General features: G+C 45.9%; 1 protein-coding gene across 4 annotated transcripts; it reads right to left on the bottom strand.

Annotated features, from left to right (window-relative positions):
* Window positions 1–17,670: 17,670 nt before the first annotated feature.
* On the bottom strand, window positions 17,671–65,375 carry PRAG1 (PEAK1 related, kinase-activating pseudokinase 1). 4 transcript variants are annotated; one of them, XM_045535347.1, is made up of 6 exons: window positions 65,307–65,375; window positions 60,262–60,678; window positions 56,515–58,334; window positions 37,129–37,286; window positions 27,017–27,768; window positions 17,671–19,211 (listed from the first exon to the last, which is right to left on the bottom strand). In XM_045535347.1, the coding sequence occupies exons 2-6, from the start codon at window positions 60,589–60,591 to the stop codon at window positions 18,081–18,083; spliced, it is 4,191 nt and encodes a 1,396-aa protein (XP_045391303.1). In that variant the 5' UTR covers window positions 60,592–60,678; window positions 65,307–65,375; the 3' UTR covers window positions 17,671–18,080. The 4 variants fall into 4 exon arrangements, with proteins under 4 accessions (XP_045391303.1, XP_045391300.1, XP_045391301.1 ...); XM_045535344.1 differs by having other exon boundaries at window positions 60,262–60,749; window positions 65,307–65,322; XM_045535345.1 differs by lacking the exon at window positions 65,307–65,375 and adding an exon at window positions 64,885–64,990.
* Window positions 65,376–71,611: the final 6,236 nt, after the last annotated feature.

Below are 71,611 nucleotides of genomic sequence, written 5' to 3'. Positions count from 1 at the left end.
TTTCATTTTGCTTTCAAATAAACAATCAACATTAGAAAAAAAAGATTTATTGTATGGATAAACATGTGTTCTCTGTGCAGGGGATGTCAGATGTGTTCCGACTCTCTTTTGTGTAAAGAGCTCATGTCTAAATCCCTTGAGTGGCTCTGCAGCTGAAGTTTAGAGTCTCTTAATCTTGTATTTGATGCTAAACCAAATAGGCCCTTAGGGAAGAATTAAGAATAAGCCAGACAGTATAAAATTCTTATTTTGTTAAAGTTGAATAGTATTTGTTGCATTAGATATAACCAGGGTAATTGCTATGAGGGTTAGTTGAGTATGCTGTCTACACACATACCCTCTAAAATAAAATAATCTAGGTATACAGATGGACTAAAGAGATTAAATATTTTTATCTTATTTGCCGTTCAGAGTGTTGCCCTTTCAGTAAACCAAAATGTCATTCAGATGAAGAGATAAGGTCGGCCCTCCAAGATCACAATGGGTCAAAGTCAGGGGAAAAAATAGTTGAGTAGCAAATCTTTACTTGTGTTATACTAAGTGCTATAGAATTTTATTTTGTATTTTTGAGTCTTGGATTTTTTCCACCGAAACTAATATTTTCTATTTGCAAACAATAAGACATACAAAATATTCATCAGTCATTAGCAAAACTTTGGGGACATGAAAATGGACATGAACCTTAAGAAAACTGATTTTTAAACACTAACCTCTCCTTTGAGCTGATACTGTGATAACATAAAATATGTTCTTTTGTCTCCGGGAAAGAGTTATTTATGAACACTTTTTCTGTTGAAACACAGATTTTGCCTAAAGTCTACGTTAAAGTGGAAGCAACTCAAATATTGCTCTGTAAGGTTAGTTGATAATTATTTTTAAATTGGAGGCTACCTTTACAGTAATCCCCTGTGGCTATTGCTCTTACCCTGAATTTTGTTTTCAGGGATTCAGTGGAATTTGTTCTTACATTTACTTGTGAATAAGATTACAGTATTTCCCTTTTTTACCTTTTCTTCTGTTTGACATCTCTGTGCTCGGTGCTTAACAGTAATTATGACCAGGCCCAACGATTGTTTCTGGATACCCTGGCAGCTTTTAACTGGCACCTGGGCTCTAGTAGGGACATGCTGACTCTCCTTGATGCCACACTGGGTGCACTGGGTGTCTGCCGCTCCTGGGGTGAGCACCAGCCGGCTGCTGGCACTGCTGCCACCTTCCTGCACCTTGCCGGGTGCCACCAGCCACTTTCACCCCAGATGCCCCACACAGCAGATGCTGAGACACTGGAATCTCAGGGCTGGTGGGGGTGGTGGTGCTGAGCTCCATGGCATTCCTTGGAAAGTCAAAAAAGAATTCTTGCCTCTCTCTGAGTGCTGTGGTCCATTAAACCGGTCTAGAAGCCATACAGCTTTTACCCTAATGTTTTGAGAATCAGGTATTTTCACTTTTACTTCTATCAACACTCTACCTATACTCTATTCAAGATAAGCTTCAGGCATGAGTCCATGGGGCTGGACCAGGAGACAGATCTGAAAGACAAACATAGCCATCCTGTTTTTGGATCACTGAATCTTTGGTTTTGGAAAACATGAGTCTACCTGCCCCTCTCCCCCGGGACCATTTTTATGTGTGTGTGTATTTTTCTTCCCCAGGAGTCACTTGGACTTTCATGGAAATAGTCCTCTGTTTGCCCGGGCCATGCCTGAGTCCCATCGTTGGGTGTACTCAGGGTTAAGCTGGCAAGACACGCCAGCTAATGCCACCCTGGCTGGTGAGGACAGCAGATAAGTTATATGGGAAGAGAATGAGGGGAGAACGTGCCCAAACCCCTTACCTGAATTTATTCATTGTAAACTTGTGTTCTGATGTATGCAGATTAATAATTCTTATCCATTACATAGAGCCACAGGTTCTTTCCTTCTCTGTGCCTCTGTCCCCCCATCTGTAAAGTCGGACTAATAATAATATTCAACTCGTAAGACTTCTGTGAGGCTTAAACGAGTTAATATATGCTTTATCCTTAGAAAAGTGCTTACACAGTGACTGCTGTTTAAGTGTTAGCTATTATTATCTGCTAAGCTTTCTCTTATATATGGGTCATATCCTGAATTTCATTAGATAATGGTTTCCACGGGTGATCTAAATTCATTTTTCTCTCTCTTTTTTATTTTTGTCTCCCTACTTCCTGTGTGAGCATTTTTTTTTTGAAACCTCCTTCCTGCTTTTGTTTAACACTTTTACTAGGATGCCGGACGTGGTTGGTTTCTGTGCTCATGTAGTGGCTAATCTCATTCAGTTTTTTCCTCCCTGCTCTAGGCGGATGGGAAGGAAGATGGTGTTTAAGAGTCAAATCAGGGACGAGCAGGGAGTGAGTCAGGGGCCAGGTGAGAGGATGTGGAAATATTAATAAATGATCCGGGCAGAGGAAAGGCGGGAGCGGGGGAGAGAGCTGAGAAGAGCATTCTTAGTGGTCCTGTGGCCTCCTCCCCATTCAGGGGCCACATGAGCCTTTCAGGGCCCCACAAAGAGTCAGGAAATGTGAGTCACTGTGGCTGCAGGCTTCAGTGAACTCTGGGGAACTGCAGTGGCTGTCGCCCTCCAAATGCACATGCTTCTCCAATCCCAGGCTATTGTGCCTTCATCCCTTCTTCCCGAGTGAGCACCACTTCTCTCTTTGGGAAAACCGGGCTCCACCGTTCAAGACTCAGCTGAAAACATGGGCCTTACTATCCCCTGAGAAGCCCCTCTGCACCCCATCTCCCTGGCAGGTCCCTATTCTTTGGCCCCACTGTGCTTCCCTCTGGCCACCAGCACAGAACTTCCCATAAGCCCCCCTGACAACATGGGGCTGTTTCCCTAATTCAATCAGGAGCCCTGTGCAGGCTGGGACTTTGTACCCCTGTGCCTAGGAAAGGGTTTGGCACATGGTGATGGCTCAATGGTGTCACTTGATAGACTGAATGAAAGAAAGAGGATAAAGAGACGTGTTGACAGGAGGACAGATGGTTGACGTGAAAGGAAAGTGGGACAGGACTCCCTCTGAGTGCAGCATAGTAAGACATCTCCATGTTGGGAGGGGTGAGGGGGAGGAGGCTGTTGGAAGGAAGAATTTGGTGTCATCCCTCCTGTGAATGAGGCGCTTGGCCAAGCCTTACTCTGAGAACCTCCATCTGCCTGGTTGGCCCAACTGGGGCTCCTGCACCTAACCCCATGGCTTGACCATGGCTGAGGTCAAGTTCACCCCTCTCCACTTGCCCCTTTCTGACTGTGCAGTTGGCTTTTCCCAAAAGAATGAGGGATGCAGAGAAGGGGGCAGGATGCCAGCAAGTAAGGCATGTACTGTGATTGTCAAAGGCCAGCAAAACCAGCTGATGTCCCCGCCTTCCAGGGGCTTCTCTCCTCATCTCTAGACACTGTCCTGCATGCTCTGCTCCCAGCAGTGGCTTTAGACCCCAGGGCCCCACGCCAGGGCTCCAAGCAGCCTTCCTGCCCAGCTCCATTTGGGGGCCCCACCAGCCTCCCCCTGGCCTGGGGCCTCAGCTCCACTGTGGCGGTCTCTCAGCAAGACCTGTGCCACCTCTGTGGAAACCACTCTTTTTTGGGCCATAGGCCAAATTCCACTGTTAGGGCCGCTGTAGTCTTAGCTGCCAGTCTTATTTTTGGAGGTACCGAGTCGTCAGTGCCATTTCTGGGTCAGCAAACATTGCTTTGAGTTCCAATCTATTCTCTTAGGAAAACATGACTCTGCAAGGTTTGGAGGGAGAGATGTCTGGAAAGTGGTGCAAAGGCAGAACTCCCATTTTTCATCTCACGGAATCAATATTTGTGGATCGCCTCCCCTGTGCCAGGGGCAAGACACTGCCTCACCTTGTCACCTCTGGACGGACTGCCCCTTCCTCCTGGAGGTTTCTAGTGGAAGGGGCTTCCTCTCACTTGCTCCCAAGGAGCCTGGATCCATAGAGCAACTGGAAGTTTCAATTTGTTTGAAGTAGAGAATGCACTAGACTCCCTTGGAGGATACCTGTGCAGAGAGTCCTGCCCTGTGCCCCGGAGCAGCACAGGGTGACTAATCTGCTCTCTGTTGGGGGTGGAGGGCCAACCCGCCTTGCTCCTTGGTGCGCAGTTTTGCTCACGTCTATGCAGGGCTTCTCCTGCCCTCTGACTCACTGACCTCCACAGGGAGGGAGGGTTACCTGGAGGCATTCCATCAGGATGATGTCAGCAGTCACCACCACCCCAGCCACAGCAGAGACACTCAGGGCACCAGTTCACAGCCACTGCTGGCTTTCTGCCTCCCCCCACACCTGTTTTCTAAGAGCAGACAGTTTTCCTGGGGACCCGGCCAGTCACATCTTCTCAGAGACCTGAGAAGGACAAACCTTACCCAGAGGGTCTGTGTACCAAGAGGGGCAGATCACCAGAACAGGGATGTGTGACTCTCTTCCCCTGTTGGGTTCCTTTGTAGGGCATTTTCTTGGTCATAGGCACCTGGGTGGTGAAATTAGGCTGCCAAAGGACCCTCCCCTTCAGCCAGGAAGACGAAAGGTGGCTGTGGGGAAGGGGCGGGGCTGAGGGCGTCTCTTCTCCACGTTCATGGGTCCATGCTGAAAGTCCCAGTACAGACATGGTAACAGAGCCCTCTCAAGGGCGATGGAAAAGGTTAGATTTGCTCAAAGAACATAATGAGGGCTACTGATTCAGGTGATGCCTTGAATAGAACACTTAAAATGTAGGCCTCTGTGGGGCCTCTGAGTTGTGTAAACCAGGTGATGCATTGACCTTGATGTCTTCCGATTTCTTCCTTATTTCTGATGGAGTTAATGGTAACTCCTGTCATCTCCCAAAAGGGTACAGAGGGAGCACAGTCATTCCAACAGCAGTGGCAGTGCAGTAAAACATCACTAGAGTTCGGTTATGCTTAAGCAAGACGTGGGGTGACCTGATAAATGGCCTGGACGCAGCAGGTGTTGGGGAGAAATTCCTCTCTAGGCTTTAGCTGCGGGTTAGGACTTCAGGTTTGAAGCTGTGCTGAGGAAGGAGGGCAGACTCAGAAAGGACAGGCACGGCTTCCCCTGAGGGCAGGTGGCTCAGCTGGGAAATTCCTCAAGGCAGTATTTTAATAAGTGGAAATGTCTCCTCCGTAATGATCTAGTGGGTTAAGACGAATGGAAGGTGGAAACCAAGTGAAGACCAAAGAGCATGAGAAAGAAAGACAATGTGAGGAGAGAAAAGAAGAAAGGACCACTGTCTATTGTGGAGAGTTCGTTTTCAGTAGAAAACTCACGTTCAAGAAAAATCAAGAAAAATCTCTCCTAGGCTGGGCATGGTGGTTCACGCCTGTAATCCTAGCACTCTGGGAGGCCAAGGCAGGAGGATCACTTGAGGTCCAAACGAGACCAGCCTGAGCAAGAGTGAGACCCTGTCTCTACTAAAAATAGAAAAATTAGCCAGGCGTGGTGTACACATGCCTGTAGTCTCAGCTACTTGGGAGGCTGAGGCAGGAGGATCACTTAAGCCCAGGAGTTTGAGGTTGCTGTGAGCTACGATGATGCCACTGTACTCTCCCCAGAGCGACAGAGCAAGACTTCTCTTAGTGTTATATTTTGACCTGTTCCCATGAATCAAGAATATTCTTAATGGCATCTATAATGGTGAATGCTTTCCAGGTTTCAGTTCTTTGCCCAGATCCATCAGTGGGCTCACTGTCTATGGCAACTACAGCCTTACAAAATGTCTTTCTTAAATAATAAGACTTGAAAGTCAAAATTACTCCGTGATCCTGGGCCTGCGTTATGTTAGCAGACATGAAAACAGCATTAATCTCCTTGTACATTTCCATCAGAGCTCTTGGGTGACTAGGTGCATTGTCGATGAGCAGTAATATTTTGAAAGAAATCTTTTTTTCTGAGCAATAGGTCTTAACAGTGGGCTTAAAATATTCAGTAGACCATGCTGCAAACAGATGTGCCATTATCCAGGATTTTTTGTTCCATTTATAGGACACAGGGAGAGTAGATTTAGCATACTTCTTAAGAGCCCTAGGATTTTCAGAATGGTAAATGAATATTGGCTTCAACTTAAAGTCACCAGCTGCACTAACCCCTAACAAGAGAATCAGCCTGTCTTTGAAGATTTGAAGTCAGGCATTAACTTCTTTTCTCTGGCTATGAAAGTTCTAGATGGCATCATCTACATGGAAAATAGCCACTTTCATCAGTTATCTTAGTTATGATGGATCTCCTGGATAACTTGCTGCAGCTTCTCCCTCAGCACTTGCTGCTTCACCTTGCACTTTGATGTTCTGGAAAGATGGTTTCTGTCCTTAACCTCATGAACCAGTCTCAGTTAGCTTCAGACTTTTCTTTTGCAGCTTCCTCACCTCTCTCGGCCTTCACAGAATTGAAGAGAGTTAGGGGCCTTGCTCTGAATGAGGCTTTGGCTTTAGGAAATGCTATGGCTGGTGTGATCTTCTATCCAGACCACCCAAACTTTCCTCTGTATCAGCAATAAGGCTGTTTCACTTTCTTATCATTTATATGTTCCCTAGAGTAGCACATTTAATTTCCATCAAGAACTTTTCTTCTGCTTTCACAAATTGGCTAACTATTTGGCACAAGAAGCCTAGTTTTGGCCTGCCCTGGCTTGTGACATACCTTCTTCACTAAGCTTCATCATTTCTAGATTTGATTTAAATAGAGAGATGTACAACACTTCCTTTCACTTGAACACTTAGAGGCCACTGTAGATTCATTAGTTGGCCTAATTTCAGTATTGTTGTGTGTCAGGGAGAAGGGAGGCCAGGGCAGAGGGACAGAGATGGGGCTGGTCGGCAGAGCTGTCAGAACACACATGACATTTATTGATAAAGTTTGCTGTCCGATCTGGGTACAGTTTGCGATGCCTCAAAACAACGACAATAGTAACATCAAAGATCACTAATCACAGATCACCACAACAGATGCAAAAGTTGATCATAAGAATTGGGCCATTCTTGTCATACCTAACTAAAACAGAGTGGAGAAGCCAGGGGGGAAAAGGCATTCAGGGTACAAAACATTGCTGCAAGAATGTCATTCTCTGCAAGCCTGACTGCTAAAACTGCTTGTCGCAACCTGAAACCAGTTTTATCTATAGCTTCTGAGATAACAGGCTGCAGCTCTTGGACTAATTTTGCCCACTGCTGTCATTCACAAATCAGAGCTTGCCAGCTCTCCAGACCCTTACTAGGGCCAGTGAACTTTCTCAAAGAGCAGTATCTAACACTTCTCCTTTTTTATAAAACATCTAACCTTCTCTTTGTTCTTCGGACATACTGAAGACCATCCGATCTGTGTGTATGTCCCAAATTGCAATTCTTTCTTCCCAAATAAAGCATTATCTTTAGAGATTTGTCTCAACATTTTCCTTTTCTTTTTTCTTTTTTTAGAGTCAAGGTCTCACTACATTGCCCAGGCTGGTCTTGAACTCCTGAGTTCAAGTGATCCTCCTGCGTCAGCTGCCAGAGTAGCTGGGACTACAGGTGTGTGCCACTGCACCTGCCTGATTTCTAAAAAAAAATTTTGTAGAAATGGGGTCTTGCTGTGTTGCCCAGGCTGAAAAAAACTTATTAACTTTTTTATTTATCAAATTTTATTCACCCTTAAATATATGTAGTTTATTATACATATCAGTTATACCTGGAAACAACTATTAAAGATAAAACATCCTTCCCAATCTTGTCCATCTTGCAGACTTCTCATTATCCTTTAAAATTCACCTCCAGCATCACTTCCTCTGTGACCTTTTCCAGATCCTCTCTTTACTGACCAAAATTTGCTTTTTCCTCCTGTGTGTTCTCCTTGCACCTTAGATCATCATTTCTCCGTTAGAGTTCATGCTGACTTTATAGCTTGTATTTATGTCATATAATTTCTTTGCTGTATTTTCTCTTTAGCTATGCTGGGAACCATTCCCATTGATATTCCAGCCAACATTAAGATGTTTAGAAAAGTTCATGATAAAAATAACATCCTAAAGATTACACAACCAGCATCTTGAGCTCTTAAGCAGAAGGTACTACAGAAACGTAATAAATAAATCATAAAGAAATGCATAAAGCTCTTGTTTCACCAAAGACAAGCAACTCCTCAAGACATAAACGTGTAATGCCCGTGGAAAGCAGAGGGGACCATGCAGTTTAATTAATGTGACAGTAAAGCGAAGGCTGGGAGTAAAGAGACCTTGTCTTGAACTTGGTTTTTGTGCGATTGTCTTTAAAAATGTCTCCCCTGCACAGTGCCTTAGACACTTCAAGCATTGATTAGAAATTGGCAGTTATAAAATACTTCATTTTCAGACTTGAGTCAAGTCTTAAAGCTAGAGAAACTCAGGCCCCCAGGTACTTTCTAGGACTTGGAGAAGGAATATTGTAAATCTAAGATCACTCTCTTTTTCTTCATAAAATCTTCTGGGTGATCTTGGAAAAGTCAATTAACCTACTATTTTCAATGATTTCATCTACCAATCTAATGAACTAAAGGTCAAAAGACAGGACTAGACCACACTCCCCTTCCACAGGTAAGTCAACCTCTTGAACTTGAGTTTCCTTATTTTGTAAATGGGGACAGCAAGATTCACTGTCTGAATCACAACATGAAAATATTTTAAAAACCTAAGACATGACCCAGCAATTCCCCTCCTAGATATACACCTAAGAGAGAAGAAAATGTGTTCACACAAACACTTGTGCTCTAGCACCAACTTTGTGCATGGATGTTGAAAGCACTTTCATTCACAACAAAGAGTAGAAACAACCCAAATGTCCACCAATTGCTGGATAGACAAACAGGCTGCCTGTTCCTTACTAAAGATGCCAGACAGGCGGCACACGACTGAGAGTGAAAGTCTTACCTGAGTGTACAAGTGACTTGGGAAAACTTTCTGAGATTATCATAGCTCTTAATAACTAAACAATGCTATAATTTCTATCAATCCAAAAAGCAATGACTAAGGACATTGTTTACAGCAGGGGACATCAAACAGCAATCACATTGCAGCTTCAGCAATTGCCAAAGAGAAAACATGACTTCTAGCCTGAGGATTCTGGCTTGTTTCGTGTTTCCTTTACTTTTAAATGCAGACAGATTTCCTGAGGAGATCTACAGATGCAAGAACAAGTGAAATAGTAAAATTTATTTCTTAAAAGTCTAATTTCAGCCTACCTCAAGATCCCAGATTTTACCAAGAGCTGGATATGACCAACTTAAAAGCCTAAGAAGAGGTTTAATGACCTCTTTGCCATACTCAGTAGCCTCTGCACACTTTTGGAGATCTTCAGTTCTTGTCCGTGGCCCTTGGAACAACGGTTGTATTGTCTTAACTTCCTGCCACCTTTCCGGATGAGGGGAGCTGGGAAAAGCATGGCGACCACGAATCTGCCCTGCTGCAGCCAGGAGGAGTCCACTGAAGGCAGCCCCCAGCTCTGGACACAGAGCATATTGTTGTTCTCAGCCAAAACAAACACTTCCCCATCTTGGAGGCCCACTGAGCGACAAGTAGCTTTTGATGGAGACATCACTCCCCCAGGGAGCTGTTTGTCTAGAGGCTGGGGGGCAGCGGGAACAAGCTTGTCTGCCAAGATGCTGCGCTATCATATTTTTACTTCCTGCAACGTGAGCTTCATGAGTGTGGGCAGAAGCCATTACCCTGGCACTTTAAAAGGAAAGTTGCTTCTGAAACCAGATTCTTCTTGGCAGAGCTCTGACATGCCTTTATTAGGGCTGATGAAATAATCAGCCGAGGCTTTCGCTCACTTTGACAGACCTTTCTGACCAGAAAAGGGAGAGGAACCCGGCCAAGCTCTGAATTCCGCCAATCGTAGCTATCAGAGACACTGGGAGAGATTCGGTAATTTCTCGGGACTGAGGAATTCTTTTGGAAAACTGAATTCCTGCTGTAAAAAACACACCATTGGGAAGCAACATCAAACGAAGGCACTTGTTAAGCCATTGCCAAGAAACAGAAGTGCGTCTTTTCAAGCTGATCCAAATTTGGAGAAACCCGGAGAGTGTAACCCTCCATAAATGGAATTTTTTACTCAGGGAATTGTGACGGTGCTCCTTTAAAATCACTGACGACGTTTGAATGATTTCTGTCTGTCCAGCATGCCTTTCTACACCAAACCCTGCTATCCTGAGCCCCGTTTCAGAGGCTCAGTTGCCGGGAGCGCAAGGACAGCCTCGACATAAACCCGAGGTGTCTCCCCACGCTGTGTCTTATTAACTCTCAGCCTCAGCCTTAAGGAGAAAAATCTCACAAAACAGTGAAAAATAAGCAGCTTGGGAAACTGGAAGACGTTTGCTCCTTTTCTGCCCAGGCAGCCTCAGTTTGGTGTAGAAAACGGAATTTGGTGTTTTATAGTGGTCTAGCAAAGAAACTGCATTGCGCCCTCTGCCCACTTGTCATGTTAGGGGTGGGCACAGACTGACAAGCGTGAGAGAGGGAGGCACTCAGGAAGGTGACTGTGCAGTCCCAGCAGTTTGCAGGCAGGGCCTTCAGGGGCTGAGCTGGGCAGGCGCCTTGGGCATCTCCCATGTGCCTCTCTGACAGCCCCCCAAGGTCGGCGGTGTGGCAAAGCCCTGGCTTGGGTGGAACAGATAAACTGAGAGAGAGTGTTCTCTCTCTGGGGCACTGTCACTCTGGGAGTGCATTTAGGGTAATTCAATTAAAAATGGTTCTAATAACATTTGCGTGCATCTGTTACAACTCACTTCGTCACTATGCATTGCAGAGAGGTAGCATGACACGGCTAAGAAAATATGAAATGTCCCTTTGATTAATTTCTGATGTTAACAATAGAGTACTATGCAGTCACTCTTGCAGGGGAAGCTGCTCAGTACAGGAAAAATAAATACCAGCTTTAGTGTGAGAGACAGAGGCTGTGTGAATTCATGTGTAATGGCCGTGCAACATTCACCAGAAACTACAGCAAGGCGGTGCTGGGGTAGAGAGGCACTGGATTTGAATACAGAAGCCTGAGTCCCGTCACTCAGCAGCTATAAGGACTCTCTGGCAAGTCACTTTTTCTCTCTGGGCTCACTGTCATCATGCTCTGCAGGTGGGGACATTGTACGCATAGAGGGTGGTTGAGAGAGAAGAGGTATGAAAGTGCTTTGCCAACTGTAAAGATCTGTGTCATTTGTGTGACATCATTTTTCCTAAGCAACTAAAACATTTTAAGATGAAAATGTCTAAAAAAATAGACATTTATGCATCATTGTAAATGTCATCAATGCATTTATTGAGCACCTACTGTGTACAGTACAAGGGGCTAAGGAACAGAGAAACAAAGTGGGTTAGGATATGGCTGCAGTTGTCAAGCGGCTTACAGTTAACTTAGTGAAAAAGAATATACTTATATTAAGAAAAAAACCAGTGCCTACCTTCCAGGTCAAGAATGATCCAGCAGCAAGTGAGGACAGAGGAGAAAGGGCCACTGGCTTTCATGAGCAGGGTAAGACTTCAGCTGAACTTTCAGGGACAGCCAAGTTGCTGATGGGTGTCCAGTCAACATCTGGCCATGCACATGGTGAGTGTACTTCGTAGACGATGGAAGGCACACAGCCTAGACTCTAGTCCTGGATTTACACTCTCACCTATCAACTCACTTTTCCAGACCTTAATTTTCTCTCAAGATGTAGATTACCTGCCTAGATTTCTCCATATAGTAGAGACATGTTGTAAGAAGGTAAAGTAATATTTCAAATACCAGGACTTTAAGTCTTTTGGTGCAGAGAAGTCAGGTAAACAAAGAGATTATTGTATTATTCATAGTTTTCCAATATTTTCATCAGATACCAAACTAAAAACTTCTGTTCACACAACCCAGGGAGTCCATGAACAATAGATCACCAGTGTTCATGAATTCCTTTTTGATGCTCAGACCACAAGGGTATGCGAATGAAAACGAGACAAAGGACCCAGACGCGATGCCAGTTTCTGTTCGCTAAATTGAATGGTGTCCATTTACAGACACACTGAAACCAATCAGAGCCAAGCTCTGGCCACTCTCGGGACTTGCGGCATACTCTTAACATCACTCCAGGAATACTGAGTGTTTCTTTCCTGTATCCTTTCTTCCCCATCATGGTAACTTAGAGTTACCATGAGGGCGACATTCCAGACCACACAGGGCCTGTCCCCTTGATGGCAACAATCCCAGCCCTCCAACAAACTGCTCCCTCCCAGAGAGCAGCTCCCAGAGGCTGGTACCCTAGTGAAAAGCCCTCTTATAGCAGCACTTATGAGCCAGTGTTGTTTAGACATGGTTGTTCTACCAAAAGGACATAAATGGCTGCCATCCCCATTTAACGTTGCCCTTGGATTTCTTCATTCCAGTGCTTTCTTTAATGGGCTGGTGCCTTTTCAGAGTTGAAACAAAGGGGGCTGTTGGGTGACAAGCCAGGGCCCAGCAGCTGGCTCAGGCTAGACCTGCCTGCGGGGTTAAGGCTCCGATCAAATATGTGATTCATAGCTGGGAGGAGGCTGCCAACCCCAGCTGCAGGGTGTAGCCAGCACTGGCCAGGAAGGCGCTCTCTGCTCTGTGCCCCGTGTGCCTTGTGTGCCTTGTGTGCCTTCCCTGCTAGGAGCCCAGCTCCCGCCCCTCCTCCCCCAGCCCTGTCTCCACATGGAACTGTTCCTTTGGCCAACACCCAGAGAGCGCCTTCATTCTACCCATGTTCGTTCAATCAGGTACTTGAAACGGCACATGACTCATGTCAGACTCGGCCAAGACCAACAGCATTAGGGCTTCTATTGTTCGAGAGCTGACTCCAAGTCCCACGAACAGTTTCAATGAGTGGAGCCCTTGTTGCTTACATTGCAGCTCTCTAAAGTCATGGAAAGAAATGACCACACAGAAGCGACAGAGAAGCCAAGACACGAGTAGCACAACCTCGTTCTTCCTTAAACAGCATCTCTGGAAAATCATCTTGAAGAATTTTCCTCTGAGAACTGACCATCGTCACCAAGTTGTGTTTGTTGCAAGGGATAGATCAATCGATGCAGAGTTTAGCTTCAAATGCAAAGACTGGCAATGCCACTCCAGGGACTAGTAAGGACCTCTGGATGAATTTATCATTTAACTCCAGTCTGCTGTCAATGTCAATTGTGGTTTGAGGCTAGCCTCAGGATTTCCATCTGCGGAGAAAAGCAGCCTGTATCTCCCAATGGAAATATTAATAAAATGAGTTGTCCTGAGACCTAAAACCAAGGAGCAGTACCAGTAAGGGACCATTAAAAGTTTGATGGACTAATACTCTGCAAGCAATGCAAATGATGCTTTAATGCCTGGGTAAAGCATGATGAAACCTCATCAATTCTCTGAGTCAAAGGAGAAGTCAGGTTGCTTCCTCTCTTTAAGAACATTCCTGTTGACATACTGCTAAGTAAGAAACGCAGAGTGCTCTTGCATCTGGTAATTTCTGTGCAAGAAAGTAGAACATACTTGTGTCTGCTCATCTGGGCACAAATATAGGAAGGATTGAGCAGAAACTGGTGAGTTCGGTGTCTATGGGGAGTGCGTGGGCACAGAGGGACAGGATGGAGGAATGGAGTTGGGTAGAAGCCATCGGGAAGTGACTGCTCTGAATACACCTTTTTGAATAGTTTGCCTTTGAGTGGCATGTTATGTTTTGCATATTCAAAATAAATTAAACCAACAAAGCTGAAGGATGGGGCACAGAAAATGCCTGTTTTTCCTTTAGGGAAACTGAAACTTGTCTATATCACCATAGTGGTGAAAATAGTCAATAAATAAAGAATCTAAATAAAGGGCTCTTAAAGTCTTTCTGACTTTTTAAGGGCTCTGCCATAAACTCTGAAATTGAACTACACAATTTAGAAAAGGGTATACAGCTTCCTCACCCTTGGAGGTCTTTGAAAAGAGAACGGACACACACAAGGGTCTATGTAATCTCAGTAAAGGGGTGACGGACGTGAATACCCTTTCAGGGTTGTGGGATGTCATCAGGGCTGGATCCAGGCACCACGTGGGGTTTGTCTCTGGATCTTGTGTCCTCATTTCCTGCCTTCTCTTCCCTCCTTAAACCTCTGTGTTCATTCAATTCCCTCAACCTGTATCCATGCCTGATCACCCCAGACAAGGCAGGAGGGCAGGAGTCTGAAGAGCAACCTTGAAGTCCATTACAGCACGTAGCTTGATAGTGCAAGCACCTCTGGTGTCCAGGATGGTTTGTTTTAGAAAAAAGCTGTGATCACCTCTGGTGAAGGAGCTGGAAAGATTTGAATCCAGCATTTAGAATATGTGGTCAATGTTTGTGTCCAAATCGTTATGGAGATGGCCTAATACCAAGCGAGCCTACTGGTGAGAAGAAAAGTCCTTTGCTTCCCCCACGTAAACTTGGGATGGGTGCAGTCAGGTCCTGGGAAGAAAGATCCAGAAGAGGAAAGACTGAGTATCCAAGATCCAGTAAGTATCTAGGTGGTCAGAGACGTTCTCGCCCAACCCCAGTTCCTCCTAAATCAACGATACCAGTTTTGAGTAAATTTGGACTCCTTTCCTGGGGCCCTGGAACCCATCAGGCCCAACGACTTTTCCAGGGTACAAGTCCTCCTCCTAGGACATCCCTGAAACTAAAGCTGCCCCTTTGCCTGTATTAACGAGCCCTGGAAAAGACAGAGAGTGATTCGTCAAGACATTTACTCCATGGCACCTGCCCCAAACATTTTATTCTTGTCTTTTATTTTCAGCAATGACATCAGTTGGCTTAAGTTCTGGTTTCTAATGAATCGATTCCATCCACAGCCCCCTCTCTTTAATATGGCAAGTGGATTTTCATTACAAATGCTCTATTTTAGAGAGATTTGGCAAGCTCCTCCTTAGCTCTCCAAAGATTTTGAGATATTCGGCAAAGTGAGAAAGGGCTGCCTCATTTATTGGTTATGTATTTAAAGAGCAAACTTCAGGGAACTCATTAAAGTAACATGTGTCTTCCCTCTTCAAACTCTTCCTAATTTTTTGTGTACATGTGTACGTCTCAAAAGTTTTCTTCAGCCCTAAGCGCTTGGAATCCAGGAAGTGCTATATAAAGTGGTAACTACAGCTCCCTGGAGCCCAGTCTTTTTAGATCTGAGCCATATGTTACGATAAATAAATAATCCCAGAAGCACCTCTCTGGCTTCTGGCAAGGACGTAATGATTTAGATGTGAGGCTGCATAACGCCTACATTAAAACAAACAAACAAAAAAAAAAAAAATAGGAGAAGCAGAAAGATTCTGCATCTTGGTATGAAAATGGGAAAGGTCCATTAACAACAAAAATTACATATGTGGAAAAGATATGGGGGCGACTTGACTCAGAGCTGGAGAGAAGAAACACTGGAGATTTAAATACCAGTAGTTGGGTTTAAAGCCAAGAATAAAAGGGAGATGAGCTCATGGACAGCAGGAGTATTAAATAGCCAGGTGCTATGCAACCTGATTTTTTTTTAACCTCAGTCCTATAGAACAAACTACTGTTTCTGAACTTAATTTATTTTGTGCTAGAGCTTTCTATAAGATAGAGCTGTGCATCCCAGGTGTATTTTTAGGTAACAACAACAACAACAAAAACCCAGTTATATTGAACCTCGGAATTTAGTGGGACTGAAGTTCTTTGCCGAAGGTAGTACTCGTAGCCACATGGCTAATCATTTATGGCAAAGGCCAAACCATAGAGATGAATGGGTGGCAATTGCCCTGCAGAAGCACTTGATGGACTAAGGCTTGAATGCTACACGCTTGGGTCTCACCCATGGTAGATATAACAAATTGCTCTGTATTTTTAAAAAATACCTTTTTTTTCTTTTTTAAACTGCTATTGGGACATTATTCAATGCCTTCAAACAAGGAATCCTTGACAAATTGCCTTCAGAACCAAGCACTGGGCAAAGGTTTTTTTCCCTCCTGATGAGCTGAACTGTTTCCTAAAACTACACACACACACAAAATGCTGCAACTAGCTGTTTTTCTTTTTCCTGGCTGGTGGGTAGCTGAGAAGTAAGTTTTATGTTTAATTGCTCTCATTCTTCCCAATCAGAATTTATTGCTATAGTTTCTTCTTTTTCCACCTTTACTTCTTGGTTCACTTTGGTTCTGAAAACTGTTTTTACAAGCTCAATTATTTTTTTGCTGAAGTGGGTGGCATACAAAAAAGGTGCAATTAATTCAGGGATTAAAAATGCGCCTCCTGAGATATGTGTTTCCAAATGGCACTGCATTCCCTTGGCAGAAGGTTTGCCCTTCTCTCTCCATTATTTATTTACTTGCAGTGAAAAAGGACAAGAAAGCAAAAGACAGCAAATGGAGGGCAGAAGGTTTGCCTGGAAAATTCCAAGGAACTAATAACTGACAAAATAATACTCTCTGAAACAGATCGGTCCTAGGGAGAATTATTATTTCCATATTCAAAGACTCTTTTTTTTTCTCTTGTACAAACAGAGTTGGGAGCTAGTTTTAGCCAGCTCTTCCCTCAATGCTGAAGCAACAACTGAAATTACAAACGTGCCTCCAGGTCCTGTCTTCCCCACCGATGCATGGAAATGTGGATGTGTTTACATGCAGTCAGAGGCTGGAAGGCAGAACTTGTAAAACAGTGACATTAATATGCAGAAAGGCACCTGGGAGAGTTCCCCGTCCTGCTTGCTAGCGACTTCCCTAGATGTTTAGGACATCCATTAAGATCTCTGCATTTGTTTTAAATTGTCCACAGTTATTAACAAGGTTTTAGAAATTAATTAGTTTGCTAGTGGGAAGATTACCTATTAGGTAGAAATACAAAGGTCTTGGGGCGATTTCTCTTCCAGTAGGTAATGCCTGGCTTTTTGTCGGTGTGTTTAGTTTGGAGGAGGAAAGATGGGGTACCTCCTTATTCTCATTGTGCATTTTTAAAGGAGTGGGAACAAATACTGACTATAGTAGATAGTAGGTGCCAATAAATGTGTTAAAAGAGACCTGAAGGAGCTTAGAACAGCAGAGAGAGTGCTGGTCTGGGAGTTGGAACACCTGAACTCTCTTCTTGCACTGCAATTATCTAGTGCAGTAGGAACAGGGCTGCTTTCCAGCTGGCTCCTCATTCATGCTTAGCTTTCTCCCCGCCCCTAGAGGCTGATCTTTCAGAGTGCACCTCCCAAGCTCCCTGCTGTCCCCATAAACTTGGAGAGGCAGGTGGAAAACAGGCAGAGCCATCTCCAGCGGTAGAGACCTGGATGCAGATACCTTGTGCAGGTGGCCCCTAGGGTTCTGCAGTCCCGGCCCTGAGCCCTTGCTTTGGCTTCATCAGCCTTTGTTCCCTTAACCCTGCCCACACCTCACTAAGTGGTGCCCTTAAGGTCAAAGTGGTCCCCTTAAGGTCTTTTCATGTGAATCACCTGGAGTGGATTCTGTTTTCAGCCAGACCTCTGATTGATACAAATGGGGACCAGTTGTAACAAACTGGAAATGGATTTGGAGCAGTGGGCTTGAATTCCAAACCACCGGAATTCACTGGATTCTTTCCAGAGGCTGCCAGGTGGGAAGAGAAGCAGGGCAGATTGACTGCTTCCCACGTGCCTGGACCTTCTAGACAGCTGCTCTAGCTCATGAGACGTGCAAGACCAAGGACACTTCAAGCGAGCTTGGCCACTGTTGCAGAAGTTTATACTCCATTTTACCCACCAAAGATGTTAATAATGCTCATAGGCACTTGAGGATAAAATTTAAAATTTTTTAAATGGAGTTTTTTCTTTTTTTTTCTTTAGTAACAATTTGACAAAAGGGTGAAGAGATTCCGTAACAGGGGAGTGAGGCCAGAGTCCAGGCTTCATTCTGTTGGCAGAACTGTCCTCAGGACCTTGCAGGGAGCTAGAAATGTACATAATTACAGGACAAAACCCAGGAGGACTTGGCAAGGAGGGGAGGCCAGAGGCTTTCGTATTTATATATTTTATATATATATTACATCCAAGTATGCCAGTCATCTGTACCATTTCCCAGGGAGACACGGATGCGTCCAAGGTAAGGCCGGAGGGGGCTCGGGCAGGGAGGGGGCAGGCTGGGGCCTGGCTCACAGAAGCTGCAGGAGCTGCAGCGAGTGGAGCAGAGCCCCGGGCTCGGCGGACGCCAGGTACTGGCAGCACAGCCAGTCCTCCAGCTCCACGCCGCGCCTGCGGTCCACCGCCTTCTCGGCAAACTTCATCATCACCAGGGCGCGCTTCACGTCGATCCAGTTGTGCAGGGTGCCGCGCAGCGCCTCCTCCGAGGCGGCCGGGGGCTCCACCAGGTCGCGCCGGGGCCCCCACAGCAGGCACTGCAGCACGCGCTTGGCCTCGCCGATGCGGATGCGCTTGATGGGGTCGGCCTCGAGCAGCAGGTGCGCCAGCTGCTGCAGGCCCGGCGAGTAGAGCGACAGCGCGGGCAGCGGGGGCAGGTCCTCCGGCCGGTAGTCCCGCTCCCGCAGCCGGGCCCGCACCTCGAACGGGTTGGGCTGGTGCAGCAGCTCGTAGATGAGGATGCCCGTCTGGAACTCATCGAACTTGCGGTACTGGGAGGCCGACACGATCTCGGGGGCCAGCCGGGCCTGGCTCCGCTGCTGCTGCGGGTTGCTGGTGCCGCCGGGCTTCTGCTTGGCTTTCAGGAAGTTGCTGATGATGAGCCGGGGCAGCTGCTTCTCCCCGGGCTCCCCGCCGGGGGCGGCGGCGGGGACGGGAGCTGCCCCGGGGGCGGCGGCGGGGCCTGCGGCAGAGGGGCCCGGGGCCGCGGGCGCGGGCGGGGCGTTGGTGGCAGGGGCGGCCTGCGGGGCGCAGTGCACCAGGAGCAGGTTCTCCAGGCACAGGTCGCGGTGGATGATGCCGTGCTCCTTCAGGTGCTCCAGCCCGTTGCAAAGCTGCAGCAGCAGGAAGCACACGCGCCGCTCGTAAGCCTCGGGCTCGGCCTGGTGGCTGGCCGCAGAGTCCCGCACGAAGTCGGAGGCGGTCTGGTGGGGCACCTCGCGGGTGATGACCACCACGCAGTCCTGCTCCTGGGCGGGCGGCTGTGAGGGCGGCCCGGGCGCGGGCTCCTTGGGCGCGTCCGGGGAGGTGAGCATGCTGGAGGGCACCGAGGCGACGAAGTGGCCACAGTCCTGCTGGATGTTGAAGTGCACCGGCACGGACGGGCTGCAGTAGGAGGCCGTTTTGGGCTCAGGGGTTTTGCAGATCTGTGGCGAAAAAGGAGAAGTGAGGACAAGAGTGGAATCTGTGGTTCTGTCCAACAAATGGTGTGGGGACATGTGGGTCTCCACGCGCAAAAAAAGGTCAACTTAACACATTAACTGCTATGTGAGTTGTATTTAACTCACGCTAGTTTTGAGCCCGGTGCCTTGTGAAGCATATGAAGACTCGATTCTCCCAAACAAATTAAGTATGTCGTGAGTCACATAAAACTCAATTGGTGTGCAGTGTAAAAATGGATTCTAGCACCGTGTGAGTTGCATATAACTCCCACAGAGAAAACAAAACAAAACAAAATAACAAATTTTTCATTCAATTAGAAAGGATCGTTTTGTTTTCGAAGTTTTTATTCTATGAATAAAAACTGTGGCCCCCGGGGGAAAAAATGTTTTTCTAGTGTGGCAGTTAATGTGTTAACCTCTTCCCCTACACAAAAATTAACTCAAAGTGGATCACGCAGACATAAGGGTAAGAGCTAAAATATACACATCTTAGAAGAAAATATAGGAGGGAATCTTTGAGACCTTGGATTGGGCAAATATTTCTTAGATACCACACCAAAAGCATCAAACATAAGAGAAAAAATAATTCAGAAACTTAACTTCAAAATCTAAAACTTTTGTCCTTCTAAAGACACCATTAAAAAAATGGAAAGGCAAGTAATAGACTAGGAGAAAATATTTGCCAAACATGTATCTGATAAAGGACATCTAGAATTTACAAAAATCCCTCACAACTCAGTGATACAAAGAAAACCCGATCAAAAACTAGGCAAAACCTATGAAAATTTACACAGGAATCAGCCTCACTCCCATCCCTGTCACCTGAAACAGCATCTGCCTGATGGGTTTGACTGTTGGTCTGCTCCCTTCTTAGGGAATCTCAGGGGCTGGCCCCAAACCTTTAGGATTGGCCGAGTTCTCTTAGGCTGCCCTAGTTTCTAGATCCAGGTACATACTCAGTGCTTACTAGCTGGCATGACTTGCAAGGCTGATTCTAGTGGTGCTGCTATGTGGGAGCCACAGACTTTTCCTCCAAGGGTGAGTCACAGTAGCTGAAAGAAAACAGAAAGCTCTTCGGGGAATAGGGAACCCTGAAGTGCCTGCCCAAAAGCACCCTCTGAACTGAAGGTAGGAATAAACAAGATGGATGATCTCAGGCTCCTCTGTGGGAAGGGTGCCTAGGGGAGTCTACACAGCTATGTCTTTCTCGCCTCTTCTGTCTCTTCTTGTACTAAAGACAGTGCCAGACACCTGAATATCTCTGCAACACCCATCCTCATCCGGCCGCCACTCAGCTGGAGAGTCTTGAGCCAGCCATCATGGCCCTCTGCCAGGCCTCAGTTGCCCTGTAATTACACTGAAAGGGACTGAAGATGGCAAATGGCCTCCTCTCTCAAATGAATATCGTACAACCTCACACATGCATTTGTTATAGAAAGGCAAGGATAGGTGTGCAATGCTAAGAAGAAAGCCATCTCACATCTACATATAAAATATTATCCTGCTACAATCCCAAAATAACCCTCCCTTGGGGCTGCTGTTTTGGAGTGATTATGAAGCAGAATTTATGAAGCACCATAATGCTAAGGAGTGATGTTTTTAGAAGTTCTATTGCAAGCACCTTTTCACAGAGATTTATTTAGATTGCGGCTATACAAACCTTCTCAGGATGAAACCTGGCATCTAAGAGTTCAGCCTCTGAGGAAATTCTTTTAAAGCTAATTGGGGGCAGGGGTGGTTAACACCTTAATTTAGTAATCTCTTTATTATAGAGGCAGAGTGGAAATAAAAGAGAAATACATTTTACCCAGACACTGCTTCCCATTATACTAACAAAAATGATTTTGGAATACATGTCTAAAGGGCATTGTTTCAGGATCTTTCTTATTCTAGCCTACCAAATTGTACTAGGTTTTCAAATGATAGTCATCGGTCATTTAAAAGGAGATTTGGGAGGGGTTCTCAAAAAAAGAGTCTTGCATATAGTGCTGCAAAAATTGGATAGCCGTATGCAGAAGAAGGAAACTGGACCCCTGTCTCTCACCATACATAAAAATCAACTCAAGATGGATTAAAGATTTAAACACAAGACCTGAAACTCTAAAACTAGTAGAAGAAAACAGGGAACACTTGTCAGGACATTGGTCTAGGCAAAGATTTTATGGTTAAGAACCCAAGAACATAGGCAACAAAACCAAAAATAGACAAATGGGACTATATTAAATTAAAAGGCTTCTGCCCAGCAAAAGAAACAATCAACAGAGTGAAGAGACAACCGACTGGGAGAAAATATTTGCAAACTATTAATCTGACAGGGGACTAATATCCAGAATATCAAGGGACTCAACAGTAAAATAAATAAATAAATACTCCCATTAAAAATTGGCAAAGATATGAATAGACATTTCCCAAAAGAAGACATACAAATGGCCAACAGGTATATGAAAAAATGCTAAACATCACTAATCACCAGGGAAATGGAAATCAAAACTACAATATCGTCTGTTAACCAGCCCCGGGAGCCCTGGGCCTGAGATCATGCTACAGTGCTGGATGGGGGGCAGGGGAGACAACGTGAGGAGAGGGGAGGCTTCTTCTCCATCCTCATCTTCTCCAACCACCCTCCTCTGGCCCCCACCTCCACCCTTATTTCATTTTCAGGGGGTCCTGCGCTCAGATTTTAGCTCTCAAACTTTGCACAGACCTTTGGTTCAGCTCCAATTTCAAACTTTTTGCTGAGCCAAGACTCATTTTAAACTTTGATGCCAGAGTCTCCTGCACGGGTGAAAACCCCAGTTAGAATGGTATTATTAAAAAAGACAAAAAATAACATGTTGGCAAGGATGCAGAGAAAAGGAAACTCTTATACGTTATTGGTGGGAATGTAAATTAGTTCAGCCACTCTGGAAAACAGCACGGAGATTTCTCAACAAACTAAAAATGGAACTACCATATGACCCGGAAATCCCACCACTGGATATTTATCCAAAGGAAAAGGAATCCATATATCAAAGGGCTACCTGAACTCCCATGTTTGTTGCAGCACTATTCACAATAGCAAAGATATGAAACCAACCTAAGCATCTGTCCATAGATGAAAGGATAAAGAAAATGTGGTATATGCACACAATGGAATACTATTTGGCCATAAAAAAGAATGAAATCCTGTCACTTGCAGCAATATGGATGGAACCGGAGGTCATGATACTAAGTGAAATAAGCCAGGCACAGAAAGACATATATTCCATGTTCTCATTCATACGTGGGGGCTAAAATGGTGACATGGTGGTAGAGAGTAGAATGATAGATACCAGAGGCTGGGAAGGGTGTCTGGGTGGCAGGGGTGGGTGAAGATAGATTGATTAATGGGCACAAACATACAGTTCGATTGAAGGAATACGTTCAGGTGCTCAGTAGCAGAGTAGGGTGATTATAGTTAACAACAATGTATATTTCAAAATAGAAGAGAGGACTTGAGATGTACCCAACACAGAGAAATGATAAATACTGAAGGTGATGGGTACCCTAAACACCCTCCCTTGATCACTACACATTCTATGCAGGGAACAAAATTTCACATATACCCCATAAATATATGCAAATATCGTGCATCAATGAAATAAACAGGCTGCAAAAAAGGGCCCTTGCTTCCAGTGTGAGGCCTGAAACAAGATGGGAGAGCATTGCTTTGTTCCCCCTCAGCTGGAGTCGTGCACACTGGGCGACTCAAATTTTTCCCTGCCTTGCGCATGCCCAGAAATGAATGCAAAGTGCTTTGAGTGTTAACTTTGGAATTACAAATAAATGTTAGTGGGTCAGTGATTTCACAAGTATAGAATCCACGAATAACGAGGATCCACAGTATTTGTCCCAAAGCCTGTTTTCTGCTCTGAATAACAGGGGCGGTGATAGATCTTTCTGCACAGGGCCACTGCGAGGATCAAATGGAATACTGTAGGGGTGGCTTTCAGCACCAGGCCTAGCCCACGGCTAGCACAATGGGAAGAGTTGCTATAGTGACTGCTCTTGTCATTTCGGCTGTTGCCATATGGTGTTGCAGAGCCATCCAGAGCTGGCTTGCAGGTATTGTACAAACGCAGACAGCGCAGCTGCAGAGGGGGCCTGGGAAGTGTTTTTGAGGCCCCCCCACCCTTTCTCAGGGGTATCAAAGGCCTGGGTCCCGCAAACACTTTGGGTCCAGAGCTCCGGTCTGAGCCGCTGACATTTTGCACAGAGATGTAAATGAAGGAGCAGAGTAAATGAAAACCCGGCTGGATGCATTTCAAAACCAGTGTGCTGGGCCTCTGGCAAGAAGATACACAGCTTCCTCAGAGCCCCGCAACGGAGAGGGCTGTGCAGGGCGCATGTTAACCAGTCCCGGGAGCCCTGGGCCTGAGATCATGCTACAGCGCTGGATGGGGGGCGGGGGAGACAACATGGGGAGAGGGGAGGCTTCTTCTCCATCCTCATCTTCTCCAACCGCCCTCCCCTGGCCCCCACCGCCACCCTTGTTTCATTTTCAGGGGGTCCTGCGCTCAGATTTTAGCTCTCAAACTTTGCACAGACCTTTGGTTCAGCTCCAATTTCAAACTTTTTGCTGAGCCAAGACTCATTTTAAACTTTGATGCCAGAGTCTCCTGCATGGGTGAAAATCTGGGCTAAGTCACGTCTGTTAAACACAAAAGGCCCAGCGGCTTAACACAGGTCCTTAATTACCGTACTGGAGTTCTAGATGGCTGAGAAATGAAACGGCTTTGAAAACGCACACGCAGCTGATGATTATTTTTTTCCTGCCACATATTCATGCAGTCGGGGTACAAGAGCCACCTTCATCTCCTCGCTGCTGCAGGGCACTGAGCCCACTATTTGAAGGGTCCAGCATCAGCGGTGAGCAGGTGTGAGCCGCTATTGTTAACTGGGACTTCCACAACCAAGGCTCCGTCTGATTGCAGCGCCGCTCCCTGTTTAACATGCGCAGATGAAATGAGCTCGGCCTGAGACAGGCCGCAGGCTGGCTGGGAAGGAGACCCACTCCCCCTCCTGCAGACTCCAGATGACTGTGTTCCGTCTAGACCGAAGCGCTAATGAAGTGGAACAGCTGCATGTGCGAGATGATGCTCCACTACCCCTACCCGTCACCCCCCCCCCCCCCAGTTACCAGGCTGGGCACATTTGCAAATTGATATTGTTGTTCCTGGTAATCTTGTTCCAAGAATTAGCATACTCTGCATATTTGATGCTATTTTCCCAATTTCCTTTTGCACCTGGCACAGAGATGGTCCTTGAGCTACCAAGTCTCCAGGAAAGTGAGATGGGAAAGGCCTGGGACTCTCTTCTTCAGAGGACAAAGACTTATCTTCTGGTTTCGTGTGGCTTAGGTTTCTAATGAAATAAGGAGCAATGCTTGTTCTTAACATCCTCTGGGAAAGCCGAATTTCTTCTGCATTGTTTATTGGAGAATATGGCTAATTCTACATTATTCTATGAGGCCCTGGAGTCCAAGCTGCACAGCACTGTCACTTATGGATATATGTTAAAAAACAACAACAACAACTTTTTGCCCCAAGGTTTGGGTTCAGGGGCAGAACCAGGTATCTTGTGCCCGGAGACTCCATCCCTTACTTCTTGCACTTTCTATCTCATGAGCAAGAGGAATTAAGCCTTTTTCACCAGGCTTTTTCCTCCTCAAAATGCAGAGGTAAGCTGTCTCTTGATACAGAATGAGTCCCAGGTGCAGTCCTAGGCGACAAGGCGAGAGTGACCGATGCAGTTGAACACAGGAAGGGTTCAAGGTAGAAGGACGATCCACAGATCACATTCTCAGGTTCGCTGGGGCTAGTGAAAGCCATGAACTTCCTAAACACACTTCCGTCCCCTTGGCTTTCAAGGAGCTCAAATTTAAGTCCCTTTCCTTGGACGACAACAGAACCTGGATCTGGGCCCACAGTGACAAGCCCAGGATAATCATGTTCAGCTCAGACAGGGTCCGATCACTTTTTCCTCTACTGGATACAGGGCCATCCTAAGAGGAAGAGAAACTCTGGGATTCTTTATCTTTGAATTTTGGTCGGTGGAGAGGCAGGGAAGTATAGCTTACCAGAAAAGTAGCTGCTGGGTTTAGATGATAAAGCGCCAGTGGAGTTCAAGAAATAATACCATAGAATCTCATTCGGGACGTCTGTGTGTTCTCCACCCAAATCTGCTGTCTTGGCCATAATCCCCCAGCCTTTGGGCCCTTGATTTCTGTACAATAAACTGGATCTTCCTAGTAGCCACTTCTCCAGCTTTTTCGCAGGAAGGCAGCAAGTAATTATATGTAGCCCCTTGAACATATCAAGGAGGGGTACCCAATCTCTATCTTATGGTGGTGTCACAAATTTCTTAAAAGAAAAATCTCAAAATAAAATTCACTGCAATTTCCTTGGCTAAGAATCAGACTATTTTAAAAAATTTTGCTGGTGGCCAGATGCAGTGGCTGACACCTGTAATCCTAGCACTTTGGGAGGCCAAGGCAGGAGGATCGCTTGAGTCCGGGAGTTCGAGGCCACAGTGAGCTATGATTGTGCCACTGCACTCCAGCCTGGGCGACAAAGTGAGACCTTGTCTCAAAAAACAAAACAAAACAAAACAAAACAAAACAAAAAACTTGTGGGTAAGTAAGCTACTCCACTAAGGCCATTTCAAGTTAGTTCACTATTTGTATTTTTCTAACTAGAAAAAAAGGAATGTCTTGGAACAGGTGATGGTGGAAGAGAGCTCAGGGTCCCCTTTCTCACTCCCCACAAAAGCCTGCATTTATAGAAGGCCATGGACCCACCAGGTATTCAAGAAACACTTAAGGAAGATGAGAAAACAGGCCATAAGGAAGAACTGGAGTCCATGGTAGAGACCACAGTGGTTCAAATGGGTGTAGACGGTTCCATTAGCTCTCATAGAGCTGCACTCTGAGAGAGCAGTGAGGTGGGGTAGCAACAGCCCTGATCCAGAATCAGAAGTTAAAAGGCTGTGTTACCTTGGGCTAGTCACTTAACTTCTCTGAATTTTATTGACCTTAACTAAGAGGATCTTAGCTTAAGCTTTGGAGACAGACAAACCAGGGTTCAAATCCATTTCAGCCACAGATGAAATGTGCAACTTAATCATTAAATCGACTAGCTGAGGGCAACTTAACCAATTTGAGCCTCAGATTCCCTATCTGTAAAACCTACCTATCCTACAGAGTTACTGTTAGGATTACAGGCAATGTAGCTAATACTCCTAGCCAAGAGTCTAGCTGTATAGTGAATGTTCAGTATATGTTCTTATTATTCCTATTGTTCAAGACAATGCCTAGGTCTAATGCTGCTTCTGGCCCTAACATTGGAAAAACAATATCTCAATTGTGCATCCCCCTCACTAGATTATAAGCCCCATAAGGAACCTGTGTTCACCCCTGTGTAGTGAGATCATGGCAAAATCCCTGGCATATAGTAGACACTCAATAAAAACCTGCTGAATAGATGAACAAACTCTGTTGCACCAAAAGGCAACTGTTTTCTTAATCCAACTAGATCACATAGGTTCATTCCCGAAAGCACAGGATGCGTCTTATATGCATCTACAATTCTCATTGCCCCGTGTGCTAGGCCAGACAGAGAGTGCAATCCCTGAGCGCCAAGTGGGCAAAGGATTCTTGGGAATCAAGCCTCCCCCTGAAGCCCAGAGAGGCGGAATGACTTGCTCAAGCCACAATTCTGCCCAAGCCAGGACTTCCGCGGTGCTGCAGCACGGAAGGAGGGGGTGGTACCTACTTTCACAGCATAGGTGCTGCCGGGGTCCTCGGAGCACGTGGCACAGTAATAGATGGCGTCCCCCGAGTCACAGCAGGGCTTGTTGCAAGTCAGCTTGAAGAGCGACCAGTTGTTCTCGCTGAAGTGGAGCTCCTTCTTCTGGCCGCCCATGAAGAGGTCCTCGCACTTGGCCACCAGGCGGGCCAGGGACTGGGTGTAGAGGCCCCCCAGCTTGGCGTAGGTCCCCTCCTTGCTGCTGATGCTGCTCAGGAGACTGTGGAGCTGCAGCGGGGCGCTGCCCGCGGAGGCCTGGCTGGACACGCTCAGCCGGGAGGACGAGGCGGAGGCGGCCCCTGTGCACTGCGGCCCGGGGCTCCCGCGGCCGCTTTTGGTCCCCGCCAGCCCCGGCGCGGGGGCCCAGTGGCCACTGCCTTTGAAAGCTTTCTCCAGGGGCTCGGAAGAGGAGAAGCCGTGACGGTGGCGGTTCCCGGGGCTCAAGGAACAGCTAAAGTGAGACTCGTCGTGGACGTTGGTTTCCGAGTGGCTTAGGTTCAACTTGGGGCTCGCTGTCCGGGGCTTGGGGGAGCCCTGGGTCCAGAAGAAGCCGTCCGGAGAGGAGGCTGCCCGGCTCACTATCTTCTTCTGGGGGAGCGGAGGGGGCTGCAGGGGCCCGCCGGGGGACACGTCCTCAGCGGAGCCCGAAGGGAATGGCACGGGAGCAAAGAGCTGCTTCCCGCTGATCGTGGGCGAGTGAGCCGGCTCGTACGACGGACCTGCAAGGAGAAACAGAAACAATCAGGCCAAGGCCAAGGCCGCTTGGTTCCAGGGTCCTGCAGACATTTTTTTTTTTGTCAAAGCAATTAATTTTATTTCACTTCTTTTCTGTTTCTTGAATAGACAATATGTGCACAGTGGGCAAAAATCAAAGAATAGACAATATGTGCACAGTGGACAAAAAGCAAAATGGAAAATGGTATGCATTGACAAGTCTTCCTCCTACCCTGTCCCTTCTTAGCACCCAGCCTCTCTCATCAGAGAAAACCACTGCCAGAAGTTTGTCACGCATTCTTCCAACAATGCAAACAAATGCGCACACACACATTTACACGAGAGAGAGCCAACAGTGCTCACTGATTGGAATATTGCTTTTCTTTCACATCTCGCAGAGAGTTCACTTTAGATGCACGGAGCTATCTCTTTTAAACAACCATACCATCATATATCGTCATATGTGGTATCGTAATTTATTGAACCAGTCCCCCTGGGTGGACACTTATATTTTTTCAAATATTTTACAGTGTTGCAACAGCAATAACAAACTTGAACTGGATTGTTTAAAAAAAAAAGTCAGATTTATGGAAGGTATAACAGTTGACCTATAGTAAAATTCTTCCTTTTAGTGAAGTTCTTTGCATTTTCACAAACACCCTGCTGGCTTAGCGGGCAGGGCAGGTCCACAGGCATTTTAGAAGGATGGAAAATGTGATTTTATAAATGAGGAAACAGATCTTAAAACCTGTCCAGGCAGCACACGAGACGGGGAGAGGAGGGCGGGCTCTTACAAGGTGAAGGCCGGACCTCATTCTTCTTATCAATGTATAAAATGGAGGCTTCACAGTGAAACAAGAGTCTAAGTAAAAAATGTATAGTAAAGAGATGGGCACAACTGGACAGAGAAAAAAGCAGATTGAAATAATACTCACTTCCTTCATTCTAAGAACTAAGAACTCTCAGATGGATCTGCTATTTGAATAACAGAGTTTAGGGGAATAAAAGAAACATTAACCATATCCATAGGTTGTAAAATATATCCTATCATCCTGAAGCTTAAGATGTGAAAGAAATACAGGTCTTAGGTTCAAGGAAATGGGGACTTAGGATATGCCCTCCTCACTGAGTTCCCGGTGCCATGTCACCTTAGGGCAGAGCATGCAGTGTCTGTCTCTCTGCACTGCCCAGCTCGGCAGTGGGACTGGAATGAAAAAGGCACAATGCATGCAGAGGGTGGATGGCCACGTCCTTGGGCATGGTGGGCGCTGATATTCATGCCCCAGCCTCACTGACCGGGGCAGCACCAGTGGGTGACTGCAGGGGCCTCCTGCCTAGTACAACCTCCAATGCAGAGCTCTTGGGACCACAAAGTCGGAGCATGCAGCGTGTTGGACGCAGGATCTGAGAACCAATGGGATGGTGCAAAGAGCAGCCCCCAGGCAGCAGCCCCATGGCTGTCGGACCCCACATGGAGCCCATCCTAGACTCTCCCCAGGCTCAGGAGGCAGCACGATGCTTCTCACGCCCCGCTTGCCCTCTTTCCTGTCTGCAGTAGCAATCCCTTTTTCTTGCCAGTGTTTTATCAAGATCCTAGTTGCCCTTCCCACTTTACCCTGCTTTGTTAATGATAGGCAGGGCTCCTGGCGGCAAGGCTGAATGAGTGATTTATACCCCTGCCAGGAGGGCTCAGGTTAATAATAAATGGAGCAGCAGCGGCGCATTTGGGACCAGCCAGCTGTACACGCCCATGAATTTTCCCCTCAGTAGTCAGAGCAGAGGCTGCACACGCAGCAGCCAGCCACAGTGGGGGAGCTCCCGGCCGGCAGGCTCTGAAACCCTGGAGTCCAGGGGTCTGCCCAGCCCACGCCCCCACGAAAGCCACAGGAGGAGGCTGAAAAAGGGAGGGCAAAACCACCTACCTAGGAGGCTCTCAAAGGACAGAAAGTCTGAGCCACCAAACCCCCAGCCTGATGAGTAAGAGCCTTGGCCAGCAGGGAGCACACCTGCATTTCCTGACCTTTCTGCACCACCCAGGTGTCTGATCCTCAATTTATCATCAATGCGGCAGGGGCCGCGGGTGGGGGCTGCAGGTGGGGTGTGATCAGATGCCTGGTCCATGCTTCCATCAGCGTGGCAGTGACAGGGAAGGCCAGGGAGGTTGCTAACAAATCAGTTTCTTGGCTAGTCCCTTCTTTGAGCCTTAGGCTATTTCCCCATCTTTATTGGTTTCATCTTCCTCGTCTTTAAGGTGAGGCTTTTTGATGCCTCCAATATGTCCCTTTCTGCTTCTACCCTGATTCAAGGGTGAGCAGCAGAATGAAACCTTCACTAGCTGCTGGCCTTACCCAGCTGGGTTTCCTCGTTTAAAAATGACTGATTGCATCATTGGGAAGGCCCCTCCCAGCACTAATAGTCTATAATTTCAGCCACTCTGTCCATTTTCAACCTTTCCAAACATGCATTTTGTCTCAAAGCTGCCCCTGAGAGCGAACGCCTCCAGGCAGATGGTTATCTTGCTGCAATAGCTTCTCTCCCTACTTTGCACACCCCGTAGCCGGTAAACTTTGCAATCCGTAGGCAGAGCAGGAATCTCTAAATAATAATAATAATAATCTGTAATATTTCTTATTCCCTAGATTACCAAAGAGAATCAAGAGTTTGTGCTTTAGAGAGTATGGTAGGGCCCAGCACAGAGACGTGTGTTCAGGCAGCTGAGAGGAAGTGGTTTTCTCCTATACCCAGTGCTGTGTTCGCTTGCTTTTCTGTGGGAGCTTCGTTAGTCAGCGACTTTGATCAGATCTGTACCCCACAACTGCTTGGGTAAATCTGCCATGGGATATTAGTAATCTGGAGGGAGGCGTGGCTCCAAGGATTAGCACATGGGCTAGTTATTTATTTATTTATTTTTTTAGAGACAGGGTCTCACTCTGTTGTGCAGGTTGGAGGGCAGTGGTGCAATCATAGCTCACGGCAGCCTCAACCTCCTGGGCTCAGTGATCCTCCTGCCTCAGCCTCCAGAGTAGCTGGGACTACAGGGCCAGCTAGTCTGGAGAGCCACCATGCCTGGCTAATTGTTTTTATAATTTGTAGAGGTGGGGGTCTCTCTATGTTGCTAAGCTGGTCTTGAACTCCTGGCCTCAAGCGATCCTTCCCCCCTGATGTTCCAAAGTGCTGGGATTATAGGTGTGAGCCACTGCACTCAGCCAAGTTCATTTTTCTTCATTTCTTAGATGCTATGAGTTTGTTATCCAACAATCTGTAATATACGTACTCATCAGAGAATAGCACTGCATTAACAAACGCTCCTTAACCATGAACTCGCCCTGCACAAACCTTACCAGGTGAAGTAAGGCTCACTTGAAATGTGGACTTTACACGGGTAACTGGGCACTGTGTACACATATTATGATTTTTGCATTTGGAAAAAAAATGTGCCTGGTTCTGTGAGACCACCTTCTGAACCTGCAGCTGCTTGAAGTTCTCCAGATGTGGAAGGACAGCTCATGGAAGGTCATAATTCACTCTGGGAGCCCCCAGGCCCCTCGAATCCTGTAGCTTCTCAGGTGTTAATGTTCTCAGGGCTACTTTGAAATAGATGCTAACCTGTGGCCTTTCTAGATGAAACTGATTTCTCCACCACGTGATAAGCAGTCGTGGTCTTATGGGGGATCAGCGGTTACTCCTAAAGGCCCACTCTGTCTCTGTCATTTTCTTGACTCAACTTCGGGAACCACCTCTTCCTAAACACGGCAACATAGCAACTAGATTCTTACTATTTGTAGCGGCTGCCACACTCTGGATTTAGAAGAGCCAGAAAGAAGAGGGTAGAAATATGCCTTGCCACCTAAAATAGTCCAAAATTCACAGGCAAACCACCAGTTCAGAAAAAAATCTGCCTAAAAACTCCTGAACTACTTTGGTCAACAGCCCATAGTCTCAGGACTCCAATCCACGGGGACATGAGACTAATTCAAATATGTCCTGGTTTTATGCTGGTGTTAGGTGGCTGTTTCCAAAGTCTGGCTTACAATTAAGGGTATAAACAGGGTAAGAATGGAAAACACTTTTCTGGGAACTCTGCCTACGTTTTAGTTATATCAGTGATAGGTTTTTACTAATTTTGCATACTAGTTGGGCCAGAGGCTCTGAACCCCAGTTTCTAAGTTTTCCTTCTAATTTTCAATTCTGCATATAAAGGAGGTTTCCAACTATCCAGTAGAACATCCTATATCCCTTTATTCTAGTGGGAAGCTACACATCACATAAGGCACATTGGGTGGGATCGTAAAAAGACCTAGGGGAAGGGATGCTAGTTTGGTGTCATTCTGTTTAGAAAGCAGAGATGAGAAATCAGGATTGCAATGGTTGGAAAGAACAGCTTACCCCCTCTGCAGAAATGCAGGCCAAAAGTTCAAACGTGGTACTGTGAGGTTTTTCCTTATTATAGAGCCCTCTCTTCTTGTCGGGTTTTAATAGGTACTTTCATTGTTCTCTGCAGCCAAAATGAGAGCTGTGCTTACAGAGGAAGTGGTCAGTCCTGTTTTGGTTCTCTCTGTGCAAGGCTCTGCTATCTGACAGCAGCTGGGGCGGAGCAAAGGGCAGAGTCCCAGTGAAGTTTGCCCAAGCTCTTAGCTTGTGTGCTTGACCGGTCTCCAACTTCGAGTAAGGCAAAGTGAATGGAATTTTCTTTTGTTGGAAAAACTTGGAGTATTTATTCTATGGATTTTTTTTTTTAATGAGGATAATAGATTGTATAGCTGGAAATGGCCATATAGATTTATCCATTCATTCAGCCACTATTTCTTGAGCACCTACTAAGTGCAAGGCATAGGGGACAAAGCAGTTGGAGAAAACCTTGCCCGTTCCCTGTGGCCTAGTTCAGTCCCCTCATGTTAGAAGTGAGAAAACTAAAGCCATCTGCACAGGCACCTTGCCAATGGCATGCAGGAAGTGGCACTCACGCAGGTTTCTGCCAATCCCTTGAAGGGCAGGGACAGAGGGATGCTCTAACTTTACATGACACTTTTTCCTCCAAAGGAAAATTGTGCAACCTCTTGTTTGGTTCTACAATCAGAACAGGCCCAACATTAAACACAGAATTTTTTTTTTTAAAAGCAAAGCATTCCTTCAAAAGGAGCCTTTGCTTTTTCAAGAAGATAAACGTGGTCTGAAACTGGAATCATGTTATTAGCATTTTACAACTGGATGAAAAATGTAGCATGTGTGAGGAGTCTCTCCAGACCACTTAATCATCCCAGGAAACAATAATGAAGACAAGAATGTGATTTACATGCAAAAGAAGAGAAGCCCCATCTCAGTTTGGAAAAAAGGCTTTAGACACCTTGTAGGCCATGCCTACAGCCCAAGTGTGGTTCTGGAATTGTGATCTTTTCAATCTCCTAGTATAACATAATCATTAAGGGTTTTCTTCCAAGTTAGTAAAATTAAAAGTTAGTTCAATATGCTGGGGGGTTTTTTTGTTTGTTTGTTTTTGTTTTGAGACAGGGTCTCGCTCTGTTGCCCAGGCTAGAGTGCTGTGGCATCAGCCTAGCTCACAGCAACCTCAAACTCCTGGGCTCAAGCAATCCTTCTGCCTCAGCCTCCCGAGTAGCTGGGATTATAGGCGCGTGCCACCACACTGAGCTAATGTTTTCTATTTTTAGTAGAGATGGGGTGTATGTGTGTGTGTGTGTGTGTGTGTGTGTGTGTGTGTGTGTGTATCTCACTCTTGCTCAGGCTGGTCTCGAACTCCTGACCTCAAGCGATCCTCCTGCCTTGGCTTCCCAAGAGTGCTAGGCTTACAGGCGTGAGCCACCACACCTGGCCACCATATGCTGTTGATGGAAACACTTAGCTGCCACCTGCCACACTAGCTACTTTATTTCTTTATCTTCCCATCACCCATCTCTCCCCACCAGAACGCAAGCCGCCTGAAAGAAGGGACTGGAAGTTTGTTTCCACTGCTGGGTCTTCAGCATCTAGTATTGCACCCAGAATAGAGTTTGCATTCAACAAATATCTATCAAATGAATGATAGAACTAACACACATTTATATATAAACTGCCTGGCATTATTATTAAGCAAAATAAGCTATTGTCAAAATATTTAATTAACTTTCTGTACCTCTGGTTTGCTAGCTATAAAGATGAGAATAACTACACTGCCCTGGTACAGACATTCTCGTGAGTTTATACCTAGATACACTGTATTGTTAGACTTCTTATCTCTTGCTGGTGCCGATGGTTTCAGTTCAACAGAGAACTTTCTAATCTCCTCTAATCCCCTGCATTCAAAAATGTTTGTTGAACTGCTGAACTGAATTTTAATGTTATCCTAAATCAAAGAGGGACATGATCTCCATGCGACATTAGGTTTGCATATTTAGAAGGAACCGCTTAAAGCACAAGAGTGTTCTGATGACATTTCTGATGATCATTCCACCGAACATTTCCCTCTCTTATGCATCCACCCGTTCCCTGCAGACAACCTTCCCCTGGCAGCCTTCGTGGATCTGTCCTGACACTTGCAGTCTGTCCTTCCCCAACTCAGCACACACCAAACAACTGCTTAGGCAAATTTTTCCTTCCACTGAGTTGACTCACTGTGCAACTGAACTGCCCGTGTGGACAAATGGGATAGCAAATGTGCCGGGAGAAATCTGCAATCTGATACAAGTATAAAGAGGTGAAATTAATATGGATACAAAAATGACATTTTGTCACCATAACATTTTAGGATTAACTCCTGTTTTTAAATATGGAACAAAGCTATAGATTTCAATTATGTTTTTCTTATAAAATGGAAAACTTTACTTTTTGCCCTAAAACCTGAATAGCAGATCACTCACTTTAACCATTAACCCTGATAAATTTCCAAGAAGTTTACACAAACTTCTATTATGCCATGTCCTGGGGTGACTTTTTCCCTTAACTCACTCAGGGATACAAAAAGTCAACAAAATGCATTGTTTCCATTAGTGAATTTTTACTGACCAAATAAATGTACAGTCTAACAGTATCTTTTGACTTAATGTATAATTTTAGAGAGGCAGACGCTGTGTGCAAGTTTCAAAGAAGGTCAGCTTGAACTGATTCTGTTTCTTCTCGTCTGACCCACTGTCTCAATGTCGGTACTAGAGCCCACATGGTAACTAACGTGGTGAATGGGTAAATATTTCAGCTACAAGATAAAAGACAGTAAGGACTCATGGGACTGAAAGCTAATTGTTCAATAACAAATTCAAAAGCAAGCTGCCCTGGTAAATGGTGAGTAAGCTGAAAGACTTCTCACATTATATGACCAGTGGCTCTGTATATATTCCAGATTAATGCTTGAGACGTTAAAAAAGAGAGAGAGAATGAATGAGTGAATGAATGAATGAATATGCCCCTTTGGTCTCTTGCCAGTTTCAAAACAGGGTTCCAGGTACAGAGCCACACCCAGGAGCAATAGATAAAAGTGGTTGTCTCTACAGGGCCAGAGTCCAGTGACAAGGTACATGTCTTCTTGTTGATCTAGGAATCCAAATTTTGAAGTGCATTTCCACTGAATAACTGGCTTGTGATAAAGGAATACCATGAAAATACGTTCATTTTAATTCATGCTACTGAGAAACGAACATAAATGTCTGAATTAGGTACCCACGCTGTACTCACAAACCTTCCGCGGCTCCCTGTCTCTCACCTCCCCAGATTGCTGTGTAGGGCCTCGTACGATCTAGCCCCCGGCTTCCCACCAACCTCATGTCCCCCTTCTCCTCACCTGAAGCGTGTCAGACAGGTCTCATCCTTTTCTGGGCATGCACTGCCATGCCTGTTCCTGTTTTATTATTAATATTTCCTTAACCTGGAAAGCCCTCTCCTCCTCACCCCTACCTCCCCCAGTTCTAACCACCCTTCAGACATGAGCTGAAGTCCCACCTTCTCAAAAAGCCCTCCCTGAAGCCCCCACCTCCACCCCCACCCCCAATAGGTCTTCATTGATTCTCTGTCTTCTGGAAGCCTTTAGAAAGGTGTAGAAGCACTCATGTTCTGGGCGGCCCAGTTTCCTACCTTATTCCATCCACCCATGTGTCATGCATTTTAACCACCTTTTTCCTAGCTAGTCCTTAAGAGCCCTGAGGCCAGATGTCATAATTTACTGGTTCAGAGAAGCAAAGTGTTGAAACAATGAAGTCTAGTTCTCGTAATACCCGCTGGCTGGTGGCTGATGGAAGGGTCCATTATAGGTCACTTTCTCAGAACTGGTCACAGTCCCCAAGAGACCACATCGGAGCTGACCTGCCCAGGATCTAATGGCTGAGATGCCCAGCCCTCTATGGAGTAATTTGCCTCGTTGAATTTTCTGTACAATGGGATGGGAAAAGGAAGAAGATAGGAGCCTAGAAAAAATCTGCAGAAAAAGAAAATCCTTTTTTGCTCCATTCTTCCCAAATCAAGGCTAAGATATTTCCTGTTTTTATGCGTGAGCTATCAGAGCTTTCCCATTGGAACACACCACAGACTGACTTACAATGCAAGCTTTTTCCCTAGCCGCTACCTATCTTTTAGATAGACAAACACTGCTAACAGTAAATTCATGATGGAGGCCTCTACTGCAGAATTGCCTACTGAGAAGAAATACTTCCACAGGAATGAGAAAGGAAGTCATGCCAGCACGTGTCTAAACCCAACACGCTAATTGATGCACGTGGAAGAGACTCACGGGAGGGGACACACACACACACACACACCAAGAATGTTGAAAGGGTAAGAGGTTTTAAATATCACCCATCCAGGCCACAAGGACAGAAAAACAAAAGTTCCTTTACAGGGACATGCCCAATCAAATGTACCCACATATTGCAACTTAGAGCTGGGTCCAGAAAGTCAGATGGATGGTGGCCTAATGAAGCCTCCATGCCAATTCAACATGTATGTAAACACCTGCTCTGTGCAAGTAAGTGTGTGGGAGAGAGACAGAAAGAGAGAAAGGACATTGACACAGAGGGTGACTTGTGGCTAGTAAGCATCCAACCCCCTTAGAACTAACCCTGAGGATAAAAATGGAGAACAGACCTATACATAGAGAGTTACCCAAGAAATCAGGAGCCTTTCAGTATCTTTCAACCTCATCTTCCTCCCACCTTGCTGCCATGCTAATGTGCTTATAACTGGCGATGGCACCGTGGATGAGGTGGCTTGTCACATACTCAATAGGAAACTAACTTCCACTGCTCCTTGGGAAAGTCATGCTTCCATGGAGAAGGCAGGACCGAGACAGCAGGCTTTGCACAGCCCTTCTGAAGCCTGGCGACCAACCCAGGACTGGCCTTGCAGGTCCACGAGACCCTAAGCCTCTCTGTCAAGGTCAAGTGTGTTACCTCCATCGCTGCAGGTCCTGGAGTCCGAGGCCAGGCTGTCCGTGGAGCCGGTGGTGAAGCTGACGTGAACACCCCTGAAGGATGGGCTGAGGCTCTCTGCAGAGCCCTGGCTCACTTTCTCCAAATCAGAGCTGCTCTTGTTCATTTTTAAAAGGTGCCTGGAAAAGGTAGGAACAAACAATAAATGCAGTTCATTTGGTTTCCATTCAGAAACCAGGCTGATGGATCGTGAACCCACTGGGCTCTTGAAACCCGGCCAATGTCAGCAAGTTTAACATAAAATATTCTGGGGGTAGAGAATAGAGGCTCTTCGGAATCCTTATGCACATGAGTGGCAGGAGACTTCCCGAGTGTGGTTAGGAGGAGTGAGCTTATTCCATTTAGACAAACACCCCGATTCTGACTTGGAAAGAACTGCCTTCGTGTTCTGATCCCATATGCCAAAATATTTATGTCATCAATTATATCCTGTGTAACATCTCTACAAAGAAAAATCAAAACATTATCATGCAAGCCAATGTATAGAGATATACAGATATTAGGTAGTTTTGCAAGATCCCAAGACAAGAGCATTGCAAACTAGGCCTAAAAATGTGGAATTTCTTTTTTCTTTTTCTTTCCTTTTTTTTTTTTTTTTTGCCTTGTACTCTTTTGCCATAGTTTCAAAGGGTCTAGGTTGTTCCTTGGAATGAAGGAAAACTTTATTTAAATTTTACCCAGACTTCCAGGGAAATGCTTAGATAGAATCAAGTTGACATAACCCTTGTTCCAGAACTATAGAATCTGCCCTTTGGTTTTCTATGAAATCTTTTTTTGCATCTCTAAGACATCATTACCAACATATCAGGGACAGGAATACCAACTCCATGAAAAAAGAACTCACCTTGGGGAAAATAGTTCCATTATGAGGTAGAATGTTGAGCTTATTGATTTCTCCTTCCCCCTTTCCAAGGACCACATGAATATTCACTTCTGACCTGACATTTTCACCATGAAGGGAGATAGATCACGATCAATCTAGCTCTTTCCCTGCTGGTGGTAACCCACATTTGTCCAAACTGATATTTCCTGTTCCTACTATAGCAGATCTATATCTCACCATCTGTTATAGGAAATACACAATACAGTATTGATTTGCCATCAGAACTGCCTTATTTAATGCATATGACCTTACAGTTAAGAATTGATTCATTGTTCTTTGTGTTCAACATTGCCTGGCCCTGTGTTAGTTTTCATAGTCCCTGGAATCCCTTGTTTATTAGAGAAAAGTTTAGAGACACTTTGCTTGCTGCCATGAAAAGGGCTCTTTAGAAAACATGTCCCTCTCGCCACTCCCAACCCTTAGAATCACATTTTAAAAATGTTTTAAAGCTGTCAAATGTAAGTGTGACAGTTCTTGTAATATAATCCAATTGTAGTCTTTATATTTCAGTATCGCTGTTGGGATCTCGGAAATATCCAGTCCTTAGGGAAGGCTATGGCAGATGATCTTTATTTAACCCTCTGGCAAAATACAATCATAGAAAGTCTCATACAATCTTTTTATCCCCATTGGATCCATCACTAATGGTTTTCTTAGAGGAAGCCAGAGTATGAAATGATGAATAATGACAACTCCTCAGTCTAGGACAGAAGCCAGTTCTGTGGCAATCTCTGCCCCCTCCAAGGTGGTCTCTAGAGTTTCTCACTCTTCAGGCCCAGAAACTCAGCAAGGGAGAAACTGCAGCATCATGGCTAGTGAGACAGTTCCCCATGCAACAAACTTAAAAAAAAAAAAAAATCAATGAACTGTATATAAATAGAAAAAACAAACAAAAATACATAAATATGTGTATATGTGAGCAGCATATATATATATTCATATACATATGTACACACACACACACACACACACACACACACACGATTATTTAAAGTAACAACCAAGCTTGAAAGAAAGAAAAATTCTCAGGTGCCAAATACACAGAGGAAACTTAGTATCAGAGCAGTAAAAGGAACGTGTCTATACTAAGCATGTGTTTGCTGTAGGTTTTGGTAGATACTCTTTATTAGGTTAAACAAGTTTGTTTCTATTCCAAGTCTTCTAAGAATTTTGTATTCTTAAATCATTTATAGTTTTTAGATATTGTCAAATGCTGTTTCTATATCTATGGGAAAAATCATATCATTTTTCTCCTTTATTCTGTTAATGTGATGAGTTATGTTAATGGCTTTTCTTAAATTAAACCATGCTGGCATCCTTTGCATACACTTATTTTTACTACACATGGCTAGATTCATTTTTATTAATGTTTAGGATTTTTGCATTTACATTCAAATAGAGGCTAGCCCATAATTTTTCTTTCTTGTCCCATCCTTGTCCAGTTGTGATATAAAGGTTCAATTAGAATCACAAAATGAATTGAGTAACTTTCTCTCTTTTTCAATTATCTCATCTAGTTTTTATAAGATAAGCATGAAGTGTTCCCTGAAAGATTGCTAAAATTTGCCTGTGAAACCATTGAGGCCAGTTACTCTATAAGTGAGATCGGTAAAGATTTGGTTCTGATAAATCTAGGAGCAATATGTTGAGGACAGAGATCTAAGAAACAGACCCTGTACACAGGAACTTGCTATGTGACAAAGGTAGCATTGCATTGAGGGGAGGGTGGCCACACCAGTGCGTGGTATTCACAGCAGCTATTTATGGAAGAAGAAAAAACAGAAGTAGAGCTGGATCTCACACCATATTTTTTTTTGTGTGATGAGAAAAAAAAAAACAACACCAAATTTTAAATGTTACAAGAAAATATCAGAGAAAATCTTTGTGAATGTGGGGGTAGGGAAGGATTTAAGCTCTTAAATAAGAGCTTAAAAAAATAGAAATATAAAAGATAGATAAGTTTCACTACTTTAAAATTTAAAACTTCTGTCTGATAAAATAAAAGACACCGTGAAGAAAGTGAAAATACAAGCCTTGGAGTGGGCAACTCACATCTTTGCAACCCACGTAACTCAAAGTATTGGTATCCAAAATGTAAAAAGAATGCCTATAAAGCTAAGAAACAGATAAATGATCCCATTTTAAAAAGAGCAATGGAAATGAACAGGCAACTCACAAAAGAAGAAACATGAAAGGTCAGTCAACACATGAAAAGATGATCAAACTTACTAATAATCCCATTATAAATAAAACAAGATTTCGTTTCACACCTGTCAGATCAGATCAGAGCGGCAATATCAGGTATTGTTAAGGGTATGAGAAAAGGGGAAGTGTGTTGCACTGTGGAACTGTAGACTGGTAAACACACACATGTACACATACAAACACACAGGATAAGAATTTGATGCATCTTGTAAAGTTAAATATGCACATTCCTATAACCCAGTCTCTCTATTTTGGGGTGTATATTCTTGAGTAATGTCATTCAAATCGCTAGTACTGAATGAACAGCTAAATCATTTTAATGGGTCACCACAGTTATTGACCAGTAGTTTATTTTAACAAAACAATGCAGACCAGAAAATATGAAAATATACCATAAGAATTTGTGAAATTTTGTTTTGTAAAACTTTTGTTTCAGATGGGTGTGTGTGTGTGTGTGTGTGTGTGTTGGATCAGATATTAAGTATATTTCTTATTGTGGGTCATGGTTGAAAAGAAAAGGCTAAAAATCACTGCTGTAGAATAGGAACCAGCAAACTTTTTTTTAAAGGGTCACATGGCAAATATTTTAGGCTAATGGGTCATACAGACTCTGTTGCAACTATTCGATTCTGCTGTTGTAGCAGGAAAGCAGCCACAGACAATATATAAATGAATGGCATGTTTTCCAATAAAACTTTATTTACAAAAAAAGATGTCCAGCATGCAGGCAATGGGTTATAGACACCTGCTCTAGAACAAGCTTGTCCAATAGAAATATAATGCAAGCCATATATGCAATTTTAAATTTTCTAGTAGCCACATTAGGGAATGTAAAAGAAATAGATAAAATTAATTTTAGTAATATATTTAAACACCATATGTTCAAAATATTGTCATTTTAACCTGCAATCAATATAAAAATTTATGAGATATTTTATATATTTTTTCATTCTCAGTCTTCAGAATCTGGTATGCATTTTACATCTACAGCACACTGAAATGCAGACTAACCACACCTTGAGCTAGCAGCTACCATACTGTACAGCACAGATCTAGAGGAACTCTCATGCATGGACAGGGGTGTTCAGTGTTATGAATACCAAAAATAAAATTGTAAACAGTCCAATTATCCATCAGTAAAGGAATGGATAGGCCAGGCATGGTGGTTCACGCCTGTAATCCCAGCACTCTGGGAGGCCGAGGCGGGCAGATCGCTCGAGGTCAGGAGTTCGAGACCAGCCTGAGCAAGAGCGAGACCCCGTCTCTACTAAAAATAGAAACAAATTATCTGGCCAACTAAAAATATATATAGAAAAAAAAATTAGTCGGGCATGGTGGTGCATGCCTGTAGTCCCAGCTACTCGGGAGGCTGAGGCAGGAGGATTGCTTAAGCCCAGGAGTCTGAGGTTGCTGTGAGCTAGGCTGATGCCACGGCACTCACTCTAGCCCGGGCAACACAGCGAGACTGTCTCAAAAAAAAAAAAAAAAAAAGTATTTACAAAAGACTCAAGTACAGTGTGATACTATTTATATACATTTTAAAACCTAACTCTATATATTTTATGGATCACATAATAAAATGTAAACGATACTCAACAACTTCAAGAAAATGATTGCTCTGAGTAGCAACAGGAAGTTGAAATGGAAATTGGACAGGGAGGGATCTCCCACTGGAGCAGTAGTATTTTATTTTTTTTAAATCTAAAACAAATGCCAAAATGTTAATATATGAAAAATCTTAGGGACACCTGCATGTCAGTTATTCTTTGAACTTCATTGTATGCTTGAAATATATGATGCATTGAAAATGAACATTTCTAGTGGGAAAGAAAATCACCAGCATCTGAATGAGCCGGGCATGGCCACTCCTACCGAACCGCTGTTGTGTCTCTGAGTCGAGGAACACACAGAATAACAGGGTGGGATTTCCAGCAGGCCCCACAGTGGGAACAGGCATGCTCAGAATAGCCTTGTGGATGGAAAACGTTACTTACAGACCCAGCAACTCTTCTAAGACTTTGGGATTAATTCTTTGGACTAGAAGGAAGAAGTCACAGGGGAAGACTCGCACCAAGTGAATGCATACAAAATCAGTCTATCTATGATTACAGGATAAATTCTCTGCAGTGTGTGTGTGTTGGAAAGGCAGGGGGCCTCCAGAAGTAGACTTTGTTGCAGTCTTTGTTGGATACTAAATCTTAGTATCCAAGCCACAAGTGGCATTTTCTTGCCTTCTAGAGATATCACTGCTGCTTCTCCACTGGAAAAGCTCAGGAAGTCCAGGTTCTCACCTGGTAGCTAAAACCCAATGGGCATTTGGAATGCTCAGTTATACATGGCGAGCGAACATGCTTTCTGATACACACGTGGGTGACCCTTTTCCTTAACAGCAACATCTTAGGACTGATGCCTCTTTCACACGAACTGCAACAAAAAGCTTCCACCCTGGAAACCCGTGCAATCTGCACTCTTTGAGAATTGCTACTTTAATTAGAGAATGAGCAAAACCACATCAAATTTCAAAATGAAAGGCAAGCTTGTCATCAAAGCGGAGTCTTAACAATCAAGTTGTTTTGTGTCTTCAGTCTGTGTGTGCAATAGACTTCTTAAGGATCCCTGGAAAAAAAAAAGGCTTAATATTCCCAAGGTGACTTTTCTGAGCCCTAATGGACCGTTCTGTCAGATGTGCAGCCAAATGACAATCTGAGTGCACTCAACAACGTAGAGCAAGACTATACTTATTTTTATAAAAGGCGCTTTCCCCTCATTAAGGATAATTTGATTTGTCTTTCATAAAACCGGTGCAAACCATCTAAAATGAAATCTGATGTCATGTAGTTGAAGGAAGTGGCTTCAATGCACAAAAACCGCATACTCTGGTCTTTCCTCTTTGGTTGGTGAATAACATTCTTATCAGCTACAGCGAGGGTATGGCCTCCACAGATGTCTTTGCTCACTCGGTGTGATAAAAAACGACTTGTTCTTGCTCAGACTTCCTTTCCTGCCTCCCACTGTTGATTACACACAGTCGCAGGAGGGCAGGGTGAAATGCATGGGCCGGTGGCGCAGCCTCATCAGAGACTCAGCCCTGCAGCTGCTCCCCAGTGCTCTGAGAATGGCTTTTCCCCCCATTGTCCTTAGACACGGAGGGCTTGCCAGAGTGGTCTCCAAACTATGTTGGTGAAAAGCTGGAAAAAAATGAATCTAGCCGGAAGAACCATCTGCCAGACTTCCTCATTCATAGGAACAAGCTTCATCTAAAAATACCCCCCGAGCTTGCAGAATGAGAGCTTTCAGAGTGTCCACAATCCCCGACGGATGCCGGTCCCTGTGTGCGGCCCAGAGCGTATCTCAGACTCCACATAGCTGCTAGAATCCCCCTGCGACAGCACAATTCAGAGTGTGGCTGAGGTCAGTTTTCCTTCTCACTGCCCTGACTGTTGTTCAAGAGTTCACGTACATTTGGCTGAGAGCCTTTTTCTTGCCTCTGGAGCGGAACGTTTGGAAACCCCAATAACGCTCGCACGCAGTTTGAGACCCGCTCTCTGAGCTCCAGCACACATTCGCACCAGCAAGTCTCGGGATTGGTCACATTGACTACTGAGTTTAGGGACGATTTGGAAAAGACCCAAAGAAAAGTTTTAAAGAATACAATGAACGCTCTGAAAGCACAAACCAGTTAAAAAAATTCTATACACCTTTTTTTAATTACAAAGGAGAAGCGAAAAGACTTGTTTTAGACTCAAATGATCAACAAATGCCTCAATGAAACAATGAGAACCTCTTACCATCCTAGATTCTGGCCCGTGGTGCCGTCCTCATCCCAGGGCCCTGTGACAGGCTGGGCCAGTGACTTCAGGGTCCCATGGAGCAGCCCCTGGGAGTAAAGGGCCAGCTTCAGAGGCAGCCGGAGTGGCTTCCCGGGCTGCTGTGACTTCACCAGCTCAGAGCTCTCCGTTTCCCCTCAGTTCCCCTCTGACTTTTCTATAAAATGCACTTCCTGCAAAAGCACAGGAAAACAGGGACGGCTCTGCCTCTCTGACTTGCAGTTTTCAATCTTCAATTGTCTTATTGGGCTGCATGATTAGAAGCAATTCAAATCTGCTCCAGAAAACATTCAGTTTCTCCCCGTTTATTCCCTACTATGTAGCCACGTTCGCTGGGCGAGTAAGAACACCCCTTTTTAACTTATGCCTGGGTTACCTGCAGTGTGTGCTCTGTCTCATGTATCCTGAACACCATTCCCAGGTTTTTCACTGTTAATTAGTGACTGCCTACTCTGTGCCCAGCGCTGTGCTAGGTGTTGCAGAGGCAATGCTGAGCAGAGGTGCACAGTCTCTGTGCTTCAGCGAACCTACAACCTAGAAGAGAGGTATTTATCAAACTCCTCTAGAAAGGTCCACATCTTTAGAAAAGATTTGCAACCTTGGGGTAGACCACCCTGATTCAAAATCTTTCTAAAATACTGCTCTCAGAATGCTGGTGGACCCTGTCAAATCCTACATGGAGGCTGGGCACAGTGGCTCACACCTGTAATCCTAGCACTCTGGGAGGCCAAGGTGGGAGGATTGCTTGAGCCCAGGAGTTTGAGACCAGACTAAGAGTGAGACCCCCATCTCTACTAAAAAAAAAAAAAATAGAAAAAATTAGCTGGGCAACTAAACATAGAAAAATTAGCCAGGCGTGGTGGTGTGTGCCTGTAATCCCAGCTACTCGGGAGGCTGAGGCAGGAGAATTGCTTGAGCCCAGGAGTTTGAGGTTGCTGTGAGCTAGGCTGATGCCACGGCACTCACTCTAGCCCAGGCAACCTAGCGAGACTCTGTCTCAAGGAAAAAAAAAAAAATCCTACATGGAGCTCTCACAGGATTCTCAACTTTGGCCACCATATTGGATGGACTCAGGTCCTCTGTGGTGACAGAAACAGAAACACACATCTCAGATTTTTTGACAATCTCCACTTCAGAAAAAAAATGTAGAACCATTTTGGTGAATATACTACTACTTCCCTTCACAAATCCTTTGCTTCATGAAAGCTCATCTTTGCCTTTCGATTGCCCCCAAAGCACCAAAGCATTCCTTCTCCCCCAGTACCAACCAGGCTCAGAGAAAACACTCCTCTCTTCCCTTCAAACCTTTCCTATCCTCAAGATCCAGCGTCAGTTTCACTTACCTACAAATTCCTCCCAAACTATTTCAGGTCTTCTCTGACCTGTCTCATCCTTCTGGAACTGACACTGAACTGGGTGTGAATCACATCACTGAGCATTTGGTTCTAATCCTGGTCAGGTTATTCTAATTGTTTCATGTGAAATAGGCTTGTTACCACCCCCAGAATTATAAATGGCTGGAGAGCTGTGTCACAGTTGGGACGTGCCGGAACACAGAGTAATTATTAGATACTTCTTGATTAAGTTTATCTGCCTCTATTTCAATACCCTGTGGCATCTGGGAGAATAAATGTTTCCTTTAAGAAAGAATTACATTTGCCCAGCAAAATTTGCAAAAGGCAGGAACACAGAGCAACAAATAACCATCAGGATTACTTGATTCAATAGCTGAACCTTTTTCATATTCACAAAATACAGCAGTCCTAAAATAGCCTGAATTTGCAAAAGTCTTGCAGTTTTCAAATGGGTTTTTCTCCCCCAAAAGATGGGATGAGAAAGGCAGATAACTAAGCTGGAAGGGTTTTTATTTTTTATTTTTGCCTCTGGTGCTTTTTGATGACAATGCTAAGGAAGTTATTTTGTAAGTACCTAAGTGCCACCTGAAAAAACTGCCAGGGCCAGTCTGCTCCAGGGTGTGTTTCCCCCACTGATTTATTAGCACGTATAAATACAGAACAGCAGTTTCATCTGTGGTCAGATGACCTCTGCAGGCCCCATGGTGCAGCCCTATTAATTTGCATTTGCAGTTAATGCACTAGTGATTCTTCTGGGGCTCCACAAATTTAACAGTGCAAACCACTTAAACACAGGAACAAAGCCATAGTTACGTTAAAAGATGCACATACACACACACACACACACACACACACACACACACTTTTGGGTTACTAGTTGGTTTTAGTCAAGGATAAAAGTGCTTAAGTTGTTCAAATGGAAATTTACAAGCATTTACCCTGACTATATAGAGATCCACTTTGGCATTCAGAGATACAAATATATATATATTTTTAAATGACCATTCAGTTCTCAGAAAAGCAAAATCTTTTATTTGTGGCCCCAGCCTGCATGGCTGTGGACTTTCCCAGAGAGGAACTGGGCCACCTGGTGCAGAAGTGAGGAAGGCAGATGTTTGGGATTATTTAGGTGTTTGAGGAGGTTCCAACTAAGGCTGAAGGCAGGGAGCTGGAGCTTTGGAGGGGCAGGTAAGAGAGTGTTGAAGTACTAGGGAGTTCGACCCCGTCACCTGTCCCCTACACTTTTATCTCCAATATGATCGCCTGAGAATAACAAGTCTCCAAGCCACAGCCTGGAAGGTCAAGAAGGAAGCTCTTACAGCTGTTCACACGAGAAGAGCAGATGGGAAGCGAAGGAGATGAAAAAAAGAAGAACAAATGGGAACTGAAGACAGAGCAACTGTGATCCACAGGCAAGCAGTGAGGCAGGGCGCTCTGCAGCCTTTGGAAAGAACAGCTATGCCGGCACTTGAATAACTTCCTGGACGGATTTCAGTCGCCCGCCCGGGAAGGCCAGTGCTGTGGTGGTTAAGAGTGTGAACACTGGGACCCCATTGCCTGGATTCGGGTCCTGGCTCCATTGCTTACTGGCCATGTGTCTCCGAAAAGGCATGAAATCTCTCAGTGTTTCAACTTCCTATCTATAAAATGCAGATTTCATAGGGCTGTTAGAAAGATTCAATGAGTTAATATTTACAAAGTGCTAAAAACAGTGTACACGGAAAGTGCTGGTTAAATAGAAAGATGGATGGATGGATGGATACACAGAGAGATGACTTCAGCAGCTTCCAGAATTCCAAAAAGAATTTCATAATTCTTTCTGAAACCATCAGATGGTAAATATTTTACCCTACCTCGATGTCGCTCCTTTTACAATATTTAAAAAATACTCAAAGAAAGATAAGCAGGCTGATGCTTTGAGGTCATGAATTATTTTAAAATAACCAAAAAGACTTCATTTGTCCATCCACCAGAGCTCATTTTGAATGTGCATGTGCAAGAGCTTGATAATTTATAGCATAGCCTCAGATCCAGCGGCTGGAACGCTCCACAGTTAATCAGGTTGTTTAGCTTTAGCACTTCACTTTCATTATATGAAAACCTACAACCACTTTTATGACATCTGCCTGCCGTCCCCTTGCAAAAAAGAATCTCCCATGTACCTTTAGCATCCTAAGACTCCTCCTCCCTTCACCCCACCTCCTCATCCCCAGCCCACACACCCCTGCTAGTTGACTAAACCAAAACAATAGTGAGTCGTTACCAACTCGGGAGTCACTGCGGTTCTGGTCCTGATCTTTTCCTATTGGAATCCATCCAGCAAGATCAATTGTGGCTGACCAGAGTCTTTTGGTTTCTGGACTATTGGTTTTGGCAACCCTGCTCTCAGAATTCTCAGACCCTCCTTTTCTTGATTCGGCGAGTATTTCAAGTCCATTTTTGTTGACTCAGCTTCTGAGCTGAAATGTTTGACTTAAGAAATCTGTGTGTATTTATACTAGACTTCATTTCTACCATCCCAGCTTGGCAAGCTGTTTGGAACAAAGCTGCTAGGATGAGCTGCTTCCTCATTCCTCATGCTGGTCTAGTCTGTTCCCCAGTAAGGACCAGATGTCCTCATGGGTCCTCTCCCTACTCCTCGGTCAGTTAGTTTTTCATTCTCTTACCTGCAAATCAGCAGCTCCATCTTTTAGTCTTCAGCTTTAGCTGAAACTCCCCCAACCTGGATAACCCCAGACACCTGCCATTCCTGCACTAGGAAGCCCAGTGCTTCTCTAGGAAAGTACAAACCATGCAGGCTGGGCTCCCTGACAATGCTTTTTCTTAGCTGTTCCAAACATTCATCACTTTTATTCATCTTCTTAATCACTACACTCACCTATCTCAAGTCCTCTGTCACTCCTTGACTCAGTTTCTTTTCCTGTTGTACTTACTTCAAGTGCAAAGAGGTAAGATAATCACAAGCTTAATTAATGATACACTTTCACACTGGTCTGTGTTATTTTAGTTTTTCCCTTCATCATCATTTCCACTCTAATTCTCTCCTTTCCCGATATCTCACTTCTAGGTATGCATACTATATTTGGTATACCTGTATATTTGTTACATATCTTGAATTTACCTTTAAAAAAAGGTATTGTGGCTGCTTACAAGAGACCCACTTTAGCTGTAAGGACACACACAGGCTGAAGGTGAAGGGACGATAGAAGATATTCCGTGCAAATAGTAACCAAGAGAGAGCAGAGATAGCTATATTTATATCAGATAAAATGGACTCCAAATAAAAAACTATTACAAGAGAAAAAGAAGGTCATTATTTAATAATAAAGGGGTCAATTTATGAAAACAACATAACAAATGTAAATATATATGTACCCAACATCAGAGCTTCTAAATATATAAAGCAAATATTAATGGACATGAAGGAGGAAATAGAGAGCAATATAATAATAGTAGGGGACTTCAATACCCCACTTTCAACACTGGCCAGATCAGCCCGACAGAAAATTAACAGGGAAATACTGGACTTGAATTGCATTCTAGCCCAAATGGACTCAACAGACATATTAATATATAGAACTTTCCATCCAATAGCAGCAGAACACACATTCTTCTCTAGCGCACATGGAACATTCTCCAGGAACGACCATATGTTATCCCATAAAATAAGTCTTAACAAATTTACAGAAGTTGAGATCATATCTAGTATTGTATCCAACCACAATGGTATGAAAGTAGAACTCAGTAATGAGAGGAATCTGGAAAATTCCCAATTCTTTGGAAATTAAACAACATGTTTCTGAACAACCAATAGGTCAAAGAAGAAATTGAAAGGGAAATTAAAAAATAGCAAATGACAATGGGAACACAACATATCAAAATGTTTGGGATGCAGTAAAAGCAGTTCCAAGAGGGAAATTTATAGCAATAAATGCCTGTATTAAAAAAGAAGAAAGACCCCAAATAAACAGCTTAACATTATGTCTCAAGGAGCTGGAAAAATAACAGAATTGGCAGAAGGAAAGAAATAATTAAAATCAGAGAAGAAATAAATCAAATAAAGAACACAAAAGCAACCTGGGCCCTGGCTGCTCTGATAGGTGGGTTGCCCATGGCTAAAAACAAAAAACAAACAAACAAAAAAACCACACACACACACATAAGCCATAGGGGAAAAAAATCAATAAAACCAAGAATTGGTTCTTTGAGAAAATGAACAAAATCAACAAACACCTACCTAGCCTAACTAAGAAAGAAAGAGAGAAGACTCAAATAAATAAAATCCTAAATGAAAGTACAGACATTTTAACAGATGCCTCAGAAATAAAAATGATCATAAGAGATTATTATGAACAATTATATGCCAACAAATTGGACAACACATAAAAAAATGGATAAATTCCTAAATTCAATATTGAATTAGGAAGAAACAGAAAGCTTGAAACAGACCAATAACAAATAAAGAGATTGAAGAAGTAATTAAAAATCTTCCAACAAAGAAAACCCCAGGACCAGATGGCTCTGTGGCTGAAGTCTACCAAACATTAAAAGAAGAATTATTACCAATACATCTTAAAATCTTCCCCAAAATAAAGCTAGAGGTAATGCTCCCATCTCTCCCTCATGGAGCTCCAAACCACTGCTCTAGTTGATCAGAATTGGCATGGAGAATGCAACCCAAATGCCCTCATGGTTCGAGAATATGCAGTCATAAAATCTTCCCTTCCTTTTGATCTGCACATCTTAATAAGAATTATTTTAAGTGATGCCCTCATGCTGACTGATTTTAAAATTCCAATGACTCTCCTTCCCTTTTTCCCTGATCATCAAAGTCATATTACTTCCTAATATGTCAATTTGACTCAACTATTCTTGTATTTATCCAATGTATTTTTATTCTCACTAATTTTGGCTACCATAGCAGTTCCCAAGAAGCAGGAACCATTCTGAAGGGCTTTCTACAACTCAGAAACACGTGATTTCAGCACCAACTATTTGCCTAGGTTTTAGACTTTAGAAAAGTTTTTGTAACATATGCATACATAGGTATGAAATGGCTAAAAACCAAACTACCAGGAAGTCGGGGAGATCCTTTGATAGTGATAGATGCTAAAATTAACTGGAGAACGAAATAGCTGAGTAAAAAAGGATATTTTTAAGCAGTTTTCAACCTGGAAGTTCCCCTTTGTCAGGCTGTTTATATAAACCCACCTGCCAGAAGCATAGACAATAAGCCATCCAAGGCATTGGACGGAAGCTAATTGCAGCAGGGAATTTTACAGGGTTGTGTGGGAACAGCATGAACACTCTTCACACCCAACATTTTTAGGGAACTACCCAAAAGTCAATAAAAAGAAATATATGAGCAATTTAGGCACAGAGGATTAAGACTCTGAAACTTATCAGCTGCAGAAAGGGGCACCAAGTATTCTTTGTAGTTAGTCTACCAACCCTGGTAGAAGGAAATGCAAGTCCTTTAAGTGAGGACATTAACAATCGCAAAACAACAAAAAATTTCTTGGGCCGCTAGTAGAGAAAATTCCTCACCAATTGGTGAGTTCCACAACCAACTGTGCGGATCAAAAGGAGGTTGGCCGTTCTAAGGACAAAGTCCCTGTGACAGAGGGGGCTTGATCTTAGAGCCTAAGCTTGTGTTTTCCAACCCAGCTCAGAAAGCATGGAAAATCTCTTCTCAGAAAAGCAAAACCACACCCTAGAATTCCTTACACCTCCCTAGTAGGAAGAGAAAAAAGCATTTAAATGATTACTACCTGAAAGAAACATTCTTGTGGCAAGAGAGGGCTGGCTCTACACACCTGCTCCACTTAAAAAGAAAAAAAAAAAAAAGAAAGAAAGAATAGGAAGAGTAACAGAGCCCAGTTGCAAGAGGGGAACATACAATCATTGGAGAGTAATTAATCCATGAAAGAGGACATTGTGCCCACACAGTGTTTGCCCACCTTGAAGCACTAATAATTATTAACCTCAGCTTCTTTAACTCAAGGTGACAATAGCCACAGAATTACGATGGGTGTCCAGTAAAAAATCATGCCAAGAACTGTGTAATCTGTAGTTCACTTTGGCCTGCTTTTTTAAAAAATTTAATCATTCTTCACTGAATACCTACTACCTAGCAGGCTGTGTGCTAAGGTATGCTATCGGGAAGTCAAGGAAGAATGTAGGAGACATGGTCCCTGCACTCCCAAGAGTTCGAAATTTGTTGAGGAGATGCAAACATAGGCCCATTTTCACGCAATGCAGGATACACTGTTAACTGCCAAAACAGAGGCATGAACAGAGAACTGCAGCAGCCCGGAGATCTGGTCTCAGAAGGATACTTTGTAGTCAAAGCTACTTGCTTCTTTTTTCAACATTTCTTGAGCACCTATTATGTGTAAAGCACAGAGTTAGGTGCTTTTCTGGAAAATGAAAAAAGGCATGGTCTCTGCCTCTGCCTACAATTGTCCCCTTAACAAGTATTTCTTGAGCATCTACTATATGCCAGGCACCAAGCTGGACCTTGTGGAAATAAAGACAGCTAAGCATGCTCTTTCTCTTCGAAGAACATCTGGCCTAATTTTTTTAAAATAAATGGTTATTTACAAGTCTGTACTAATCCTGATCTTGGATCAGGTCAAAATACAGTTGTTAAAGGAGACTACCACTACTTACTCCCAGACACAGAGCTGAGTTTACCTCTGTGTTACTGGACAGAACACAGAATCTGTTGAGAATCCAGATTCTATGAGAACCAGGGAATCAAGTCAGTGATTTTGTTTTAAAAAAAAATTGCAGAACAGGAAGCTAGGACTCAAGTTCAATAGTCACTGCTAACGGCATCATTGGGTGTCCTGTGTATCCAGGCTCTAGCCACAAACTCATGGGAAGAGGCCAACTATGAATTTTCCCCTGGCACGAGACAGAACCTAAACTTACATTGTTGACACATGTGCTTTGTTCTGTTTGCCAAACTCTGTGTCCATACGGGGAGCAATTTCTCCCACTGAAGTATGCCCAGTATTCATCCTCCCCTGACCAGCTCAACCTCCAGCCTACTTAAGTTTTGTCCAAAAGACTAAACATAGAGAAGATTCTCTACATACAGTGCTTCCTAATACAAACAGAGATTTGCAAAGTGCTACACAGAAAAGGCCATTATGCATCAAGACTATGGGATTTCCTAGTAAGCAGTTGCCACCCCACTACAATCCACTACAGCAGAAAGTGCCTCCAGAAGAAAGCATTTGGAGCTCTCATCGGATTGGATGAGAGTCTGGAGAGAAAAACCCACGTCACTCACCCTGTGCCCATCCCTGGGGCTCGTGCTGAGAGAGTATGTTACAGGAAAGACCACATAATGAAATCAGTTTGGTTCGAGTGGCCAAGTGGCCACTTCTGTGGACAGAAATGAACTCTATTTATGACACTGTCACTACCTTTCTAAGAGGCAACACAGGGAATGAATTTAAGAGTGAGTCAAAGCCCAAGGACAGACTTAACATCTGCTTCCCAGCCTCCCCACCGAGGAAGAGAGAATTTAATAAGTAGTGAGTTAACATTAAAATGAGCATAAGTGATAACTTTAAAACAAAAACATCTCTCACTTTCTTAGAAAAACTTTTCTTTTGATTAGCCTCACCGAGGGCCAAGACCATTTGGACACTGAAACCACATCAACCTGTCTTATTTCTTATTCACCTGCCATTCTCAAGCCTACCTGTGTTCAGGCCTAGCCTCCTAATTTGGAGTTTTTTTGGGAAAACGCTTGTCTGCACTAACCAGGTGATTTTCCTTCAATTGACTTTGTCATTCAAGACTCATCTAAAACCAGCTTTGCATCTGCAAAGGAATAAAAGGCAGAATGAAATGTGGTTCTTTCACATCTTGTTTCGCTCAGCACTGCTGTCCTCATCGAACTGCCTTAAATCTAGAACATGACATTCAAACTAAGACTCCATACTTCTTTCCTGCAGTTGTTTTGTTTCCTACCCAGCAGTACTTGTTGGTCCTCTTCTTATAATTCTGCCCTAAATTGGGGCAGGGGTGACCCAGAGACTCTGTGGGGTCCATCATTCTAAGTAAGTGTGACTTTGCAGGTGGAGAAGGTTGCCTTGGCAACAACAGCTAAGGAAGGACCCAGAGCCTGCCTTCCCTGCCCAGGAGGAGGGTTGGACACGCACTTAAACTCCTCCAAAGAAGGACCGTTCAGCACCTGAAACGAGCCTGGAGAGCCTGTCCCGCGTGGCATTACAGCAAGAGGTTTCTCAGGAACACGAACGGGAGATTACAGAGGACAATATCTCAGACAGATAAGCTACTGCCAAACATTCAAAACAGGATCACGGGAAAGCCAACTGATTCTTAACATCTATTTTTTTTTCCTCCAGGACAGTGAGTTTTGTAAAACAGGATGATAAACAGGACACTAGGCAAACCAGAAAATCATTCTCTGTTCTTCCAGAATCGCCCAAGAAAGCAGATGGGTGTGTCTCTGCCGCCACACTGTGTAAGTGAAAAGGAACACTGCCCTGCATGGAGAAACCCCTTTCTCTGGAGTTCTGAGTGGATATAACACACTTAATGAAGCTGATCCTTAGAACTAGGATCCACTTAACGGATGGGCCCACAGGAAGAAATCAAGTTGACCTTGCACGTTGCTAGGAGACCTTCCCCATTTTTCCATTTTGGAAACTGACATCGGCCTGCCATGATTACCAGTGGGTACTGGGATTGGTACTGGATCCATTATGGGCTGTGTTCCCACTAACGCTCTGATTTACCAACACCCTGGCCTGCTGGGTTTGAAGACTCTGGGATTCCTGGCACCCTCCTCAGAGCAATTCAGTAAGTACCGAGTTCCAGAATTAAAAGTCACCTGAGAGTCCCAAGATTGCCCTCTTATCTCCTCACAGGGGAGAGAAGTGAAGATGCAAAAGATAATGTCACTAATGTCTGGAAAATGTAAACGCACCCCAAAACGAACACATATACTAGTCTGATTTATTTTAAGTAGTACAAGATGCTCTTTTCTTTTTTCTGTGTTCTTTTAGGCTAATTATATTTCCTAGATTTTTCTCCCAAAAGTCCCCAAAATAAGAACTTTGGGGTTTTTTGTTCTGTTTGTTTTTTAAGAGCTGAAACCCAGAACCTCCAAGATTCCCACCTAGTTTGAGCTGTATATAATCCTCACGGTTTTATCATAACAAACTGGGCCAAAACACTCTGATCTCAACCCAGCTGCTAATTAAAACCCTACCTGAGTCATGTTGCTATGGTTGCTGGGATTTCTGCAAGCCCTGTGATTCTTAAAGAAGTAAGTCTAGTTACTTTTCCAAGGCTCAGGTGGCGTGCCTATAGGGATGGGGCCATGCCATTCCGGAGAGAGGGGGTGGGTGTCATTGCCACAATCAACAGCTCAGGTGGCTTTTGCCTACATCACAACTACCCTCTGCACTGGCTCCTGCATTGGCCTCTCATTAGAGCCTTTCAATGACAGGGTGCTGGCAAGGCATTATTATCATCCCATTTTAGAGCAGGGTAACGTGGAGACCCAGTCACAGCAAGTGGCTCACTCAAGGTTGCTCAGCCTGTAAGTTAAAGAGACGGACTAGAACTTGATTTTCTAACACCAAAGCCTGTACTTTCCACTAGGCTGCCCCGGACAGAGGCAGACGAAGGCAGTGCTGATGCTTCTCTCCCATGCCCGGCTCAAACCCCGTGCCCGTGGATGTCCTGCATGTTCAGGAGCACAGACTTAGGAGCTTGGCTTCGGGTCTGGCTGTAACCTTGGGCAGGTTATTTCAACTGTCTACCTCTGCTCTGTCATCTGTAAATCGGGGCTGGTAATTCCTACCTCCTAGGACTGTTGTGAGGATTAAATGAGTTAATATGTCTAAAGCCTTTAAACCCATGCCTGGTCCCATAGTAAGTACCACATAAATGGGAGCTTGCCTTAGTTGCTGAAGCCTTCGTTCATTCTGGGAGTTAAAACTGTAGACAAAGAGAGTCTGCAATCACCTGAGGACCTGGAAAATGTCTATTCCACATGGTGGGTGGCCAATGCAATACCAGAACAAAGCGGTGGTCACGAGAGCAAGCCCAGGCCAGATCACATCACAGCCTGAGAAGCCTTGATGTTCAAAGTCAAGTGTCACGGCTGCTTCTCTCTGTGGTCAATTCCCTTGTTTCCAACATCAACCTAGAGGCACATTAGCTGAAACAGAGCCCCTGGGAATGACATGACTAGAGAAAGTCTGTTGAGAAGGACTGTCATTTTTTGAAAAACAGCAGGTCTCTCCTTTCCCTAATAGGAATCAGTTTTGCTCTCCTCCAGAGAAATTTTTTTGCCAGAATTTAAATTCCATGCACAGCTCACCCAATAGCTTAAAAAAAGGCATTTATTTTTCTCGAGCCTTTGAAAGGTACTTTAAACTGGCAGGAGATAGCGGAGAAGCAGTTGAGAAAGCTGTGAGTTTCAGCATGCTAACATGAAACTATATATTTTTTTTCTTGAAAACCCCACATCTGAGGGTTCCTAACCACTCACAAAGCTTCCTCTTTTCTGCTTTTGGCCCCAAGGCCTAAGCACCATCGTTTACTGGTAACAAACAGTTCACTGAGCACACATTTGGCACTGCCTGTTTGTCTCCCCAAATCCTGTAGCATACCCTCCTTTTGCTCTCTTTTGCATGTTTAAATAACTGAAAATTTTTAGGGTTTCCTTTAAAGGCTGCTGAAGACACCAGAGATGGGGGCAATAAATAAATAAATAGTACCACATAATAAAAATATGGACACCAAAAGAGAGAGTCAGCTTAGGGGTGCTTCTTGGAAAGATTGCTTCCAAATAGCCAATCCCAAGCAGGCTTGTTGCTGAGCACCAATGAGCTACAGCTCCTGCTCTCTCAGGGCTGCAGGGGGACTCTTAGAAATTTACATAAAGACACCAGGGCCCTGGGGCAGATGCTGGGGCCTGGATCCTGGGCCTGAAGGCCTTTGGGAGAGACAGCAAAGGCAAAGGTTTCTGGAAGAGCCCTTTGCCCTCCAAACAGGGTTGCACACAGACCAGGGTACTCACCTCGATTTTGGGGGTGGGGGAGGAGGTGAGAATGCCTCAATCCCACTTCTGTCCTTGGGGAACTCAAAGGCAAAAGAGGCCGATTTGCTCATCCCAGTGCCCACTTTACTGTTCTGTCCAGAGGAGCCGTCGGTGGGGTGGAGACGGTGCCAGGTCGTGGAGTGTGAATGGTCTATGGTGCCATTTTTCATCTCTCTTCCCCAGCTTTGACTCAGCAATTCCTGCTCCACCTCCTCCTCCTCCTCTATCCGGCACTGACGACTCCAGGTGCCCGTCTGGAACCTGGGCCGTCTCTGGTCCACGGTGAAAGAGGAGGAGGCAACAGCTGGTGGAGGACAGCGGGCAGGGTCACCATTGGTCTGGCAGGAAGAAGCAGGGTCAATGGGGCCTCTGGATGCAGGCGGGGGCCCAATGGCACCACCACCGCCACCAGAACTCCCCTCACTGAGGTCAGCCAGTGGGAAGGCAGAGGGTGACACCGGGGACCCTCCAGGGCTGCTCTTGGACAGCTTGGGGGGAATGGCGGGCCTGCCCTTGGGTGTGTTCCTGCCGCCATCGTGAGCACGGCTTTCCCTGGAGCTCAGCCCCTGCCTGGCTGAAGTCTCCTCTGGGCCCCCCTCGGAGTCCTGGCTCACAGGCCCGCGTGGCCACTGCACCCCCACTGCAGAGTCAGGGCTGCTCAGGTAGATGGTCCGATGGTCCTCCTCTGGGTGGGCTGCCATGACAGTGATGGTGGCCGCCACCTGGGGAGCCGCTTCTGGGCTATCCTGGCCCCAGCCAGGTGCTGTTTTCTGAGACCAGACGCTGTTACCCGTCCGTACCTGGCCTTGGCCCTGGGCCTGGGCAGCTGCTGCTTGTTCTGCTTTAGCCTGTGGCCTGGAAGGTGCTGGAACTGCCTTCTTCCTCTTGGTGCTCTCGGCATAGATAGGTTCAGGCTGCGCAGCCTCCCTGGGGTGGGCTGGGGGCTGGGGCTCGCCTGCCAGCCCAAGGCATCTGCTAGAGGTCACCCTGTGGCAGCCAGGGTCCTGCTGTTTCCCTGATGCGGGTTCCTTCACGAGAGAGCAGTAATCGCTCTCGAGGTGGGGAGCACAGGGGCTGCTGGCCCTGCTGCTGCCACTGCCACACGAGAGGCCGTCGGAAGAGGCGGCAGCCTCCAAGGTGAGGGACGGCTTCTTGGGGCCCAAGCAGGGTGGGTTGGCAGGCTGGCCCTGGCTACAGCACTCCCTGGGGAAGCCTAGAACCCGCTTCTTATCCTCAGCGGGCCGGGCACACGTTCCCTGCTCCCAGCACGTCGGGGAGCAGTCCCCTCCGCCACGTCTGCCCGGGTGGCCCTCTGCCTGGGAGGCGTCCATGGCAACGGGGCTCCCGGGGCAACAGTCCAGGATGGAGCAGTACTCTCCGCCTTCGCTGTCCCCGGAGGGCGAGCACCTTTGATCGCTGTCGTCCTCCGAGGGCAGGGACTCCCGAAGGGGCTGAGGAGAGGGGCCCTTGTGACAGCCAGATGTCGTCCCCGCAAAAGCTGCCAGTTTCTGGCGGAAGCTCTCCTGGGCGGAGGGCAGGTCTTGGTAGGGAACTGAAGGTTTATCTTCTCGCCTGCCCTTCTCATCCGGGAAGCCCACCGGGGGGAAGGTCCTTTCCCCCCGGGCCTCGCGGGGGTGCAGGCCGACCATGGCGTAGGCGGGGGGACAGCGCGCGCTGCCGTCGGCGGGGGCAGAGGGGCCGGGGGGCTTCTGCACGCTGCGGAAACTGCCCAGGTAGACTACGGGCACGTCCTCCTGCTTCGGGAGGGGCAGCTTGCCGGGGGCTTGTCTCCAGATGACCTGCACAGCCCCAAGGTGAAAAGACTTACGTTAGACCTTGTCAGAGACAAAAGCAAGAGAGAGAAAGTGAGAGGGCAGGGCGGTGACACTGGAGACCGGCTTCTGTAGCCACACACGCCCACCCTCTGATGTCCCCAGGCCTGTGAGCCGGGGCCCCCGCGGAGCCATTTGTCCTGCCGAGACTGAGCTGCGCTTCCCACCCATGGCGCCTTGGGCTGAAGTCTGTGAGGCAGGAAGAGAAAAAGCAACTCTAAAAAGAACATTTTGCTTCTCCCTCGCTTGCAACTACCAGGTGGAATAATGCTGTTCTACAGGCGTGGAAAATAGAATCGGGGGTTTTGTTTAATTTTTCGTGTTCGTGGCTTTTGTGATAACCCTGTCACAGCACATTCCTGAAGAGATCAAAGTCATAGGGTTTTTAAAACACCTTGGGGGTGGAGGGGCTAGGTAGGGCAGGAGGGCTAGGGGTGGATCCGGCTTCCTTGCTTTTTTTCTGGGCTTTGCTTCAGGTCACGCCAAAGAGCCACTCTTTCTCCCAGTTGCAGCGGTGACCTCAACCTGTGCACGTGGTTGGACTAGTTGGGCTGTGACGGGGTAGAGATGTGGCCTGGCCATACCATCACTGAAGTCACTGTTCCCTCCTCCTTCTCATCTGAAGTCCTCCCTACCCCCACGTTTAGAAGTAGCATCAAAGTAGGGCTTGCCTCTGGCTTCTCTCCCAGATGGCTCTGGAAGAGTCCCTGGCTCACGCGGGTGAAGGTTGAAGGCGATCAGAATGGCCTGGGAATAGATGTAGCCAGCAGAGCAGCCCTGAAGGGGACACTGAGCTCACTGTGAGCACAGCAAATGTCCCTCCTCGATGAGTCCTCCCCTGAGTTAAAACTGGCCTCTGTGTTCACATGTGCCCACACAGCCTTCCTGAGCCACTCACCACATTGGTGAGGAAAACTAGAACAGGCAAAGGGTCAAACAGGAAGCAAGCAGTTCCTAGAATATGTCTTAGCCATACAGCTTCCTAGACGTGTCTAAAAGCAGCCGATGCCAGCAGCCCTGGGCTACATGTCCTCTAAATCTGTGTCCTCTAAACCCTCAGGCCACAGACCAGTCCGGGCCACCCCCACCCCCACCCTGGTCCATGAAAAAATTGTCTTCCATGAAACCAGTCACTGGTGCCAAAAAGATTGGGGACCACTGATCTAAATAATTATACCTTTCTAAGGGTTACCTATGGGATGAGCAGAATGGTCTAGCCTCTAGGCATGGAACTGTTTTTAGTGATCCTAAATCTAAGCTGGTAAAATCTAAGCTTCCAAAAAAAATTGGAAATATGAACCCTGGCTGGGTATGGGATGATATCAAGAAATTACCGCTGATATTTTTAAGTGTCATAATGGTATTGTGGTTATATTTCTTATAAAGACTTTATCTTTTAAAGATATGTACTGAAATGATGTGATATCTGGGGTTTGCTTTGAAACCATAGGGAAGGGGAAGGTGGGTGGGGAAGAGATGAAACAAGATTGGTCATGAGTTGATGGTTGTTGAAGTTCATGTTGAAGGGTACTGGTGCAGGGGATTCATTATGCAGTTATTGCTACTTGTGTGTGTATTTAAAGTTATGGTCAAAATTTTTTTTAAACTGCTTTTAAAAAAGCTTCATTTTTATCTGTCCCATGCAGTCTCCACAAATCACAGGGGGGAATGCTGAGGGGCTGGATAAATGGTTCTTAGCCAAAAAGGACAGAGAGAAAGGAGGGCAGCTACAGCAAATCCCAGCAGTCTGGCAAGAGCAATCCCAGGGCAAGCTGAAAGCAAGCCATCCTGCAGGATTCTTGCTAAAACAGCCCTCCCTGGCTGGCTGCCAGTCCCCAAGTGTTACAACAGGAGCAGCCCCTGTAAAAATACCACAGGGGTTAGTCAGCCTCACCTGCGAGACTTCGGCACTCAGGTTGGCCTCTGTCCACACATCAGAGGTTTCGGAGCTCATCATGGTGGGCTTCACGGCGATGGTGGGCTTGGAGTAGGGCGAGCTGTTCACACCTTCATCTTCCAGGCGGCAGTGCTCAGGCCTGGGGGGCAGGCGTGGTGGAGGGGGCAGGCTGCCGGCTCGGGGCTGGGGATGGCCGGCCACCAGCTGGTGGTCGCTCCGCAGGCAGAAGCAGTTCTTGCAGGACCCGGGCTTCCAGATGTGCTCCACAAAGTCGCTGCACGCAGACATTTTCAGGCTCTTGGGGTTCAGTTGGAGGGTCTGGTGCATCTTGAGCCGACAGTGTGCTGGTTCATCTTGCGCCCAGCTCTCTGGCGTGGTCTTGCAGGAGGCAGAGGTGGGTCGCAGGGTGGCTTCCTGGAAAGGCAGGACACTTTCCTGATTAGAGACCTGCCCTGTTGCAGGATGGGTATATTCTCAATCAGAGTCTGATTATTTGATTGAAGAGGAAGAGGGGGAGACAGGAGATAAGGAGGGGGGAAAAAGTAAAGATTAGGATTCCATTTATTCTAGGGCCCTTAACCATTTGTCACGAGGCTCTTAGACACTCTCTAGTGGTGTGGCCTTATCTGAAGCTGTAAAAACTAAACACAGCCCTGTTGTGTGAAAAGAGTGCATAAAAGACAAATGTCTATTTCAGTCCCCTACAATCCTACGTGCTAGGATGTTTGGGCGGTTATGGGAGGACATCACATAGGGCTTGAGATGAGAAACCTGTCCTTCATCCATGTATTCCCTGCCACAAGGGGTCTAGAGCCTGGGACACCACCCCCCTCCCCTGGCACCGAGGAACAAGAACTGTGAAGTAATACAGCAAATAAAAATAATGGCTTCCAGAAGATAACCCACAATTTTTGACCAAGAAATGTATGAGACGGGCGGCAGGTCTGGACCCTGAAACGGGCATTGTAATCCACGCTTCCAACCAGGTGGAGATGGGATTGGTTGAGAAAAAGGAGAAGTGGGGTGCTGGCCTGTGCACCCCCTGTCCAGGAACCTTGCAGAGAGGTCTGGCATCTTGGGAATGTTCCTGCTACTTTTGGTTAATATACATTATTCCATCTTGTGCTTGGTGAGGTCAACAAAGCTGGCTGCTGTAGGCCAAAGGCGAAAAGGGTAGGAAGAGAAAGGCATGGTCCCCATGGCCAGGGTCAAAGCGTGGCTGGATAGATTCTAAGAGAGAGAAGAGATTCTCAAGTAGTTATTTCCCTAGGATAGCACTGAAGAGAAGGCTATCGCTTTGCTCAAAGAGTTCATTGCTTCTGATAGTAAAACTGCAAACAGTATGTGCCACACTCCCTTGTCAGTTCACCACCCAGGAGCTCAAAGGGTTGCAGATATTGACCAATTACTTTGAATAACGTCCAGTCTAACTGTTATGCCCATTGTATAGGTGGGGAAACTATGGCAGAGACAAGAACTGAGAGCTGTCCATAGACACAGAGAGTCGGTGGTTCTGGAAAGAGAAGCCAACTTTGCTAGCAGCTCCTCAACTGACGACAGTGTTCACGAGACTGAGTAGCTTGCCATGATCTGCCTGCTACTGCTCATGGCTCTTCCTACCCTTTTAAAAGAGAACTGACGTCCTATAAGCAGAGTGTTTCAGAGAAAATCTTCCATAAGACCCCAAGGTGAATGGATTCTTTAGGGTTTGCTCTCCACGATCCTCCCGTGAGAATTAGCTTGGGGTTGATGTTCGCTAAACTACCAACGAGACTAACCAGGTAGAATGGGCTAGGCAGCCCCGAGATCATTCCAGAGTCTTTGTGAGAAGTGCCGTCTTTCTTGCCTCCCACACTCACAGACAAGGGTGCTTATTCAACAAGTGCTGAAGCTAACTGTGCCTCTTTCCCCTCCCAAATTAAGGATGAAGCCCACTGCATCTTTAAACTAAATGAATCCTCTGAAGGAAAGAAAAAGTGTTTGTCTTTCAGCAATCATTGTTAGGGTCTTACACATCCCTTTCTTTGAGACGATTGTCAGTTAGGTTCTTCTCTAAATACACCCAAGTAGCAGGGTCGTCCCTTGCCAAGTTCTCCAGAAGAGGTCACTGGGCTTCAACAAGCACAGAAAGCGTACCCACATTTTGTCTTGCTCTTATAATCTCAGGCTACAGAGAGCGGTAGGCTTGCAACTAAATTTTGGAAAGAGGAAAAAGTGGAGGAAATATTTTGGCCTTCAGGGGTGGAGGGTCGGTCCCTTCCTGGGTGGCTGATGGGTGAAGGCTGCCTAGGTCTTCTTGGCCACAGAAAAGACACTACAGGGCCCACCTCTACGGCAGGCGGAGGCTCCCATGTCCCCTCAGTGGGATGTGAGAGGACAGCTTGGAAACCAGCTCTGTGTGGCCACCTCAAGTTCCTGACAGCCCCTCCTGAGGCTGAGGATGTAGGTGTCTGACGACTTTCTTGGGGGCTACCACGGATTCACAAAGAAGAAGTTTTGGGTGGCCACGTCTCATTTTCTCAACAGGCAACAGAGAACACAAACTTGCCATGGAGGTGTTGCTTGGTGCCAGAGACCCCACTTTCTAACATCCGCACCTCTGTGCAGCCCTGGGAGGGTGGTGGGCTCCGGATTACTAACATGGGGGAAGGAAGCTTCCAGGAGAACACCTCGCCAGTTTATGAGCGCTCGCTTTGCTCCCATCCTCAGCTCTTAAATTCTCAGATGATTAGACACAACTCTCACCACACAACTGCCAGGGACCAGGGACCAGGGACTGGGAGGTTTTGAAGGGGCAGTCCTTGAATAAGAAAACACAATGAAGCCCTGGGCTTCCCACTGTCATGGACTCACTGCGTCCTGTTAAAACTGGTTTCTCAGTGGCAGCAAACAGAATTTACCACCGTGTCCAGCCAAAAAAAAAAAAAAAAAAAACTCTTTTTCCAGTTGCGCTTCTGTGCCTGGAATTATCTCCTATTTGTTTTAAGTAAAAGATGATGAAAAAGGCAAGTGGCGCCCACAAAGCAGGAGGCTGGCCTCGCCTAGCTCAGCAGTGCCAGCTCTCCACAGCCTGGGAATGGCACTTCCCAGCCCACATTCCTTACCTCCAAGGGCAGGCGGCCCCCAGAATTATGCAAATCCCCCCATTTCTGTGGGAGGCTGCAGTGTCAGATGAGAAAAAGATCTCAGCATTCTTTCTGATCCAAGTCATGATAAAATGTCTTTGCCTCTGCAAACTCCTGCACTGGATTTGGGGCTACAATTTGCAAGACTGAAGCTGTCAGATACACTCCCACCCGGTTTCAAAAAGAATCTGACAAATCGGGGTGGCCGGATCCATAAAATGAAATATTTCTGGCTCAAAATGCCCCTCGTAGTAGCATCAGAAGTTGCTTATGCCTTACCCTGAAATGGCAGAATTCCTGAAAATACTCATCTAAAAATATTCTCATTGAATTAATGCAACAGCAGAAAAAGGAAATATGTATGAAAAGTGTCCGGATTTCAGCACACTCCACTGCCTGGGGTTGGCCAAGCAGAAAGGATTAAGTGACAACCTTAACACCCCCCAGAACCCACAGGCACACACAGAGGCTAAATTATGATATTTACACTACTTTTCCCTTTTCTTTTTTCTTTCTCCAATACTGTGTAATCTAATCTCTGCAGGAGGAATGTGGTTTTGCACCCAGTACAGTCTAACCAATAAGGAGGATACCCAAGTTTCAAAGGAACCCAGGAGAGCAAATTAACTGTAGCATTCCTTAGGGCTTCCTGTCAAATTTCCTTCTCCAGGAGGGAAGGGCAGAGGGGTTGTTAATGATAGTTCAGGCCAGTGATCAGTGAAACCTTCTGAACCTGACTCTGGACTGAATACATTGCAAAACTCCTCGCCCCTAGACCTTTGGGCTTTGCTATCTATCGGTTCTGCAAACCCATGTGCTGGCTAGCTGGGCTTACCTGAGAGAAATGGACACACAGGGAGCCGGCGCTGTGTGCTTCATTCCGGTGGAGAGGTCGCGTGTGTGTGTGTGTGTGTGTGTGTGTGTGTGTGTGTGTGTGTCCCTGGATGGGGAGAGGGCTGCACGAGCAAAGGGTAAGACCGTGCTCACAGTATGCGTTCCAGATCTCAGCCACGGCTCCGGAAAAGGGCATCACCTCGTTCCCTCCTGAGACCCGCTGCTGCCGAGGTGGGAGCTCCCCCGGGCCCCCAGACCATCGCCCTCGTCCTGGCGCGAGCGGCCAGGCGGCCTCCCCTCTCTGCTCCTCGGACAATACTCTCGAGTCAAAGCCGTCCCCAAAGCGCGACAGCCTCTGGCCGCGAACAGAGCAGCAAGCCCAGCGAAACCATCACAACAGTCGGGTCCCCCTCCCGGAACTCGAAGGAAAGTTTCCCCGATTTAAAGAGCGCGATTCTCGAATGAATCGCAAACACCCTCCGGGCCCCGGGCGCACGCGGTGCGGGCGCTGCGCTCTCCCCCGGCGGCCGCCTGTCACCCCGGGGACGCCGATCCGCGGGTCGCCCGCCGGGCGATCGCTGCGCTCCCCGAAGGTTCCCCGCGGCGGCCACCCTGGCCAGACAAAAAGCTGCGGAATTGGGAGGAAACGTCGCGGGCTTACCTCGGGGCTGCGCTCCCCCGGCCCCGCCGTCGGTCGCCCAGCCGCCCGCCGCCCGGCCGGGAGCCGCGGAGCATTGTTTGGAGAGTGTCTGCGCGCTGCGAGCCCGGCCGCGGGCGGGTGTCGTCTGCCTGGGCCCGGCGGCCGGGTGGCAGCTGCGAGCGCGGCTCCGCCCCCTCCGCCTCTGGTGACGCCGCCCGCCCCGCGCCCGCCGCACCTCCGCAGTCCCCGCGCCGCCCGGCCGCTCCGCTCGCGCCGCCGCTCCCTCCCCGCGGGCTCCGGCTCCCGGGCCGCCTGCAAACTCCACGCCCCGGCCCTGTCCCCTCCCGCCGCCGCCTCCCTCCCGCTCCCGCCGCGGACGCTCCGCCCCCAGCCCCGGACTTGGCGCGGGCGGACCCCTGCCCAGCGCCCACTTGCACCCCTACCCGGCGGGGGCCCCGCGCGCGCCTGCAAGGCGAGCTCCGGAGTGGCAGGCTCCTTCCACCGCGGTGCACGTGCAGGTACCGGCGCCCTGCATCACTTCTTGAGCCGGCCCTGCGGGACCCTGGGGAGGGAGGAGGAGGAGGAAACGAGGAAGTGAGGGTCGGGAGTGGAATCACCAGGTCGGGGTCCTCCAAAGTGGGCTCCGAAAGCGGCAGGAGCACCCAGGTTGCCGGTTCCTGCACCCTTTGGGTGGAGGGTGGCGCCGCAGGGAGCAGGATCGGGAATCCCAACGGCAGGTTCCCGGTCCTGCTCAGTCCCCGGACTCCTGGCCTCTTGCAAGTTGCTTAACCTCTTTGAACTTTAGTTTTCTGGATGTAGAATGTATGCGAGGATTGAACTGGAGGGAGCTGGCCTTCCACCAGGCTGGGACGCCCAGGTCTTCGGCAGCCCAGGATTACACCTGTGTTTACACCATTTCCAGCAAGTGAGTCACGCACTGAGCTAGAACGAGTTCGAGATAGTCCCGGGGCTAGAAAATCTTGTAATAGTATGACAGCCTGCAACAGGACACGATCAGTCCCCTCCCTTCCTCCTGCTGCCTGAGACGGGCTTGCACCTTGACCTGGGTGTTTCTCAGGGAGCCGGTGCGAAGTTCATCTCCCAGTGCAATGGGGGGAACTGGGTGAAATGGAACAGGAGGGAGACCCCCCAAAACACTTGTGCCTTCTTTCTGCCCCTCTACCCTCCCCACAGAGGCAGTTTATTGTAACTCCAACCAGTGACCTCTGCCGGTGAGCGGGCCTGGGGGAGCCAGAGAGGAGGAGGATGGGAACCCTCTGAGATTCTTGAGCTCACCTTGCTGTGTGGTTGACACAGTAGGACTGAGGTTGAGGATGTAGCTGGAGGGGACCAGAGAAGGTGTGTTTTGAGGTTTGGCTTCTGTGTGAGGAAGAAAAAATAAAGTCGAAGGGATATAGGGAACACTTCCTCATGCTCCAGTGACACCCATGTTTCCCAAGCCTATGGACAGAATTTGGGGGAAAGTGTAGAGGGATGGGAGTGCAATTGACATTCCTTAAGTGCCAAGCAACCACAGGAGGAGGGCATCATTATCCCCATTTTACAGAGCAGAAAACTGAGGCTCAGAGGGCCAAATAATTTGCCATGGTCCCTCAGCTGAAAAGTGGTGGTAGTGGGATTGGAGCCAAGAGCTGTCTGGCTCCACTGATAGTCCATTCCACTCTGCCACAATGCCCTCCCCAAGTACTAGAAATCCGGCCATGTTTTTCTTTCTTCCCAAACCAAAATCATTTGAAAAAAGATGGAAGGAAAACTTTGGTTAGGCTCCATCGACATCCAAGGGAGCTGAAGGATCTCAGGACCCAAGAGGGGACAGTGTTGACAAGCAGTAAGTGCAAAGCAGTCTGCACTGGAAAAATGCAAAAGTGACTTTGGGAGATGCATGCAACTCATAGGAAGCACTTTTGCACTTTATTTTCTTCTCTTTGCCTAATTTATTCTTAATACCTGAACAGGCTAAAGAACATCCTTATAAGAAATAAAAGCCACAGTGTAACAAGACTGGTGGCTCTGTGACATGGGAATTGAAGGGTTAATTCAGTGTTTCTGCAAAATAAATTGTGTTCTCAAGTGGTTTACTGTGCTCACACAAAATAAATGCATTGCACTGTAGTTGCTGACATATAATGTGCATCTTTTGATGCCAGCCACATGGCTATAAACATGGCTTCATCTTGCCTAATGAAAAGAATCGAAAAATACTTCAAAGGAGTTGCTTAGATGTGCATAAAACACTCTTCCTCTTATGCAGCGCTCTACCAGTGACTGTTAAGTATATGATCTCCTCAGTCAAGCTACTGTAAATTCATGCATTTTCATAAACAATTCTTGCTGGAACTTCCAAACTGTACCCAGCATTGCAGTGCAATTTGTGTGTACACAGCATTCTGCTTCCCAGCTACTTATCAGCCCATTTTTATGACACTTTTAACTGCAGAGCTTAGGCTCCCTGATACAGACCAGACCTTGAAGAGAAGTGATTCCCTTCAGCGTTTTAGTCCACAGGCAGCATTCTGTACAAGAGAGCAATTACATTCTAGGAAATTAGAACAAGAGTTTGAGACAGGTAGTGTTTTGGGGTGAAGAAGGTAAGGTAGTTGGAATCAGAAAGGCCAAAGGGCAGAATTAGGTAGTGCAAGCCATTAATTGTCCTGCAGAAATGCAAGCTGGGGTATTTGAGAGGGATCAGACAGCATGAAGATTGGGCCAAAGAGATCCCATGCATATCTCCCCAGCCAGGGAATAGATCTCAAATAATAGAGGGGTGTCACTCACCTTCACGTGAGCAAGGTGTTCAATTTTGGTCAACAGGTATTTATTGAGTGCCCTCTGATTATGAAGCACTGCATGAGGTCCTACAGGGAAAACAAAGAAAGATGAGTAAGAGATGAATATAAGCTCTATGAGAGTAAGATAAGCTTCCGGGGCAGTAGGGGTTCACCCTGAGAAAAGACAGAAACACACAAAGTGGTTTCCGGGGAGAAGGAGGCTTTGGAGGTTGGGATGACTTCAATTTGTGGACACTGGAGACTCTCCAAGCTGAGAGAGTGTTATCCACAAACGAATGGATGTGGGAGAGGCAGAAGATCTTCTAGAGTTTTCCCATTCCAGTCTGGCTGGAGCGTGGTGGTTATTGGAGCCAAGCCTGGAAACAGTGTGGCTCTGCCTGGGAAGGGCTTGGTTTCCAGGTGAGCCATCAAAGCATTGTCATTGCTGAGCAGGAGAATGATGTCATCCAAGGTAGTTTTTCATTAGCCCTATCTGAATCTTGTATCCCAGACAGGAGTAGGAAGTGGGGGAAGAGATTGGAGACAAGGAGTCTGGCTTGGAATTTCTATCCCTGGTCCAGGTGGGAGGTGATAAGAGAGGTGGGAAGGGGAACAGAAAGAATGAATGGAGTGTGGATGGTTTTGAGAGGCATGAAGGGGGAGACATGGGGTACTTAACTGATTCACTGTGGGCAATAATGTATTAACTATCACTAGCTTACCTGATGGAGAGCTTCCCGTGTCAGGGCCTGTGTGCTAAAGGGTTTGCCTGGTTTCTGTCACTTAGACAGAACTTCTGTCTCCCACCTCACAGAAACACAGGAGGCGGGAGAGGAAGGAATCAAAGATGATCAAAAGAATTGTAATCCCTAGAGACGGGTGGAATAATGATGTCATTCGTACAAACAGGGAAGTCAGGGGATTCAGTCTGTGGTTTTCTGAGTCGGAAGTATATGGCAGCCAGTGAATGAAGTTCTCCTAACAAAGTGGCATTTGGATCCACAGGACAAATGAAAGAGGTTGGAGGAGAATTGTGAAAAAGAAGTAAAAATGACATGAAGCAGGGAAGGATTGGGGGACATAGGAATTGAAAAGAGGCCATGAAAAGAAAGAAGTGCAGCCCCTTCTCTTCCAGACTTTGGAAAATCCAGAGCTGTCTGAAGAGAGGTCTCTTGGAGGGGACAGCCAGGGAAGAGGTGTTATCAAGGGAATTCCAGGTTTCAGTTAATTGCAAGAGGTGGGGAGTGTTTCAGACAGGCTTAAACTCTTAGAGACTTTGTTTATAGCAGCAGGAGGTTCCCTAGCACCCCATGGAAGAGAGGAACTGGATGGGAAGACAAATGGAACCTTTGATAGGGTTGCAAGTAGAGGAAAGGAGTATTCCACAAGGGGAGGAGGGTGACTGTAGCTGGGAGAGGTTAGTGCATCTGGAAGCCATGGCATGTGCTCCCTAAAACCTGAGGTCCGAAAACCACCATGGAGGGGATTGGATAAGGAGAGAAAGAAAAAAATATTTTGAAAATTTGCTATGATCCTTCTGGGATCCTTCTGTCCTGCTAGAAGATAATATTCTCAGCAAGCAACTGGGAGGTCAGTCTAGCAAGGCTACACAGCCCCACTCCTGTTTCCCGCCTTCCAGGGTTGGAAGAGAATCCCAGAGTGATAATCAGCTCTTTCAGTCGCCAACGCAAAGCTATCTCTTCCTTCTCTGAGGTGTGGAAATTCACATAATCTTATCGGTTAATCCCTGTCCTGTGATTGTGGTGGTATCACATCCTTGCCTCCCAACTGTTTTGCAAACCATATCCAACATCACATTCTTTCCTGACTTTAGTCCTAGGCAACACTACACAAGATAAAACATTCCAAATAATTTACAGTATCTTATTCCAAGCACTGGATAGATTTGAATAGATTTTTTTTTTTTTTTGCCCAAACTGAAAGCTATTATTTAAATAGTAACTGTAGGATGCCAGCATCTCAAACCACGTGGGGCTGAGAGCCAAAGGTTCAAGATTGTTGTGATCTTTCTTCGTGCCCAAGCACCAAAGAGCTCAGATGTCAGGTTTGAAGAAGGAGAACACTTTTGCCCCCTTTTATGTATAATTATACTTAGATGTCTTTCAGTGACAGAAAGATTAGATTATTACAAACCTAATTTTTTTTCAAAATGTTGCTGTTATGGGTTGAATTGTGTGTCCTTCCCTCCCCCCCCCAAAAAAAGACACGTTGAAGTTCTAACCTCCAATAATTCAGAATGTGACCTTATTTAGAAGTAGGATCTTTACATGTGTAATCAAGTTAAAATGGAGCCATTATGGTAGGCCCTAATCCAATGACTTCTGTCCTTCAAAAAAGGGAAAATTGACAAAGAGACCGACACAGACAGAGGGCAGATAGTGTGAAGACCTACAGGGAGAAGCCCATATGGCTGGGGTGATGCATCTATAAGCCGAGGAACACCAAGGATTGCCGACAAACACCGGAAACCAGAGAGGCAACGAAGCATTCTCTCCTAGAGTCGTCAGAGAGAGAGAGCCTGGCCCTGCTGACAACTTGGTCTGGGACTCTAGTCTCCAGAACTATGAGACAATGAATTTCTGTTGTTTTAAGCTGCCCCAGCTTTTAGTGCTTTGTTATAGCAGCCCTGGGAAGCTAGTAAAATTACCAAAGTGAAAATGTTCCAATGAGTGATCTGCACTACTGCTCTAGACAGAAGGTAAATATGTGTCAAAAGCTCAACTCATAAGAATGTGGTGTACAGGAGACATGTTCATTAATGACCGCTATGGGTGTGATGCCAGATGGTTCACTGTCATGCTCAGATGTCCCTTCATTCTCTCTGTGGGAGTTTTGACCTGTCCTCTAAGAGAATGGTCATTATTTCATCTACAGCTCCCTCTTCCTCAAGGTTTAGGGTCTAAGGGTAAGAGAAAGGGCTGATTCCTTAGCTGAACAGGCCTGTGCACAGTTGAGAAACTCCACCCCTACATTCAGGCAGTGTGAAGTGAGACATAGCTCAAAGCCCATCAAGGGATCATTCTAGTCCAAATACACTTCCAGGGATGCATTAATGGATGGAGGGACAATTAGAGGCTATCTAGGTCTAATTCTTCCATTGCAAATGGGGACTCTGAGGCCCTAAATGACCAACAGGAATTGCCCAAGGTCTCACAGGACATTTCAGAACACTGTTCTTCTGAGCTTTCAAGGTTGTTTGGTTTTAATGTGAACTCAGCAGTGAGTTAAGGATATGGAAATGAGAAATATTTGAGGAATTAATTCATGACTCCCACTGCTTGGCTTTTCTAACTGAGCTGAGGTCAGAGTCGGAAAGAAGCAAAATACTTCACATTAGGAAGGATCCCAAAGGAAAAAGCAAACCCGTCTGAAAGATCTGTTCAGTTGCCCTCCAATGGTACAGCCACTTTGGAAAATGGTTTGACAATTTCTTTAAAGGTTAAACATAAATTTGTCATATGACCCAGAAATCCCACTCCTCAGTATCTACCTAAGAGAACTGAAAATACGTCCACACAAAGACTTGCACACAAATGTGCGTATAGCAGTGTTCACAATAACCAAAAAGCAGAAACAACCCAAATGTCCATCAATTGGTGAATGAATAAACAGTATGTGAAATACCCATACAATGGAATACTACTCAGTAATAAAAAAGAATGAAATACTAATACATATTGCAGCATGCATGAACCTCAGAAAGCTTATGCTAAGTGACAGAAGCCCAACACAAAAGACTACTTATGGGATTATTCCATTTATACGAAATATCCAGAAAAGGCAACTTTATAGAGACAAAAAGTAGATTAGTGGTTGCCCAGGGCTGGGGATGGTGTAGGGATACAGACATGAAGATTAATTGTAAATGGACAGAGAATGAAAATGTTCTAAAACTAAATTGTGACCATAGTTGAACAACTTGACAAATTTACTAAAAA

Source organism: Lemur catta, chromosome 22 (assembly GCF_020740605.2).
Source record: "Lemur catta isolate mLemCat1 chromosome 22, mLemCat1.pri, whole genome shotgun sequence".
Taxonomy (NCBI): Eukaryota; Metazoa; Chordata; class Mammalia; order Primates; family Lemuridae; genus Lemur; species Lemur catta.
The sequence above is the reverse complement of the archived record's forward strand: the minus strand, read 5'-3'. Positions and strand labels throughout refer to the sequence as shown.

Bases quoted from the DNA above. Each gene is read 5' to 3' on its own strand.
- PRAG1 (XM_045535347.1), bottom strand. From the start codon at position 60,591: ATGCACCAGACCCTCCAACTGAACCCCAAGAGCCTGAAAATGTCTGCG. The intron at 58,335-60,261 runs GTGAGGCTGACT...GGGGCTGTGCAG, and splicing joins TGAGTGCCGAAGTCTCGCAG to GTCATCTGGAGACAAGCCCC. The intron at 19,212-27,016 runs GTAGGTACCACC...TTTTCGCCACAG, and splicing joins GCAGCACCTATGCTGTGAAA to ATCTGCAAAACCCCTGAGCC.